Source organism: Protopterus annectens, chromosome 12.part0 (genome assembly GCF_019279795.1).
Source record: "Protopterus annectens isolate FY-2018-M chromosome 12.part0, PAN1.0, whole genome shotgun sequence".
In the NCBI taxonomy this organism is placed as follows: domain Eukaryota; kingdom Metazoa; phylum Chordata; order Ceratodontiformes; family Protopteridae; genus Protopterus; species Protopterus annectens.
Window position 1 is genome coordinate 329,003,103 of NC_056746.1, and position 72,089 is coordinate 329,075,191.

The window sequence follows — 72,089 nt, forward strand, 5'->3', positions numbered from 1 at the left end:
GGGATAGGGGTGGGTTAAGTGAGTTAGGGTTAGTCTGTGGAGTTGGAGTAAGTGCGGTAGTGGTATTTTTTGGGTTAGGGCGGTTAAGTGAGTTAGGGTTAGGGAGCGGGTTAGGTAAGTGTCGTAGTGGTATTTTTGGGTTAGGGGTGGGTTAAGTGAGTTAGGGTTAGGGTCGGGTTAGCTGAGTGTGCGATAGTGACGGACCTTAGGGTAGAGGTTTGGGTTAGGGTTGGACGTAGTTGTGTGTGTGAGGTTTAGTGTGGGTTTGTGAGGATTTTGCTGTGCTTGTGTTCTGTGTGTGGTTTTTTGGATAAGGGATGTGTTTTGTTAGTTGATTGTTGTTATTGTGGTGTGTGCAGTGTGTGGGGTTTCGTGTTTGTGGACCGTCGGTTACTTGTTTGTCGGGCATGTGAGGTGTCGTGTTTATGGTTTGTCGATAATGTGGTGTCGATGTTTTTGTTGTCAGTGTGAGTGGCTGTCGATCTTATGACCTAGAACCATATATATATATATATATATATATATATATATATATATATATATCTGGCCATGCAGTTATAACATTAGTTTTAGCATGGGTAGGTGGTGGGTTCAGTCCTAGAGACATCAAACAATAATTTTGGCAAAAAAGAGGGTAATATATAAGTGTAGATAATAAAGGGTTTAAGAGTTGGTGAGGAGTATTTTAGATTGATAATCGTCAGCCTATTTACTTTCACAGTTTTTTTTTATAGTTTACTGTGCACTAATTATTTTTTCAGGATATTTTTTTTTCAAAGATGTCATCTGTGGAGGATTTGATGGCCAGGTAGGAAGTCATCACTACACAGGTCAAAGCCCTCTTTGCATACTTTGCTACAGATGGTCAGCAACAACAGGGGAGTTCTGTTCCAGTGCAAGGTAAAAGACTGAGGTCCAAGGACATGCAGATGTCCTCTCCTAATGATGGTCTTTTAGCAAAGAGTCCCAGGAGCAAATGTTGTAATGGTGATGTAGAGCCGGTTCAAGAAGCATCACCAAAATCAGATGGTACCATAGCACAACAGGTTTCATAAACAGGTAATGTCCATGCTGCAGGCAATGATATGGATACAGTTCAACGGCAGTCAGCAGAGAACTGCAAGGCAGTTCAATGGCAGAGTGTCTGAAACATGGGAATCAGTGGAGAACACAGAAGCACCAAGAGAGTAATTTGGCCTTGGTGATTTTAACCTGAATGAGAAACCAATTCTAACATACACAGCAGGGGAACTGCATGTCAAGCAAGCAGGTGTGTAAGTAACCAGAATTAAGAAAGACTAATGTTATCAAATCCTTAATGTCTCGTATAAAATCACAGAATACCATATCCAAATTGAACACATTCTGAGTCCAGAATACCTCTCCAGGTACCCCTCCTCAGCAAAGCCAGCACTGTGCCCTAGGCAGCTGCCTAGGTCACCTTGAGTTGGATCCAGCCCTGGGTGTAGGAAGCAGAAATGAGGCAAGAACACAATGAATGGTATAGTGTTTGTCATATCTGCCATGTGTACTGTTTTGATTACTACTTTTTAAACTATGTTTTGTCATTCAGAATAATGTCTCTAATAATGTTTGGTTCCCTGAAAGATATCAAGATAAACCAGGTTGGTAGATGTGGGTATGTGTATATGTGCAATGGGTGTTGTTATTAGCTGATGCTGTTCAGGCACTGTGTTTTTGTGGGGCATATTTGTAGTGTGTTTGTGTCTCCCTTTTCTGTCTTCATTCAATGCTGTTTATGTATTCATGTGTTGCACTGCACCTTTTTATTTGATATCAAGCTTTTAATGCTTTTACTGGACAGTCCAGCTTCTGTTATGCTTGTAAGGATCGTAGACTTCTTTATTGACGGACTCTTGGTTTTTTTTGCTCATCCTGTGTAGTGGATGTGCCCTTTAGTATTCACCAAGTCTCTAAGGGGCTGCCCTGTTGGCCAAGATTTCAATAGATGTCTGGAACTCTTGTGTATGACATAGTTTTTATTGCAGGAATTTCGATATTCACGAAGTTTAAATAAAGTCAATCAGAATTGCAAGGAACCCATATGTGGAATTCACAAGCTCAAATCTAGTTAGCCTATCAACTCAATTGGGCTATAATCAAAATATTCCTACTACGAGGTTGACTATTTAAAATGCAGTCTTCCACTTCAAGTTTGATGTATACATATTCACTAATTGAAAGGTGAAGTTCTGACCAGCTTCGTGGACATTAAACTAGGAACCAATTAGACCCAAAACATCATAGGCACAGAATCACAAGAAAAGCAAGCAACCAAAAGTCAATGAACAGACTGAAACCAGTTATGCCAAAACTCTTATAAACCAACATACCATTTATACATAACAAGTCAGATGACAATACTATTCAATTAAATTCTAATCATAATTTACAATACTTGAGATGAGCTTATAAAACCACATTTAAATAATATTAAATATGATAAATACAAACTGACATTTAACAGAATTTTACAATATAATAATACCAATTTTAAATAACTTTAAAACAATTAACAAATTTTATAAAAATTAAACAAAATTACATTTTGAAAATTAAAACGAATTTAATATAAACTTAAATTACAAATTTAAACTTGTAATTTAATAATAAATTTTATAATACAATATAACTAGTTTTAATAATACATTGTTTAAATTACCAAAACACAATTTTAAACAATATTAATTGTTTAAATTAAAACATTTTAACATACATTCAATTAGACCGCTAGTTTTAGATAAAAAATTGCAAAAGTTTAAACGGTTAGTCTATTGAATATCCAAAATCTGCTAAATGTTTATTGAATTAATCATAACCAGCTTATGCATTGAACTTCCAAATAAACTTAGTTTAGTTTGCTCATGTGCCTAGATACATTACTTGAATCTTTTGTTCAAAAAAATCTAGAAGCCCCTACTGTATGCTATACCAAAATTGCATTTGAATCATGACCAAGATACTTCTATGATTCAATAGATCTTGAACAAGACTTGTCCTTTCAAATAACATCCTTTTTAGTATTTGGAACTATGACCTAATCTATATTCCAAAATCCTTTAGATGTTGACCCTTAATATGTATTTCAAATCCTTATGTTAAGTCCTTCTAATGCTTGAAATCAATCCTTTGATTTTCAATCTATCTTACACTTTATATTAAATCAAATTAGACCTAGGCTGTTAAGAGTAAGTGCATATAATTAAACCTTTTTTTTAAAAGAAGGGCCTTAATTAGAACCCTAGATCCAAATTAGAACCAATTTAAAGCTAGGGATACCCCTTCACAACCATGTATTTAGCTCAATTCAAAATGGAGTCAATTTTCCCTAATTTAAAATTGTCATGATTTCGGGAACTAAAATGACCCTTATTATAACTTTGAAAATAGGATTCAATGATCATGAGAACTATTAAAATGTGGTTATAGATCATGAATTAAGCTTGCTGTGTAGTGACATTAAAAATTTTGTTGTTGATGTAATGAATTGAAATTTCAATTTGCTTGGATGTCAAAAATTACAATTTCTAAAATGGTGTCATCCAATAAAATTATTGAAATCGTTTTAATCATCTAAAAATTACTGGAATATGTTTCTCCCATGGAAAATAGTGAATTTGTGAAGCAATTCCAAGAGAACATATTGTCTAAATATCCACTAATATAGATAGTGTAACATGTTTGAAATGAGATATAAATCTTTCAGGCCAACTAAATCTAGAAGGACCCAGTGCCAACAAATAGTATAGAAACATAGGTAGGTTGACATCATGATCACCAATAATGGCCATGAGATTATAGGAATTGTAAAATCCCACATCTTTAATCCAATGTGTTTTTTGGAACAATTGTGATTCCAACCGAAATATAGGTTAGTAAACATGCAACAAATGCCTTATCAAAATACCTTCCAAATTGACACTTTGAACTTGCACTCCCAGGCACTCCTAGGAATTACATGTCCCCCAGGTGTAGAGCAGATTAGGCAGCCCTGGTGAGAAATATTGCATAACCCAGATGTGTACTTTTGTCATATTTCCATTGTTTGTATAATATTTTTAAAATGTTTGTTGCCATGAATGATTTCAATAAGTTGGTCCGATAGATACATTAAGGGTGTTGATTGGTATGTTTGATGGTTTTGTTGGCGAACTGTTCAGGCCGTGTTTTTGTGGCACCTTTTATTTGCAGTGTGACATAGCTTTGATCTCATGATTGACTGCGTTTAGTTTTCCATCTGTGGCATGTGCCTCTTTTATTGTGCACATAGCATATGCTTTATTGCTTGGGACACTGCAAGCTTCGCTTTATTAATGAAGTGGGCTTCTTACATTAAGGCACATCCTAGGCTTCTGTATTGCACATTATGTGTAGCTGCATCTTGTAATTAATGGCATCCCTTTTTTTCTGCATGGATCATGCCTGCTGTTGTACTAGGAGACCAGTTCTGTGGGTATGGAGGAGCATGCTTTTTACAGAGGTTAAATGCTATTGCATTATTCACATCAGTTTAGCAAGTGCAAAAAAGTCCTTATATTGAGAGGAATCACAGCTTATGTTGGGGGCAACCCCACATCCTCAATATGGATGACCCAATCCTTATAAAGTGAGTTCCCTGACTCACTTATTGGAAATGCGTTCCAAACTCAGTATTAATGAATCTTTACTATATTGAGCCATTGACTTGAAGTTTTGGGTATGATTGACTCATGAAAGTTTGAAAATGAGAGATCCACAACAAGAAGGAGCCAAGAACATAAGCACAAATTCAAGAGTGAAAACCAAGCAAAGGGCACAACATTTTATTACGAAACCGACAACTGAACCAATCACTTAAGCAACAACACACAACCCATCAAATTTTAGATAATCTATTGAAAACCCACATTAAATTTAATGCACTACTTATTAATATTGATACATTCTAAATGAAACTTACATATTAAAAAAATGTAACATAATCTTAAAATCCAATAATTACTTGCATTTTTAAAATATAAACATTTTACTTAAAATTTCAAAACAAATACACAAATTTTATAAAATTAAATATAAATAAATTTAAACTAATATAAAATATACTAAATTTAATCAAAATTGTAAAATTAACACTTAAACTTTTATAATAAAGTATAAATATATCTACCAACTTTGTAAAATAAACAATATTATTACTAAAAATGTAAAAACAATATTACTTTAATATAATTTCCACCTTAATTTTACTAACTTACAATAATTATTAAGTTGGTTTGTTGAAGTATAAATCATAACCTAGTTTTGGAAGTATATTGCCAATAATTCCATGTAAACTGTTTCAACCCTAATCATTGACCTTTTTCTTAGAGAATAAGTCATTTCAATCTTTTATTAAGCATTTGATATTTTAATTTCTACAATTTGCAACATACTCCTTAACAGCTTGCTTCCAATTAAATTTCCATAGAATGCAATATGAATCTACCCATTTTTGATTATGAATATTGCAAGTCTTATGTCCAATTTCAATGCCTAGTTCCGTTAAGAATGTCTTTCAAGTTGTTGTACACTTAATGATTTTTAGTGGTGAATATGTAACTTTAATTTTCAAACCATGTAAGTCCTTTAGTTGCAATTAATCTATCTTTATTTTCATTTGAAAATGTTTAAATGCTTCATTTTTAATTTAACAATTCCTAATTTACCAGTTTCATAAAATAGAATGTCAAGTTCTTAAAAGTGCTATAATTAGTCATAAGAATCCTTGCAACAAGGTATTAGAACCATTACATAATAGTTTCCCACTTAAACAAGGATCAGTTATCCCCTATCTAAATAAGCCATTACAACTATTTAAAATATCTCGTGATAAACCTTGAATTTAGCCTTATATGTTATTGGAATTATAGAATAAGGTTCATTAACATAAAATGAGCTTCTTTAAGATGACTAATATAGATGCTTGTAAGGTGAATTAAATAATTCTTATAATTGTTGAATGTAAATTAAAAATTCTTTAAAATATTGCATTTTCTACAATGCATTGAAATGTCAAAAATCCAGATGTATTAAAAATTGCTTATGAATCCAGATTTTCCTCCAATACAAATTTTCCATAGGGAAAATAATTCCAGAGCTAGAAATAAGACCATAGCACACAAATTTGCTAAAAATGCAAGGAAAATAGTTGTACTAGAAATTCTTATTGTAGATAATCCAAAGTTTCCATCTTTGCACCCAATAGTTCCTAATTAGGCAAAGTACACTATTGGTTACAAAAGTACCACCTGGTTTGAACCCAAAAAGTTGAGATTGTTAAGTCTAAATTCCCGAATTTAATCCAATGTGTAATTTGGCAAAGTTTATTGTATAACACTTGGACAATGGGTCTTATCTCACAAATGGCTTAAATCACAGAATCAAATTGCAGGATTCTCTCAGAATCCTCTCAGAACATCCTGCAGACCAACTTGCGGCCGCCTGGGTACCTGAATGCGCACGAAAGAGGTAAATTGTACCAATGTTAATTTTTATATCCCTTTAGTATGTTTTGATTACATTTAATAATGTTTGTTCTAAGTTCAAAATATTGGTTGTAAATTGTAAGTATGGTATGGTGTGTATGTGTATATGTTGGTTTGTTTATTGGGGCAGGCACATGTGTTTGGTGGGCATGGGCATTTTCATGTTCTGTTCATTTCATGTTTGATCACTTCTGTGCAGTGTGCACTTCCATTTTGCATTCAGATCTTTGCATGTTTTATTGAGTGAAATCAAAGCTTTGTTTGCTTCATGGCTTCTGCTTTATTGCTTAATTAAGTGACTCTTTAGCTCTTAATGGCACATCTGGCTTCTGCATTTTGCACATATGTGAGCTCATTCCTTTGTATGATGGCATCTCCCTTTGTTTGATGCCATTTTGTTTGATAGCGGATTCAGGCACAAGCTTCTGTAAGGGGCAGCAAGATTTGTACAGAGGTCTAGTGTATTATGTATTCAGAGCATAAAATTCAACAAGATTCAAAAATCGACTAATTTGCAAGGAGTAAAGCCTTATATTCCAAGTGGAACTGCATGCACTCCTTGGTTGACAACTGAGATTCATATAATAGAAGCCATTCACCTATGATGCGTTCCTCCTACTATTTGGATTTCAGTTCAAGTTTGCGATTGTCAGTTCACGGTTTGATGTCGGTTGAACTGACATTAAAACTTCGTATTGCAGCAACAGAGTGCACAAGCAGGAGAAAACCAAAGAAGAACCAACTGAAAGGCAAGCAACAGAGAATCTTAGTGAAACGCCAAAACATATTAAGCCAAATGACTCTTCAAAAAGCCAACACTTTCAATAAATCTGATTAATCCACATTAATAAATATAATCAATGAATTATTAAATTCCAGCACAACAGACATTTAAAATGGTATCAAAATTGAAAATTTCCACAAAGAAACATTCAAACAAAATTAATTTTATTAATAATTTTAAATTACTAACAATTTTTAAAAAACTTAACAATTTACAAAATTTAAACTAAAATTACAAATATAGAATATAAAATAGAATTTTAAATTTACACGAATTTTAAAATTATAAACTTAATTTTAAATAAAAATTGTATAAATTAAAATCAATGTTTTTACAAATATACAAATGTATTTTACATCAAATTTTTAAATACATAAACCACATATTTTATTAAAAATTTTAAACCACAATTTCAATTTAGTACAATATGTTTTAAGGTTATAAGACCAAATTTAGACATAAACCGAATTTTGAATATATAGTTCCACAAGCTCCCTTGGGTATTAGACTTAATGCTTCCCAACTTAGAAAGATTCCAACACAAACATTAAAGCATTAATTCATGTTCTTAGAATTTTATAATTTTAATTCAGAATGTCTTGGTGCCTTCTAACATAATTGCTTGCAAAAAGCTACAAGCCAAGGCCATAACTGTCTTGGAATTGCAATTTAATCCTGATCCAATCTCTGTTCCTGTTCAAATAAATGTCAGTTAGACCAACAAACTTCTTTCCAGTGTTGAATATTCTGGTTTTTCCAAATCCTCTTGTTTCCAAAACACCTTATGTTAAGACCTTCATTAAATTTACAGTAAGTCCTTAAATGTTAAGTCTTAAATCCAATGTTCATATTTTAAATGTCCTAATTCTACATTCACAATTTCAGAAAATCAAATTAGACAAGTGTGTAAAAGAGCATGACTGTTCTTTTAAAAGGCAATCTAGAACATTGGAACAGAACCCTTTCGAACACTCAATCAAGAAGTCTTCCACAAATAGGATCATTCCCAATTGAGAAATTATCACCAATTTAAAATAGAATCCGAACATCGCTACCAAATGTTGTAATAGTCTTTGAATTTAGGATGTAATATTGAAAATGAAGGTTCTATAAAATGAACGATTCTTTATCTATGATTGAAGAGCTGCATGTAAAATTGACATTGAAGATTATTGATTGTGAAATGTTTTGTTAATGTAAAAATTTGATTTAAAATTCAATTCTTCAAATGCTTATCTAAAAGTAGTGTAATCTAAAATTAAATTCAACTTAAAAATTCCTATAAAAATTTCCTAAATGAGAATTACTAGTGAGACAATAAGTTCAAAAATTCCAATTGTAAATATTCTCCAAGTACAATTTCAAAATAGGCAGATAATTGTGTTATAACCGTTGATTAAAGCTTACACACCAAGTCCCCCATAGGTGAATAGACATGGGTTTACGACAAAGGTCAAAGGTGTCACCATGAGTCAGTTCGGAAAATTCCAGAGTTAAAAATTTGAATGTTTAGCAAAATGTGTTACCCCAACTATAATTAAATTCAAGTTTTGACACTGTGGTTTGTCTCTGAAGCACAATGTTCAAAAATTGAAACATTTGATTAATACTCTGGAGCTCCCTCTCAAACCCACATCCAAGCCAGCTGTCCCATACTGAGTTGGATCCAGCCCTGGGTGTAGGAAGCAGAAATGAGGCAAGAACACAATGAATGGTATAGTGTTTGTCATATCTGCCATGTGTACTGTTTTGATTACTACTTTTTAAACTATGTTTTGTCATTCAGAATAATGTCTCTAATAATGTTTGGTTCCCTGAAAGATATCAAGATAAACCAGGTTGGTAGATGTGGGTATGTGTATATGTGCAATGGGTGTTGTTATTAGCTGATGCTGTTCAGGCACTGTGTTTTTGTGGGGCAGGACACATGTCTGTGCAGGTGTGGCACTGTGGCCACCTTTTCATGCTTCTGCATCATTTGACATAGCTGTTTATGTGTATCTCCATCTGTTGGCACTGTCCCAGCCTTCTGCTTTATTGTATATGCAAGTGATAATGCAAATGCTTTTATTGACTGGGACACACTCCAAGGCTTCTGCTTTATTGCTTGTACATGTGATAGTGGAGCTCTCTTAGCAGACTTAAAGGAACCATCTTAGGCTTCTCTTACATTGCACATCCATGTGTAGCTGCATGTTTGCACTATTATATGCATGTCACCCACACCTCTGTGTAATGGATGGCATGTCCCTTTTGTTTTTCAGCACAGGGAGATTCTCAGCAGAATGCTGCTGGCTACTGTAGGAGGCAGCAAAGACTTTCAGTACAGAGGGGTGCATGGAATGTATTTGTGTTATTTCACAGTAGGTTTTAAATGCTAAGTGCCAAAATGCAGACATCCAAAACATCAGACACCAAAAAGTGAAAAAAAAAAAAAGCATCTTATATTTGCAAGGAGGCAAGCCCCTATGCACTCTCCATGTGGGGGGCTGCACCCCACACTCCCTACTAATTATGTATACTAACTGAGATTGCACTATAATAGAGAAAGTGCCAGTTCCCTGACCTCAGCTGTACTGGTTGGATTTCTGTTCACTAATATTCTGCAGCATTTTCAACTTCAAGGTTTTGGATGTCAGTGATTTGCCACTGGACATTGAAAACTTTTGGTGAAATGACATGTACCCCATTGTAGTCTTACATCATAACCAGTACTCATGTGATTTGTACCATGTGTACAACATCTTCAGTTCTTTTCTTACTGTGTCCCTTCTGCAGGCCGTGACTGTATCAATGCACATTAGCCATAGCCTGCCATTGCCCTGACCAAGACTACAGCTGAAGTGGGTAACTTGGGTGAAGTTCCTGAATGTGTGGGTTCCTGCCCATCCCAGTCAGGTGGTGGACTCTATACAGCTGCACCAGTTTAGTTGGTGCTGAAGCAGATACTAGTGGTAGCTGCTGGCAGGACATGGACACACTAGATCGCCACACATCAGCTCCTCCAGCAGTGAATCTTGGATTCACTCAAACTGCTGCCATTACCACTGCCACTGGACAGCCAGAACACAATGTGACCCATAACACTGGTCACCAAGGCCCAGGACCTCCATCATATAGGTTCCAATAGCATCTATCTGGATCATCCAACTGTGTGTCATTCTAAAGTTGTCTATCTGTACTGTTTCCTTTTTGTCTGCCTTACCTCTCATGCCTACCTTGTACTGACTTTCTTCCTTTGTTTACCTTTTTCCCTTCCTAATATCCTTTTTCACTCTGTATATACAAAATGTACAAAAAACAGGACCTATCCCTGTGAAAACAGTGTGTCTTGCCATCCGCTTTATATTTCCCTTCAGAGTGTACCACTGCTTTCTAGAAAACTCTCTTTCCTACTTTCATATACTCTCTTTTCCACTCCTTTTATAGAACAAGTAAGCTGTCTAGCTGACTGGACATTTGACAACAGGTCCTTGAGATATGGTATTTGTCATTGATATGCAGTAGCCAGTGACTTTAGTCAATATAACCAACTCACTTGGAGCCAATTTTTACTCCATCAAGTGACCAGCCCTGACATGTCACACAGTTTGTGATTCATGTTTTCCTATCTAGAGAATACTGCACACTGCATCTGATGTCTTAAGAAGTAAATTAATATAACTCTTCACCAGATAGGCTGCTGCCCAATACTCATTTCACTGTTGGGTCGGTCTAAGGTGGAAACACGCAGCAGTACTTTTTTTGGGGGGAGGGGGTTGGCATAGGAGGAACCCCAGAGAGACACCAGGAGAACATACAAATTCCTCACAGACATTGGCCAGAGGTCAGGGTCGAATTTTGTATCTTGCACACACAAGGCGAAGACCTGAACCATTATACCAACTGTGCTGGGTGAATTAGAGGACAAGTGGCTCCAGTGGGTACTCAGAGCTGTACGGAGGAAAAGGCATATGCCAGTTGACTGGAGGATAAACATTCTAGTGCAACTGTGCAACAACAAAGGGGACATTCACAACTGTGAGCAGTATAGAGGTATCAAACTTCTGTCGTGCTTCTAAAGTGCTGGAAAAGGTGATTGATAAGCAGATACGCAGACGAGTAGAAAGTAAGAGAGGAGGTGAAAATTTCAAATTCAGATTAAGATGCAACACAACTGACTCAATGTTTGGAGTGAGTCAGACAACTGATAAGAATTGACAGATGAAGAAAGAGTCCAGTTGAGCATTCCTAGACTTGGAGAAAGCATATGACAAGGTCCCAAGAAAGCTGATTTGGGCAGTTCTGCATTCGGTCAATGTCCCAGTAACATTAATGCAGGTTATGTACAAGATCCCAATGACAAAAGCACAATCAGTGTTCAGACTCAGAGCGGTTCCCAGTGGGAGAGTACATGAATAATGGTTCAGCTCTGAGCACACTGCTGTTTATACTGGCGATGGACTATATCACCCGTTTGGTCAGGATAAAACAGACACACATTAGTGGGTTCAGTTCAAGCAGCTTTATTACACACAAACACATCCGAAATGAGGCTTAGTAACTTAAACTTAAATAAACTTATAAACAGACTGACTACCACACTCATACATGTTAGCACTCTGGCTGTTCTCTCAAAATGGCACTGCTGCCTGCACGTGCTCAGTATTTATATGCATGTGTTACATCTGGAAATGCTTCTTAAAGGTACATACACATGCTCTGATCTATAGCCTCCTTCTTTGAGAAATAGTCCATATATGAAATGACAGTATTCATTGACATGCAATTCATAGAAATGATCTTTTGACATGCAATTATACAAAATCAGGCACATATAAAACAATTATGTCCAAGCTGCTGTGTATTTTACACTAGGTCTAGAAATACAACCTGACTGTGTAACATAAAAGTCAGAATTGGATCTAGCAACGGTGACTGTCTTCAAGGAATGTTCAACTTTGGGGACATCTGGAACATCATTAGGAATGGGAATGGATACTGTAACATGTTCATCGGTATGAACATTGTCAGGGTTGCTCTGAGATCTAGAGCCTGTATCACAGGTATGATGCTGTGATATTTTTTTCTGATACAGGAAGAAGATGTCTGTAGTTTCTTCTGTATTCTATACCCTCAGATTCCACTAAGTAGGATCTCAGTTTGGTACATATAGCTCTCACTTGACCAATTTGATCAAAGCCTTTTGCAGTTTGGATCCTTACTGTCTCTCCTTCTTTTAACGGACAAAGAAATCTGCTCATTTATCATAGCTGGACTTCTGAGGAAAACACTTTTAAAATGTTGGGCTTTTATTGCTCTGTTGTTTTGAGCATTAAGCACCAACAAACTAGAACTGATAGGCAAGGTTGTTCTGGTTTGCCTAGATAGAAGTCTCTGAGCAGGCGAGCCTAGTAGGTTGTCGCTGGGTATATTTCTGAGATTAAGTAAATTCAAGAAGATATCAGTATTGTCACACTTTGACCTCTCCAGTAATTGCTTTACACTCTCTACTACACATTCAACAAGGGCTTTTGAAAAAGGATATTCAGAGTTGCTAGCAACATGGATCAAGTCCCACTCTTTAGCAAATCTCTGAAACAATTGACTGGTAAACTGAGAACCGTTGTCAGAAATAACTTTGTGTGGACTACCATGGACTGAGAAATGATGTTTCATCCTAGTAATAACAGCACTGGATGTTAGATTAGGTAGCAAATTGATCTCAGACTAGTTCTGGTAAGAGTCTACCAACACTAAGTAATGCTGATTGTTCCTCTCCTCTCAAATATGTCAGTTGCTACCATTGACCAAGGTAGTTCATGAATTTGGCTTAGCTGAAGTGGCTCTTTGTGCAAATGCAGTTTAGTACTGTTGCGCACAACTAGAAGAAAGCACTTTATCTATGTCTTTTTCTAGAGAAGGCCAAAATAATAGTCCTCTCACCCTTCTTTTGGTAGAATCTGAACCTGGGTGGCCATGATGTAAAATCTGAATGTATTCTCATTGTAAAAAAGTAGGAACAATAACTTTTGGACTTTTGAAAATGATATTATATTCCATCAGCATCTCGTCTATGTATGGAAAGTAAGGTTGCACTTCTGGCGGTACACAGGATTGCTTTGATGGCCATCCTACATTGATGAAGTGGTTGAACTTTTGCAAAACTGGTCTTTGTATGCTCTCTCAGCTCATCAAGTCTTGTAGTAGAAAAATTACACACTTCCATGTCATGAAAGTCAAAATTCTTTGCATCAAGTTGTTCTGTGGTGTTTCTGGGCAATCTGGATAAGGTATCAGCCAGATAAAGAAGTTTACCCTTTGTATAGACCATTGTACTTTTGCAATTTGAGCATCATTCTTTGTATTCTTGCTGGAGCAGAATGCATAGGCTTCTTTAAAATAGTGACCAGAGGTTAATGGTCAGTTTCTATCTGGATAGCTTGGCCATAAATATAATCATGGAACTTCGAACATGCGAACACAATTGCCAAAAGTTCCATCTCAATTTGAGCATACTGCATCTCAGTTTGGATAAGAGTTTTGGATGCATAGTCAACAGATCTGCCCTAGTGAAGAATAATTGCACCAAGCCCAAACTTTGAATCATCACAGGAAGAATTACTGGTTTGTGGACATCATAGTATCTTAATGTAGGTTGGTTAGCAATTTGCTGTTTGAGGTCAAAAAATACTCTCTGTTCTTTATCTAACCATGACCATGCAACATTTTTGTGTGTCAGCTCTCTCAAAGGTGCTGATAACTCACTAAAGTCTGGAATAAATGTGCTCAAATAGTTAACCATATCAAGAAAATGCTGTAAGGCTTGGACATTGTCTGGATTTGGCATCTCAAGAATGGCTGCTTGCTTAGAAGGATCTGGTCATAAGCCTGTGCTGGTAAATAAATGACCTGCTTAAGTAAATTCTGGTAGTCCAAATTTGAAGTTCAGAGGATTGAGCTTTAAGTTCACTGCATGCACTCTGTCCAGAACTTTCCTGAGGTTTCTGTCATGCTCTGGTTCACCATTACCTCCAACCAGTAAATCATCAACTAATATTGCACACGGGTAGTCTGAAAAAATTGCTCCATTGCATGGTGAAAGGCTCTTCTGGCAGAATTTATTTCACAGGGCACCCTAAGGAATCTGCATCTACCAAATGGAATACTGTAGTGAAGATTTGTGATCAAGTATCACTTGCCAAAATGAAATATTTGCATCTAAGACAGAAAAAAAAGTGGCATTTGACATATGGGCTGCAATCTCCTCAACTGTACACATAGGATGGTGAGGTCTTTTTAATGCCTTGTTCAAGTCTCTTGGGTCAATGCATATTCATATTTCATCTGAATTTTTTTTATAAGCAGCTACCATGGAAGACACCTACTCAGTTAGTTCTGTGACCAGACAAATCACATCTTGCTGCACCATTTTGTCTAACTGGACCTTGACTTGGTCCTGCATAGCTATTGGAACTCTTCTTGCTGGCCTAACCACTGGACTGACCTTAGGGTCTACTTCATGGAGTACACAACTGGAAGTTTGCCTAGCTTGTCGTCAAAAACATCAGCATACTCTGAGAAAATAGCATCAGAAAAGCTGGAACTGGGACATGTGCTTACATGATGTACTTCTTTGGTAAAAGAAAGCAGTTTCATTCTCAAACTGTCTCTGAAACCTAATAATAACTGCATAGGTCTTTGGACTACATAAAATTGCAACCTGTAACTGTTCCCAGCCAAATAGCATGAAAGCATTACTGCACCTTTGGTTTGAATAGCCTCACCTCCATAAACAACAAGCTTCGCAAAATTGACCAAATTAAGTAGCTCACCAGCTCTCACTTTAGCAAATGTTTCTTCTGATAATACATTACACTTTGAACCAGTGTCTACTTTGAGCTCTGTGGGTTTACCATTGATTAAGACAGTACAAAATACTTCATTCTTTGCCAACAAATATACTGCATTAACCTTTTTACCAACCACTGATATACCATCTGCATAGAAAGTAGGGTTGCAGCTCTCTATATCATCAACCTGTTTTTTGAGTGACCTTTCTTAATAACTGCATGAGGCTTGCTTGATTTACAAAACTTTTGAAAATGGCTCAATTTTTTACACTTGTGGCATTGCTGACCAAATGCTAACCACTTCTCTTCACTTCTCTCTTTTAGACTCATGGTTGGCTCCACAATTACAACAGTTAACAATAAGATTTGACTTGGGTTTTGCTGACTCACCCTTATACTTTACTGAGTATTCCCTTTTTACTGAGCTAGTCTTGGAACTCGCTAGAAAGCTGCAACTACTCCCAGGAAACCCTGCAGGGGCTGCAGCTGCCATGTGCTTAGGTCTGTTTCTGCTTGCCATGTGTTACATACTGTCTATGTTTGTGCTAGAGGCTATTGAAACCATGCTCTTATCACTTGTAAGCATATGTGTGCCTTTCTGTCAGCTCATGGATTTGAAAAATCCATATGGCCTTGCTTAACATTAAATCACTGTCACAAAGCAAAATCATTCTCACTGCAGCACTATTAACACCACACAAAAGTCTATCCTTTATCAACTCATCTTTCAAGTCACTAAATCTGCACAGTTTAGCTTGCTTTCTCAAGTCAGTGATATAAGCTGCAAAAGTTTCACCTGGCTTTTGGTCTGTTGTATAAAATAAGTGCCTCTTTAATGTGACATTCATCTGGGGGTTGCACATTTCTCTAAATTTAAATTTTAAGCACTCATGATCCTGTCTGGATTCAGCCAGTACCACAATATGATGGTTTCCCCCCTCTCCTGCATATATTTCTGGTACATACACAAATGAATGCTCTCTTTCAATGGCTTCTGACCCAGCTAAGCTAAGCAAAATGAAAGCCTTTGTATGTGCATCTTTGTCAGAGAATGCTGCTCGTATGAAAATATTATATTCCTGTTCAAATACTCTCCAATTCTCTGGTATATTATGATCAAACACAAGTGGACCTTGTCTGCAAAATGCCTCTGCTATATCAACACAGCAGTGAAGGTGCTTGAAATCATGTACAAGCATACACATACTTAAATATATATGCCAGAACTTTATGCCACTAATTATAATTATGCCCAGTAGCACAACAAACTCTTTGAAATAACTGCACTGTGCCAAATAAATCTCCATAGCACAAGAACACTCTAAAATCACTGTATTTTGACAAACCACTCCTTATCAGCGTAAGAAATACTTAAAAATGACTGTACTTTGTGAATAAACTGTACACAATGGAAAAAGCTCAGAGTAAGAAATACAAGATAAATACACTTTGCAAATAAACTGTATAAAGCACAAGAACCTTTCAAAATGGCTTGTACTTTCCAAAATAACTCTGCACAGTATAAGAAACACTCTGAAATGGTGGCTTGCTTCGAATAATGCACACAGCACAAGAAACTTTTCAACATGGCTGTACTTTCACTGCACTTTGCAATATAACTGTACTTTGCACACAGCAAACTTGTTGAAATAATTGCACCGTAATAAAGCACACACTCTGCAAGCACTCTGCACACTCTGAAATACTTCGACCAACTCTAGTTATGCTTTGAATGGGTTTGGTCAATGTGAAATAGTAGTTTGTGCCCAAACACGGTCTTATGCTAAAAACATGCAGTTGCCTTGCTCTTTAAGCTTAATTTGCCATTTTATTGTACTCGTTATGCCCTTTTAATCTCTTCTCATGTTCTTTATGCTTTTCTTGTGCTCATTTTACTTTAAATATGCTCATTATGCAAAACAAAGGTAATTATCAGCCCCATATGAATAATTTTGCTAGTTTTATCAAATATCATGGTTTGCACATTTCATTTAATTAATAATGTGGTTTGTGTCTTTTGTTTGCTTAATAATACTTTTTTTATGGTTCTCGTTTGATTAATCATGTGTTTTGTGTCTTATAAATGTGCCATTTCATTTTCTTTGCCAAATAAATCATCTGTGAAGTTTTCTTTACCTTTAGCTTGTTTCTGGTCCTTTTTTAATTGTCTGAGCTCCTTTTCACTCAAACTGCTTAGTCTACCTTCACATTCAACTCTGTACCTCATGGCTCGAAAAAGTAGCTCTTCCAATCCTGGTTCAGACACTATGTTGCTCATCTGGTCAAGATAAAACAGACGAACATTCATGGGTTCAGTTCAAGCAGCTTTATTACACACAAACACATCAGAAATGAGGCTTAGTAACTTAAACTTAAATAAACTTATAAACAGACTGACTACCAGATTCATACATGTTGACGCTCTGGCTGTTCTCTCAAAATGGCACTGCTGCCTGCATGTGCTCAGTATTTATATGCACATGCTACATCTGGAAATGTTTCTTAAAGGCACATACCCATGCTCAGATCTACAGACTATATAAGCAAACAGGTCTGAGGGTACAGAACAATAAAACTGCTATATACAGATGATACAACATTACAAGCAGACTTCGAACAATAACTTCAGCAATTGTCAGGTGAATGGAATGCAAAACTGCAGGCATGTGGAGAGAAAAATAATTACAGATGATTCAGTTGTCATGTCATTAAATGAAGGAAATCAGTAGAAGCTGAAAACAAAGATAGAAAGGAAACAAGATAACAGCTTCAAGTATCTAAGAGAGGTGGTTGAGGAGAAGGGAACTCTGAATGAGAAGATCATAGCTAGTATCAGGGCACTGCAGCAAACCAGCACAGTGTGTCTGGAGTGATGTATACCAGATGAATGCCAAAGAAGCTGAAAAAAAGTTGTGAAAATGTAACCAGTAATACTGTATAGCACAGAAACTAGGCAGTGAAGGCAGAGCAGTTAAGGAATCCTGAGGTGATAGAGATGAAGTGTCAAAGATGGCTGGTAGGATGCACAATGTGGAGAGACAAAGGAATAAGGACATAAGAGCAAAAGCAAAAATAGCTCAAGTTGTAGAGGTTAAAGAGAACAGATTATAGTGATTCAGGCACATATGTAGGAAAGTAGAAGATAATTTTTTGAAGAAGATTTGAAAGAGACAGGAAGAAGACAATAGGAAATGAGGACATCCAGCATAGAAATGTACGGCTTGAATGAGAAAAGAACTGCAACAGTCAGGCATGACCATCAAAGAAGGTAGGAGAGTGGCAGTAAATAAACAAAGATGGCTGCAGTTGACTCGATACCCCAACCCCATGCAGAAAATGGGAAAAATGGGGCTGATGATGACGATGCACGCAGTGGCAGCCTGGTGTATCAGATGCTGACTCATGCTGCTTGCGGCAGTAAGGCAAGAGTTGTTTGTGAACTCACACAATGCACCTGAGACTGTTCTCTTCCTTTATACTCAGCTCTTCTCCTGGTTTGTGAACTCACACAATGCACCTGAGACTGTTCTCTTCCTTTATACTCAGCTCTTCTCCTGGTTTGTGAACTCACACAATGCACCTGAGACTGTTCTCTTCCTTTATACTCAGCTCTTCTCCTGGTTTGTGAACTCACACAATGCACCTGAGACTGTTCTCTTCCTTTATACTCAGCTCTTCTCCTGGTTTGTGAACTCACACAATGCACCTGAGACTGTTCTCTTCCTTTATACTCAGCTCTTCTCCTGGTTTGTGAACTCACACAATGCACCTGAGACTGTTCTCTTCCTTTATACTCAGCTCTTCTCCTGGTTTGTGAACTCACACAATGCACCTGAGACTGTTCTCTTCCTTTATACTCAGCTCTTCTCCTGGTTTGTGAACTCACACAATGCACCTGAGACTGTTCTCTTCCTTTATACTCAGCTCTTCTCCTGGTTTGTGAACTCACACAATGCACCTGAGACTGTTCTCTTCCTTTATACTCAGCTCTTCTCCTGGTTTGTGAACTCACACAATGCACCTGAGACTGTTCTTTATACTCAGCTCTTCTCCTGGTTTGTGAACTCTCCTGGTTTGTGAACTCACACAATGCACCTGAGACTGTTCTCATCCTTTATACTCAGCTCTTCTCCTGGGCTGTATCCTTCCCCTGAAGTGCAGCTTGGTGCTTAACCATGCAGTCTCTGCCTACTTACTTATTCATGGCAAATGTACACAGCAGTGAGTTCCACTATGCAGTACAAAGAGTGTGCTGCCCTGCAAAACATCTGTAGGAATCCTGGATATAAATTTGACATTCATCATTCAAAGGACAGAAGCAAATGGAATAAAAACAAGAGATTTAACAGTTTTAAAATGTTTAGCAATTTTATGCCTCTGCAATAAACAGAATATGAACCCATAATTATGATAGGAATAAAAACTGTAGATTATTTTCTGCATCTTTGAAGTACTTCCATTTGTATTTATTAAAATATACTGATAGCTTTAGTCAAATTAAGTTTATTATTTCTGAAATTGGGGTTAATATTGATCATATACTAAACCACACTAAAAGATAAAGTAAATAGAAACCACAGCTACAGAAACTGGAAGGCTTTTGTCCGAGGTGTTTGAGGTTGTTAAAGAAGTTTATTTCTGTTTTTATAGCTGCGGTTTCTTTTTAATATTAAAGTATACCTGATAAAAGGAGATTTGAGATAGATAATTTAATATGTAACCTATTCTTAGCTCTAAATATGAAATACATTTAAATTAGAAGAAATACATTTAGGAACAAGATAGCGGGCATGTCTTCATAAAAATGTATTTGTTGCGATCCCTTATAAAATACAGTGTTTGGGGACAGAGCCTAGATGGCCAACTGAGAGCAGTGAATTTTGAGAGCTCCATAAACTAGTATAATAATATAGGAAAATTGTATTATTTTCAAGTTTAAAATGTCAGAAATATATAGATAAACTACTAAACTATATAAATATCAATTTTGGTGGAGATATACAAACATTTTCCTGTCAAGTAACTTGGAGATATATTGAGTCACTGAATATGAACAATTCAAGGAATTATCGTCCAGATGTTGCTTTGAAAAAAGTACTGCAATTGACATCTACCTTACAGGAACTATCTTTGAAGATGAATGGCTTTAAAAATGACTTAGAAAACCTCAAATTAAATTCTCAAAAACAGACTGATACTCTTAAGGAACTATTACAGCAACACCATACAAAAATAACAAATATAGAGACTTCTCTAAATGACATTGAAGGGAGACTCAAAGAGGAAGAATTCCAAAAAGAATTTCTGCATAAACAGAATATATGGTTGCTTAACAAAACAGATGACTTAAAAAACAGGGAGAAGAGAAACAGCATAAGGATCTTTGGTCTGCCTGAAAACACTGAAGGAGAAGAGATTATTTAATTCTTAACAACCTGGATTCCTGAATTTTTAGACTTGAAAGAGGGACTTTCATTTGGAATTGAAAGGGTGCATAGAGCACTCAGGAAACCTGCTTCTAACTCAACAAATACTCCACCATGATCCATAGTTATAAACTTTCTTTCATTTCTGGACAAGAATTAATATTAAAATCTGCTTGGAGAAAATCACCCTTAAAATACAATCAAAGCCTGATAAGGTTTGACAATGATTATTCTTCCAGAATACTAGAACAAAGGAAAAAAGTCTGGCCAATAATAAAACTGCTGAAACAAAACAACATTAAAGGACAGCTGGCCTTTCCAGCCGAGATAAAAATACTTTTTGCCAATGAGATGAGAACCTTTAATGACTTAGAATAAGCTACTATATTCATCAAAAACAACAACATAGTGTCTATCCCAGAAGATATGGAATGGATGGCCTCTACTCTTAAAAGAATAAAAGAAACAAATCCTTGGACTGATGCTAGAAAGAAGAAACAAAAAACTGATTCCAAGATAGCTGTCCCAAAAAAATAACTCTTACAACTACATCTCTCAAAGTATCAACTGATATGGTACATCACTTGTCATCTGTTTTTATTAAAAAAGGAGGGTTTCTTAAACAACTGAGAAACAGTAATGATTTATTCAGAATGTTCAAAGAGTCCAGTAATTCTTCACAAACAAAGGTAGGTCAAGATGGGTTACTATTTACATTATATATAACCCAAACAAAGCAACATATAATACAAACCATAGATGTTTCTATTCCCCTACTTGAACTCAATGAATACTTATCTTGTTTACTTTTCATTGATTTTACTTATAATAATTTAAGTAATTAAGTAACTAATTCAACAAGGTACCATGCATCAGGGTTCATACTCAAATGTAACAAATTAACATCATATATAATAGCAGTAACAGAGTGTTTTGAAAAAAAATGCTGTCATGGAGACTAATGCCTTCTTCGGTTAAAGTATGATTTAGAAATGTCATGTATATCCTGGCTGAATAATAGTAACAAGCTGTTAGTACAAATGTCATCATTATTCTGTCTAAATATAGTTAATATCAATTATGTCAGGTATTACAGCTACAAGTGCTGTTTGATCAATCCTGATATGGTGTGCATGGATACAGCCGTGTCTGGCAGCTAGTACAAATGTCATTATTATTCTATCTAAACATAGTTAGTATCAATTATGGCAGGTATCATAGCTTTGACTGCTGTTTGATTAAGGGTGTCATGGTGCGTGGATGCAGCTGTGTCTGGCAGCTGTTGTATGTTGTCATTTTTATCTCTGGGAAGCTGTGGGTTGCGGCTTGTGATCGAGGTTTACTAATGCCTGTGTATTAGGAAGAGACATTTGGTGTTTTAGCCTGGATCCCTGGAAAGGGGTGGATAAAACTGTGATTTGGGATATTTTGGCAGAGAATAGTTTGTTTATACATCTGCAGAGTGAGAGGTGCATAGGCTGGAAGAATGTGGTATCTCTTGTTGTGGCGGCTTTTTGGGAGTTTTTTTTTTTTTTTTTGATCTGTTTGCTCTCTGTTCTTTTCCTGGCTGCTGCCTCACTGAGATGGAGGGAATTTAGGCTTGAAGTTGCACTGAAGTGAAGCTTTGCTTCAGGTGCATCGCGAGCCTCTGGTACGCAGTACACAGACACATTAACAGAAACAGATGCTTCCAGGTTGCTATGGTAATGGAGACAGAGTGACGATAATGCTTAACAGTTCTGAGGAGCCTCTGAGATGATTCGTGGCAATGTTTTTGGTTTAAAAAAAATATGTGTATATATATATATATATATATATATATATATATATATATATATATATATATATAAAAAAGAGCTATTTTAAACAGTATGTACACATACTGATGGTCTACCAACAGTTTAGCTCATTAAGCTGATTCTTGATAAAATAAAAATAATAATAATAAGCGCAATTTTATATTTAAAATGTATTTTGGTCCAAACACATTAATGACTTACATAAGAGTGGAAGTCTGAGTTATTGTGAAAGACTAGGAGCACTTGGTCTTGTGCATAATCTTTTGCAGTGGTCTGGGAGATAAGCTTGTGCGGACATGTTGGGCATATGGGGATAGCTTGATTCTAGGGGGTATTTGGGGTTGCCAGGAAGTGCTAGAGAGTCATCAGATTTCCTTTGTGGAAATATGTGTGGGAATGAAAGGTGTGTTGAGTGGTTCTCTGGCAGAGTGGCCACTGCATGGAACAGGCTGGTAAAATGGAACATGACAAATATTGGTTTGGATATTTAAAGAAGAGCCTGGGAACATACCACATGAACTAGTGAGTGGTATTCTGGCAAAACTGGATGGGTATAGTTGCCTGTGCTTGAAGTACTGATATGTGTGTATGTAAGGATGGAACTATACTTATAACAAATAAGACACTAGAAGGATTTCATAATTTAAAGTCTATGGACTGTATAAACATGCTTGGAAGGAGCTAGTAATAAGAATAAGCATTATAGCTTTTGGTGTCTCAAATAATTAAGCAACAGACAAAAAAAACATACAATAGTTATGTAATGTATGATGTTAGTAAATCTAGACATACAATATATAATCATCATATAAGATGAAGCAATCTGCTGAATTTAGATATTAAAGACATGATTTAATAACATGGGCTTGTGTATAATAACACTACTGTCTTAACTTGTCATAAATGACATACACTACATTGAACATCAAGGGGAAGCATGATGATTTTCTTATATAAGTAAATATGCATAACAAGTCATGTAATTCCTTTAACTTGAATTGTAGTTTTTGTAATCCATTTTGGCCATATATAATACGTAAGCTGTTACCAAGGTAACTAATGTTTGTACATGACATCAAACTGACAAAGTTGTTCAAGAGAAACAGTAGAAGCTGAATTTGAAATGTCACAAAATGTAATAATCATATTTTGAACAAATAGTATTAAATTGACAATAGACACTCAGTTTAATAACATGGGCTTGTGTATAACACTACTGTTTTAACTTGCCATAAATGACATACACTATATTGAACATCAAGGGGGGAGCATGATGGTTTTCTCATATAAGTAAATGTGCATAACTAGTCATATAATTGCTTTAACTTGAATTGTGGTTTTGTAAACCATCTTGAACATACATAATACTTAAGTTATTACCAAGCTAACTAATGTTTTATACATGACATCAAACTGACAAAGTTGTTCAAGGGAAACAATAGAAGCCTGAACTAGGAATATCACAGAATGTAACAATCACATTCGGAACAAATAGTATTAAATTGACAATAATCACTCAGTTTAAACTTTGCTGATTATACAAAATAGAATGTTGCCATTTAAGTCTAAAAACTTTTGGTATATGCCATAAATGCAATTTATGAATTGTTTCTTGTTTTTAACCTATAATTTCACTCATTTTATAATAAGAAATGACAGATATGAAAATCCTTATGTGTAGGAAATGGGGGAGGAGGGATGCACTGATAATTAAAATGGACTAACTTTCATCAATGTTCACATAAAACAAACTTGATGCTTTAAGTAAGTTAGCAACAAACAAAGTGATTACTTAAATGCTGGCAAATAATGAAATATATCTTCTGATATATCCAATGAAATACATTGTTTTATAAACATTAGGTATAAATATTATTACTATCTATTTATATTAAGTAATACGTTTTGAAATACTTCATCAATAAGGGTGAATATGTTAAATAACTGTGTGCTCTAATCTATTACTGAGGTTTTATATATGATACATCCTAATTTTGTATGAGTGAATTGCTTGTCGTCTATATTTCTTGTAAATATTAATTGCTTATACAATAAGTAGACATTTATATTGTATTAGAATTCTGTCTAATCTACAATAGTACTATATCTGTTAAAAATAATATAAATATTGCTTATTCCTATTACAAATATTCTCCATATGATAATTCAATTTATGGAGCTCAGATGTCCTGGACTGTCAAGGTATGAGTGATAATCTGATGGACTTAGGTTTTTCCATCAGATTGGGAATGATTTTCATTAAATGGCTAGTGCAGATCTTAGTTTTGTTAACATTTATTAATTTAAATTTCTTATTTCACAAAAAAAATTAGTATGCCTGACCAAAACATTACTTTATTGGTAAACATTCAAAGTATAAAACTGATAATTTCCTTTAAAAGTTCAAACATATACTTAATAGTTATCAGAGGAAAATGTTTAATAGTCACAATAAAACAAAAAATACATATTCTAAATAAACTTAAGATGGATTTAACTTTATTATCTTTAAATACCAATGGCTTAAACAATCCTAGCAAGAGATCAAATCTCCTGACATATTTAAAATTGAACAAAGCACAAATTGTCTTCCTTCAAGAAACTCATTTCAGGGGGCGTGGCTAGGATGCTGAACTGATAGCTGCACTTCATTTCAGCTCTCTTACCTCAATACAATTCCTGACAGGAATTTTACAAAATAATATTTAATTTGAAGAAATTTTTATTACTAACTTATTTCTAATAACTCTGAGCATCTATAAGAAAAATGTTATTGTCAGAACTTGAATAATTCCTGTCAAATTAATTACTGGAAAATCAGCACCAATATCAACTTTACAGCATGAGTCATCTAAGGAATACAGCACAAGACTCTTCTCTCAAAAAAGACCTGCAGTCTCTCATTACAAATATACAGGAACTTACAATAAAAATCGACAAGATGGACAATAAAATAGATACTTTTAAAGAAAAGTGCTCACAACAACTGGAACAGCTTCAAGAAATGTTTACACAGCAGAAAGGACAGATATCACTTATTGAACAGTCATTAAGTGACATTGACACTAGAGTCCAAATAGAAGAACAACAAACTGAATTCTTACTTCAACAGAATACATATTTACTAGAAAAGCTTGATGATATGGAAACTGAACAAGAAGAAATAATATTAGAATATATGGTCTACCAGAAAAATCTGAAGGGGACAATATGATAAACTTTCTTACCACCTGGATACCAGATGTAACAAAAATACCTGAAGCTCTTTCATATGGTATAGAGGTAGCACGGGCGATAGATCACTAGCAGCTTCTGGAAATGCTTCTTCTCCGGTAAGAACAAGCCGAGATCTATAATTGTGAGACTTTTTCTACACAAGATAAAGATCTTATATTAAGAAATGCTTGGGCAAATTCTCCCATCAAATACAATGATTCATTAATAAGATTTGACAATGATTATTCTACAAAGGTGGTTTCAAAAGAAAAGAATTTCTACCAATAAAAAACCTTGAAGAAAAAGCAACTGAAAGTCCATCTTTTATTTCCAGCAAGACTGAACGTTTTCTACCAAATGGAATAAAAATCTTTGAAACAGTAGATTCAGCAATAAAATACCTTACCAACAACAATATCCTAACACATGAAGAATCTATGGACTGGACAATAAGTACACCGAAGAGAAATGCTGAAGTAAATAATTGGAAAACTGTTGAGCAAAAGAAAAAAAAAACTAAAGGACAAATAATCTTACATATGTTATATTCTGTAAAAATCTAAATAATAATACTAACAACAAAAGAAAAGTTCTTACTGTCTTCAAGTTACACCAAAACAGGTACTGTTTTCAATTATATTTTAAATGTCAAAATTAGCATAGATACATTTATCTCAAATCACATCAATATACTAAGCATAATTTAAACATTACTCTATTTTTCATTATTATCCATCTATTATTTTCATATTCTTAATCAGAGTAATCAATGCATAATAATATTCCCAAATAGTTTATTTATTTATTTATTTTCTCTCTTTGTGTTTTGTTGTTTTTATTTTTCTCTTCTTTTTATAAAATCTTCATTAACTTATAATACTTTAATCAGTATATGGTTATATTGCTTAATAGGTATAGTAATGGCTGCTATATAACTTATTATTAGTTACATCCCTGATAGTATTACTTTTTATAAGTTAAAAGTGTCCCTGTTTGGATAAACGCTAATGCTGGGCAGAAATGTGTTGCTTTTGAAATGAAGTATTTCAGTTAGGATGTATCATAAGACTACTTTAAATAATCTTAAAAGATGTTCTGCCTTTGACCCATATGCACATACTGATATAGTCCAGTGAAAAAATATGTTTTAAGTGATATTTTGAGGCTATAAGTCATGTGTGTTGTGGCTCCAGACATCCGGAGTTGAAAGATGCTTGTGACTAGCTTAGATATCCTGTTGTCTTTTCTTTTGTAGAGAAATAAGGCATAGCATGTTTAAAATGCAAAGTTTGACAGTTGTGAACACTACTCCACAAACTAGTGTGCTTGCGTGCACACTACAGGAGTTTATCACAAAATAAGAGGAGGGAAAAGAAAAAAGAAAAAACACATACCTTTTCCTGCTTGGTTCTCGAGACAATTTAACAGCCACAAACATCACTAGAAACTTGAGTTACTTATTGCTTGTCGCATTTACTTGTGTACGCCATCCCCTGACTCTTTCTAATTGACGTCTAGTCAGAAAATAAGCTAGGTTCACATTTAAAGATACAGAAACCTAAATTCCTTCTAAGGAAACATAAATAATATAAAAGGTTCATATAAATATACACAGATATTTATTTTGAAGCACTTTCAGTTTATGGCTACTGATGTCTTCTAGCACCTTGATAGATAAGGACATATATCTGCTTGTCTTTCTATCAGTTTAGATTTCCAGACATTTTAGCTATCCCTTACTATGTTTTATACAGCAGAGTTTAAAAAGCAGAAATTAATCATCAGCAAACAAAATCACTGCTGTTTTACAAATTCTCTAAAGAAACTAGTAAATGTCAAGCAACTGACAGGTTTGTTTTGGGGAGGGTTGCCATTTCCCACGCTGGTGCTCCTGCAGAATACTACTGATGTCCTGCTGCCAAGGTATGCCCTCGGGTGGGCAGGTGGGATGCAACAAGAAGGTTGGATGTGCATTTGGCAAATCAAACATTTAGATGGCAGTATGGTATACTAGATGGAGAAAGTGGAAGCAATGATTGTATAGGCAACTATAATGAGCAACATAACAACAGTGGATTTGACCCGGTATGTCAATTATACAATGTTTATATCCCATGTGGCTTTGGGCTTTGTCGAAGCATCTGTGTTCTACACACATATTGTGTTGGATCTGATTTGAGTGGAAGGGGGAGAGGCTTAGCCCACACCCTAATTTGTTACTGGGTTGCCATGCATTATGGGCATGCATTGTGGCAGGTACTCAACGGGCTATCCATCCTTAGATGGCTCATGCTGTTCCCGTTTGCTCATCTGAATGGTGACTGCGGCTGTGCTCTTCTTGTTATGTTGCCTGGCTGTGGCTTCACCCTTCTTATAATATTGTCTGGCTTTTACATTATCAAGAATGACACAATACTAGTGTATGCGGGTATATCATGTTACTGTTAGTGTGGACAAGGATGCTTGACAATGCAACTATGATTCTTGGACCTTTCTGCAGACGGGTGTGTTGTCTGGCAGTTGAGAGCCTGGTTGTTCCTGATCAGCGGACCTGTATTTTTTGTGTTTCAATGTGACTGCATGAAAGGATGCCAGTATTGGTCTGCAAGTTTGGTGGGCAGTAGATTCGTTGGGGATTGATTTGAGGAGACACTTGTATTATGGCTGGGGCACTTGACATTTGATAAATGTATCCTCTCAATGATGCGTTCTGTCTGGTCATTGGCTGTAAAACAGCTTTTCTGAGAAATATTGTTGTGGTGCCAGTTAATGATTTGGATTAAATGTTTCTATATACAGTCGTGAAGCAATTGCCAGGATAAAATGGTACTCTTGCAGTGCATGGATCATCGTGGCTGTCCTCCGATGTTGGAGGAAAAACAAGCTTCTTGGACACCTTTTTGACGTGGTAAAGGTGTTACCCCATGGTTTGAATACGTTTTGTCTCTTTGCTGCAAAATGGGTTGGGAATTTTGGCCTGTAATATTTTCGTACATGGTGGTTTGAATCTTGGCAGCTTCCATTATTTTGATGTGTTCTCCAGTATACTTTTGTTCAGTCATGGGATTGAATTACTGGTGTTGAGTAGGTCAGGATTGTATCTCCAGCACTTGTTGTCAGCAGATAGACTCACTGGTTGGGTGTCAGTCTAAGCTGTGGGAGTTGATGTGTGATATACATAGATGTTTGCTTTGAGGGTGTGGTCAAGTGCGCTGCAGTTTTACCTCTGTACTGTGTCAGTTTTCATTGTGCAGGGTCCCTCTGAGGGTTGATGGAAGTGTTGGCAACAAGACACTCAATCAGGTAACAACATTATGAGTGGTCTCTTGGATAAGGGAGCTGTTTAAATTGTGATCTTGTTGTCTCCAGCCATGGGAATTGTCATTGAAAAGCTGAAAATGCAATCAGAGGAACATATTTAATGTCTACTAAAGAAATATTAATATACTTATACATTGTATCGCATTTCAGTTTATGTTAAACATGAAATATGATGTGGTTTCAGAACTATTCATGTTTTTATTCCAATATGACTTTGCAAATATTAATTTAAACACTGGTTTCGGATTTGAGTAGTCTAAAACAATTGCACAACAATGGTACTGTATTATACAGTAATGTCAGTAAATAGTTTTCAACAGATGTATGAAATATACAGTTATAGATTTTAACATGATGTTTATTAATACCCTAAATTATTTTGAAATGATACTACCTTAATCTAAATATTTGTACCTTTTGAAACCTGCTTAGAAGTAAGTATTATTGAATTACAATAAGATGAGTAAAGAATATATGTATATATTTTAGCTGATTAGATTATCTTAATATATTATTCAATTATCTTTATTTAAAACTAAGAGGATAAGAGAAACTGATCCAAATATTATTTGTGAGGGTAGAAAGTTTGTTTGGTTAGATTCACTAACCAAACGAAGAGGTATATTACCTCATAGCAATAGGGAATGGTTTTTAAGGTTAAGAATTACAAGTTTGGAAGTTCTTTGTTTTTTTTTTATTCTATCACTTTGGTGTCACTCAGAAACATGCAAAAATCATACAAGAAAAACTTTTTGAATTCTGTATCCAAGATGGAACTAAGAATAAACAATATTTACATAAACTCACACATAAAACAAACTCAAAACTAGGAAATGAAATGTTTATCCATAAATGTTAATGGTCTAAATAATAGTAATAAAAGGAGAAGCCTATTCAAGTACATAAACTTACATAAACCACAAATAGTCTTTTACAAGAGACACACTTATTAGATAGAGATATAAACAACTTAAATATTAATAATTACACAGTACTAATAAACTCTCAATACAAAACAAAAAAGAGGAGTAGCTATACTACTGCAACTCAACTATAACACCTAAAATAATTACTACTCATCAAGATACATCAGGTATGTTTTGTCTAGTTTCAATAGAGTTAAATAAGAGAATCTATACGTTAGTAAATCTATATTGGATCCCAGGACTAGGATTAAAAACAGTTAAACAGCATTTTGAAGAGATAATTCATTTAACTAAGGGTAGCCTGATATTGGCAGGAGACTTCAACTGTATAATGAATGAAAAAGATACAGATTCTAAATCCAAAAGAAGAAAACAACCCATCTCTAAAGCACTATCAAAATTTATAGATACATTGTATTTAAAAGATATAAATGAATTTGCAGAACCAGACTCACTAATCTTTACATTTTATTCTCATAGATATAAAACTAACTCTAGAATTGATAGAATATATGTTGCCAATGACCTAATAACAAAAATTGACAAAGTCAAAATCATAAATTGTCCTTTATCTGATCATAATGCCATAGTCTTTGAGATAGAGCTTACACCATTTTATTCAAATCCCATTACTAGGATACCTTCCTATATCACAAAATTGAGAGATTTCAAAGAATTTTATAAAGAAACAATCAAAACCTTTCTAGAAATAAATTACACAGAAGATATTTCAGAAATATATGTCTGGGATTCATTAAAAGCAGTTACATATGGGAAGATATTATCCTGGTACATAAATAAAAGGAAGTTATGGAATAAAGATATGCTAGACTTACAAAACAAAGCAGATAAATTGAAACTGGAAATACAAAAGGGTAATGCTACTCAAGTTCAAGAACTTACACAAATCAATAAGAAGTATACAGAATTGCTACACCATAAGATTATGATTAACTTAGAAAAGATAAAAATAAACTCATACTCTACTAATTCAGCACACCTGAGATACTTAACTAATAGAACAAAAAAATAATTAAATCTAAGCAAATAAAAGAAATATTTATTCCCAATACTAACAAAAGAGTTACGGAACTAAATGATATTTTAGAAGCATTCAGACTCAATTTAACATTGATAATTCCATAAATACTCAAGATACACCTACTAAGGATATAAAAAATACTTAGAAAACAATATTCATATTAAATTAACACAAGAACAAATAGACATTATAAACAAACCAATCAATATGACAGAATTAAAATCACAAATTAAAAAGCTCAAGACAAATAAAGCACCTGGCCCAGACAATATGCTACCAGAAATGTATAAATTAATACCCAATCAAGCCATATCTTTATTATTAAAAGTATATGATATAGCCAATAAAGATTTGAATATACCACCCTCTTGGAAATATTCATTGATATCCCCAATTATCAAACCAGATAAAGATGAGAAACAGTGTTCCTCATATAGGCCAATATCATTACTCAATGTAGACTACAAGATGTTTATGGCTATATACAGATAGGATCAAACACTTTCTTCCTTTCTTAATTCACAAAGATCAAACAGGTTTTATTAAAGGAAGAAATACTTCAGATAATATTAAAAGAATACTAACATTAATAGATTATAGCAAACATAAAGTCCTAAATTTAAATGTAATCTCATTAGATATTAATAAAGCTTTTGATTCGGTTAATTGGAACTTTCTTTCACTAGTTTTAAAAGAATATAACTTTCCTTCTAATTTTAATAATCTTATCCAAATACTATATGAAAAATCTACTGCATATGTTAAACTGGGATCATATAGATCAGGCCCTATAACAATAAAAAGGGAACTAAACAAGGTTGCCCTTTATCACCATTGTTATTTGCATTACTCATAGAACCCTTTGCAAATCAAATCAGATCAAACAATAACATAAAGGGCATTTGTATTAATAAAATGTTAAACCTTAAAATCCAACTCTTTGCTGATGACATACTATTAACTCTCTCAGATGCAAATGAGTCTTTGAATGCTCTATTTAACTCCATGAATAAATTTCAAAATATTTCAGGCTTAAAATTTAATGAAAACAAAACTAAAATTATGCCCTGTAATTGTAAAAAAATAATATAAACAAAGATTTTCCAAATATATAGTAACAGAAAGTAAATTATTATATCTGGGAATAAATCTACTCAATGAATTAACAGATTCTCTAATATTTAACTATAATAAAATACTAGACAAAATAGAACAAACAATTGGTTACTGGAATAAATATATCTTTTCAGCAGCAGACAGATTATATCTTATTAAAATAATCATATTTCCCAAAATATTATACTTAATACAAAATTTTTCATTGCCACCTCCCAAATATATTATTCAAAGATACAATAAACTAATTTTAAATTTTCTATGGTTTCCAAATAAACCCTGTATAGCCTTAAATAAACATTTGCCAGATTGGGAAGATGGTGGAATTAATTTACCGGATACTGATTTATATATTACCTCATCTGTTATTAAAAACATAACACTATGGTTAAATAATTCATACACACCTATATGGAAACAAGCCCATGAGCAGATTTACATAGAAATCAATTATAATCACATACAAGACAACTTAACAGTAATACCATCACCCCTTATATGGATGTTAAAAGATTATTTTTAGGAAAAGGAATAATATTAATAAATTGCCATCAAACTATGTAAGTTCTACACTTTCAGTGTTCAGAACATATATAAACAAAATACCAAATATTAATTCTTGGATTTTTCTTATTTTCGCTATAGCTTTTACACCAAATATTCTAGATACATTCCAAATATCTAAAATAAATATACTTAAAGAAGAAACATTACTCTTTTGGCATCAACTTATAGAGAAAGGAAAATTCTAACAAAGGAACAGATAATTTATAATTATAATATAAATAAAGACAATTGGCTGTTTTACAAAATCTAAGGCATTTTCTTATAAATAAAATAGAACAAATGCAACCTTCAGTTAGACATGAAGCTCCAAAACTCATTGAATACCTTATTCTTATCACAAAACAGCCTTATCAGGGTACAGGTTATTTGTCTAATATCTATAAAATTGTTAAAAACAAAAACTATCATGAAAAATCATACTGGGATTATTATACTTTAATAAACAACCATCCTCCAGTTGAAGAAGAAAAAGTAATATTCTAAAATCTTCCAAATTTTCTACATTATCAAAATACTGGCAATTATTCACTTGGAGATATCTACACAGAAGTTTCTATACACCACATAGGTTAGCCAAAATGTATTCTATTGAAGATCAATGTTGGAGATGCCATATCAAGATAAAAGCAGATTGGCAGCATGTTTTTATGAATGTATATGTCTCAATATGTACTGGAAATCCATTAATTATTTTTTCAGACTGTTTATAATGATAATTTTCAATTAACAAAGTCTTTAATTTTATTCAACTCTCCTATTCCAAACTGTGTACCAAAAAAGACACTAAAATCCTATGGTCACTATTGGCAATTTCACGTAAAATCATAACTATACACTGGAAAAATGAGGCTTAAGCTCACGTTCAAGGAATTTGAGACTTTAACAACAACAGTTGCTCACATGGAAATATTAACAGTGAAGAACAGAACTAAAAGATCTACTTCTTACTATTACTCTTGGATGAAAGTACTGGAAATACTTGAAAATATCGAAGAAGATATATCATCTTATGTTTCTAACTCTATATAATATAGAATTTCAATGTTATTTGCATAGACACCAATGTAAATAGTTATATAATGGTTTGAAGTTAGTAATGTTTTAGAATTGTAAATATGTTATTTATCTTTATTTCATGTAATGTTTAAGACATCTTATTTGAAATAATAAAAAAAATATTTAGTGAAAAAAAAAGAAACTCATTTCAAAACAAATGACAATTACAAATGGAATCCTAAGGAATATATGTTATTGGTGTAATCCACTTATAAGACAAAGAGAAAAGGGGTAACAATTTTATGGAAAACAAATGTGATTAACCCAGAAATCATTTATAAGTATGAAGATAAAGAAGGCCTTATGGCATTAGTAATAGTTAAATATAATAACAGAATATGGACCCTAGCCAATCTATACTGGTTCCCAGGCATTGGAACAAACTGTTAAAAAACACTTGGATTTCATTTCCAATAATTATAAAGGCAACTTAATATAAGGAGGAAATTTTAACTGTATATTTGATATTTCTGAAACTACAAATAAAAGACCACTGCGTACATCTGCTGTATCAAAAGCTTTAAACAAGTGGGTAGAATCATTTCACCTTGTAGATACTTTCAAATTTAAAGAAGATAAATCTTTGTTGTTTTCCCATCAAGATCACAGATTTGGTACCCAAACTAGAATAGATAAAATATTTGATGTCCATGACTTACACTCTAAAATTATTAATTTCTCAATCACTCCCTGCCCCTTTTCAGACCACAATTCGTTGATACTAAAACTTCAAAATGGGTACAAACCATTAATCTTTAACTCCAGAATTCCAGCATATATAACTAAAATTAAAGAGTTCAAACCCTTGTTATCTACATTACAGTTCTTCTTAGATATTAATTACACCACAGAGATAAATAAAATAATGATATGGGACTCATTAAAAGCTTACATATATGGTAAAACCTTAACTTGGTATAAAAAAAAATCAGAGAATGGGATTCTGAATTATTAGATTTACAATCCTAACCTTTGTCAGTAAAAGCTGAAAAAAATCAAAATCATTTGGAGATGAGAAAAAAGTAGACGTATTAAACAATAAATATAATGAACTTCTAACACATAAAACTAGTTTAGTTTTAGAAAAAACTAAAAATTAGTACCTTGGCCACTTCTCCCAAATATCTACATAATTTATCCTCAAGAATCAAAATGCAATCAAAAGCTAATAACATTAAAAGTATCTTCCATGAAAAGAAAGGGAAAAATGTCTTGGATATAGGTGACACCCTTGATGCCTATAGACATCACTATATGGAACATTTCCAAAAAGAAAATATACATATTGATCAATTAAATCTAGATGAAAAATTCTAATATTAAAAAAAGACAGAAAAAAATAAAACTAGACCCCAAGCACCCATATCCTACAAAGAAATTACAGATACAATAAAAGAGGGTAAAAATAATAAAGTGCCAGGTATAGATGGCATAATTATGGAAATATATAAACTTTTTCCTTCAAAGATACTATCCCTCTTCCATAAAACTCTATTAGAAAGTCAGTCACAAGCTTTAATACGACCCTCTTGGTAATATTCCTTAATCACACCAATCCTAAAGGAAAACAAATCCCCAAACCTCTGTACCTCATATAGACCTATATCATTATTAAATAATGACTATACGATATTTATGACAATATTAACTAACAGAATGAAAATACCACTATCCAAAACAATAAATAATGATCAAACTGAATTTATATATCATAAACACACACATGACAATATTAAAAGGATAATTTCTCTTATAGATTATGTTAATAAAAAAAATAATGAAACACTCATAATTGGCTTAATATAGAGAAACCCTTTGATTCCCTAAATTGGGACTATTTATTCAAAATCTTAATGCTATTTGAATTTCCTGCATCCTTTGTTCATCTCCTAAAGAATATATATACAAATAATTTAGCATATGTCAAGTTAGGTCCTTTTACCTCTAAATCTATTCATATAACAAAAGGCACTAAACAAGGATGACCCATGTCACCAATTCTATTTGCTCTGGCTATTGAAATATTGATGGATTCAATTCATAACAATATAAAAATCAAAGGAATAGATATTTATGAACACTACAATTCTAAAGTAATGCTATTTGCTGATGTCATATTACTAACATTATCTAATACAAAAGAGACATTAGAAGAATTAGATATATTAAATGACAAATTTCACATGACTTCAGGACTCCATTTCAGTAAATCAAACTCAAATTTTTTATTTTTAAATTAAAAAAAAAACTGCAGACTAAGGGGGATGACATCCTAGGGAAACAAGAATCTACCTTAAAATATCTAGGAATTGAGTTATGCAAGGATAATAATGAATTAGTCTCAAAAATACAATAATATCATCAATGCAATTAAAATATCTGTGGAAAAATGGAACAAAATAATATTAACATTTAAAGATAGACTACAGTTAATAAAAATGGTTTTACTGCCCAAGATCCCATATATAGCCTTGGCAATACAACTGTTACCAGAAATGAATATACATAAAGAAATTAATACATGCCTAATAAATTTTTTTATGGTTTCCCAAAAGAAACAGAATAGCTTTAATACAGCATATCAGACCATGGAATCAGGGAGGTTTAAAATTTCCTGATATAGAAACATATATAAAAGCATCAATATCTAAAACAATCTCAGATTGGATAAATCCAAATTACTCTGCAAATTAGAAAGAATTATTAACTGTAATATCAGTAAATACATTTGATTTACAAAAAAAATTTTCAAATAACAGATAAAAACAATTTGCCATGGCACATATTATGTATTAGTATGCAATATAACATAACTAAACCCACTAAAACTTGTATGATTAATAATTACATTGACTCATTTAGGACAATTATTGATGCAAATATAGATTTAAAAATCTGGTTTGATCTTTTAACATCATTTGTAGTCACAAAGAACTTTCCACATAAAATATATAGAGAAGTTATTAATTCCTGGGAACAGAAATGATTTGTATGTTGGTTCCAATGTATCAAAGAACTAAAAGTTTTAGATATGCAAGTAACAAAAACAACATATACAATTCCTCAACAAGACTGGCTAACTTTATTGAGTATTCTGTCATAGTCACAAGCTTTAAGTAGAATAATTAACAATTCTTCATTTAAAGAAATACCTACATTTACGAAATACAAATATGAAATCATATATAATGATTTTGACATGGGAAACAGTATTTCAAAATTTTACAAAATATTGACAAACTATAAAACAGCACCTAAAACCTCATACTGGAAATATATAACAAAAGGACACTCAATGCAATTAACTGAAGATATTAAAACAAATATCTTATTATCAATAAAATAAACATCCATAGTTTCATAGTTTAGTACTAAGCTATCTGCCCTGGGGCATTTGCAAGCCTAGCCATAGTGATGTGGCTTTCGCCACCCCATGAAATGGTACAAAAATGCACAGAGTAGATTTAGAATACTGTGCCTCTGTCTAGTAGTGACAAAGTGAAGGTCCCCTTATATAATACAATTAGTTTACTGTGCCCCTGTCTAGTAGTGACACAGATGTGACCCCCGGGGTATAGTCCTTTACACAATATTGGAAAGTTTTTAATTGGAAATGCTTGCACAGAGCATTCTTAACCCCAGATAGAATCAATAAAATTAGTCCTTCCATAAAAGGAATATGTTGGAGATGTGAGCAAGTACACAATGCAGATTGGAACCACATTTTCTTTGATTGTGTTAAAATTAAGCCATTTTGGAATGGTATTTATTAACAACTTTCTACAAACTTTATTTAATGAATCATTTTATTTAACTACAATTGTATTATTAAATGTGAATGAAGGTCCTCATTTGAATAGGTCAAACATGTATCTAGTATGGACTATACTTGCAATTTCAAGGAAGTGTATAACAAGAAGATGGAATACAAACACAATGCCAACTTTGGAAGACGTCTACAGCCTGCTGAAGACCACAGCATTATTGGAAATTAAAATTAAAGAACTAAGAATTTATCCAAAGCCATTTATCAACAACCCTTGGGGAAAATCTTACCGTTGATTGACACTATACAATAATTGATCAGACACTGTGATGATGGATTGGACATACTTATAAAGTAACTGTATACGTTAAGATCTGTTACAGTGTCAGGCTAATGTAAATAGTGTACATAGTTATTTAAGATGTTTTGTATAAATACTATGGAATTCATTCAAATGTATTTGAAAAACAAAAAAAAAATTTGAGAAAAAAAAATACAGTGTTTAGTTAAGTAGATTTGTATTAAAATTATTACCAGGCATTTGTTTGCAATGCAGTGGAATGACCTTAAATAATATGTGGAATGACTGAAAACCGCTACATAATAGACCTTGTGAGCTGAGTCTCTGCCCATTTAAGCACATTTAAGACTTCTAAATATAACTAGGTCATGGTGAAGGTCAGAGTTCTAAGTTACTGCTTTCTATCTATCTATCTATCTATCTATCTATCTATCTATCTATCTATCTATCTGTCTATCTATCTATCAATCTATCTAGCTATATATATGGTTTACTATCAATATGTTGAAACTCAAAATTTTTTTACAAAATTATCAAATTATCTGACTTTGGTAATACCAAATTCTCAAAATGTTGGAAATGGTAACCATGACAATTGACATTTGAACATCGGAACTTCCAACAACAAAGGTCTGTGTTACTGTTAATGTCTTTGCAAGGGGGCAAACCCCCTTCCACCCCACACCCAATGCATATTATATATACCAACTCCAAGATTGCACTACAGTGAGGAAAAGGGAAAATTTCCATAGCCATACTGTACTGTAATCTTAGGTCAAAACATCGACTCCGTGAGGGTGGAGTCTGAATGGCTAACTGAATGCAGCAGCATTTTAGAGCTCCATATAACTAGTTAAATAAGACAGGAAAAAATATTATTTTTTTTCTTCAAAGTATAAAATCTTATAGATAAAGGTCTAATTTACATAATTAGAAACTTTGGTGAAGTTTTACAAATAATTTCCTGTCAAAAAGCTTGGAGATAGATTCACTTGTTAAAATGAGCAACTCAAAGAATTCTCACCAGGATGCTGCCTTAAAGAAGGAACTATAACATATGGCATTTACCCTGCAGGAGTTGTCTTTGAAGATGGATGATTTTAAAGAGAACCTAGAAAATCTTAAAACAAGCAGTCAAAAACAGACTGACAATGAAATGCTACAACAACATCAGACAAGGATAACAGGAAAAGAGGTTTATCTCAATGATTTAGAAAGCAGACTTAAGGAAGAGGAAACACAGAAAAAACTGCTTCTTAAACAAAACACTTGGTTGATTAATAAAGTAGATGACTTGGAAAATAGGGAGAGGAGAAATAACATCAGGATTTTTGGATTACCTGAAAACACAGAATGTGAGGATATTATTTCCTTTTTATCAAGCTGGATCCCTGACTTTTTAAATTTAAAAGAAGGACTTTCCTTTGGCATTGAGAGGGCACACAGAGCTCTTGGGAAACCTGCCACTAACTCAAACTGTTCTCCTAGGTCAATAATTATCAAATTTCTTTCATACTTGGACAAGGAACTGATTTTAAGATCTGCTTGGAGGAAGGCACCTGTAAAATATAAACAGAGCCTGATAAGATTTGATAACAACTATTCATCTAGAATAATGAAACAACAGAAAAACGTGTGGCCAATGATAATGTTTCTGAAACAAAATAACATCAAGGCACAACTTGCATATCCAGCTAAGATAAGAATACTGTATGCCAATGAAATGAAGACTTTTATTGACTTAGAGGAAACCTCTTCATTTATTAAAACTAATAATGTGATTACTTTACCAGAAGATATGGATTGGATGTTACCTTCTCTCAAGAGAACAAAAGAAACAAATGTCTGGACAGATGTCAAAAAGAAGCAGCAAAAGACTGATAAGCTATCTGCTCTATATCTGCTACATTATATATGTCACTTGCATATGACAGTCTCTAGAGCACACGAAAAAATGCATATTATTTGTGCAACATGCTATATCTGCACTAACCATACATTCTAAACTAACTCAATTGGCAACTGACAAGTTATTTATTTTAAACATCAGTCTAAATATTAATTGTGCCCTTGAAATATTGTTGCTGTTTTGACAAAGCAAAACCTGAATTGAAAAAGGAATGATTTGAAGAAGTGAAGTATGGTACAGATTTCAAAGACAGCTACTGACACTACAATATCAGTAGAAATGTATGCATGCAAGGAAAAATTGAAATGCTTTATACTTTTAGTTAAAATAGCTTATTGTTAACTTTTTGCTTTATCAGAAAATGTAAAGAACTAGGAAATTATTTCTAATTTGTCTTTATAATGTTTACTAAAGTGATGTTAGTCACTGACTTGTTTAATGTATTGTGAGTCATGTACAAGACGGACTACTGAATGTCATTTCTGTTTACCTATGTTTTGCTGAATTTCTTTTATTAGTACTGATTTAAAACAAGGGAAAGAAAGGGAAGGGACATCTCTGTTTTTGTTCAAGGGAGGAGAGGCTTAAGAGTATTCTAACTGCCCCAAGAACTCTCTAAGATGCTCTAAATACTGTTTGATTAATACTTACCTAAGGTAAGTCTTGATTACCATATAGGTACCTTCACATTCATTCTAGACCTGATGTGATTATCCATTCTGGAAGCAGGAGTTGCCCTATGCAGGATGGGAATTGTCAGGGTGATCATAGTTCATTCTTAGACTCTGCTTTGTAAATCTATAAATATGTAAAAGCACTGCACATAGAATGTAGGGCGCCTCTACTCAGAGTCAGGATACCACTGATAAGCCATGTCTTTTCATAAGTGTAAGTTGAAGTTGGTGAGTTGAAGAGTGGGAAAGTAAAGGAAGACAGTACACTTACAGTAAATTCATATTTCATTGGTAATCGCTCATTGTCTCCTGCAGAGTCCTTTTAGTCAAATTATTTTAGTAATAATCTATTTGTTGTTGGCTTATTTAGTGTATGCTCCTCTGTTGCATTCAATGTATCCAAAATGACATATCTGACATGTTTGGGATCTCTTAAGGGTAACTAAATATTGGATATTTTCTAAGTCAACATAATAATTATTTACACTACTAACATTCTATCCTGATATATAAAATACTATAGAATAATAATAGAATAATATAGAATTTCATATCTCTTTTAAGAAAATTCTCCATATAATAATTTAACATATGGAGCTCAGTTGATATTGTTGGTTAAAGGTATGAGTGATAGTCCAATAGATCTATCTTTATCTATTGGATTAGGAATGAATTTTATTCCATGTTTAATGGGAAATTCATATTTACTTGTATTTGATACTTTAGAATTAATGTTTTGTAGAAGTATTTTTTTAAAGCCTGACCAGAATTTTACCCTACTTGTATTTAAAGAAGAAAGAACATTAAATTACACTCCCAAGTTTACACACATAAAATAACATTCAGTGTTATCAGATGATATGGTATAACTACTATAATCAAAATAAAAAAAGAAGCAAAAGTTTCTTCCAACAATAACTTGAAATGGATTTAACATTCTTATCATTAAATACTAATGGCTTAAATAATGCAAATAAAAGATCAATCTTACTAAAATATTTAAAACGAAATAAGGCACAAGTAGTATTTCTCCAGGAAATGCATTTTAAGACTGATAGCTTTATTTGGAACCCTAAGGACTATACAGTCTTAGCTCAATCCTCCTATAGAACAAAGACAAAAGGAGTATCAATTCTCTGGAAGAAAAACATAATCACTCCAAAAGTTATTTATAAATATGAAGACAAAGAAGGTCTAATAGCATTTTTTATAATTAAATTTAATAACAGGATATGGACCTTAGCTAATTTATATTGGTTCCCAGGAATTGGAGCAGGAACAGTTAAAAAAACATCTAGATTTTATTTCCAACAATAATAAAGGAAATCTTATACTGGGAGGAGACTTTAATTGTACCTTAGAAGCTTCTGAAACCACCAAGAAGTATTTTTGCATAGCAACTATTTCAAAATCCTTAAAAAGATGGATTGATTAATTTCATTTAATAGACACTTTTAAAGTAAAAGATGATAAATCCTTATTATTTTCCCATAAAGATCATAGATTTGGAACACAAACCAGAATAGACAAATTATTCGTAGTTCAAGATTTACAAACAAAAATCCTCAACTTCTTAATAGTTCCATGCCCCTTCTTAGATCATGACTCTCTGATAATGAAGCTCCAAACAGAGTTTAAACCTTTAATCCTCTCAACTAGAATTCCATCATATATCACGAAAATTAAAGAATTCAGACCCTGGATGCTGTCAGAACTACAACTATTTTTTTGAAATTAATAATACAACAGAAATCAGTAGAGTCATAGTTTGGGACTCATTAAAAGCGTATTTATTTGGTAAGACCCTTAGCTGGTAAAAAAAAAACAAAGTTAGAGAGTGGGAAACTGAATCATTAGACTTGCAAACCAGACTCTTGACAGCAAAATCTAAAAAAAAATTTGGAATTGTCCAGAAGTCAAAAAAGAAATTGAGGAATTAAATAAAAAAGATAATGAAATTCTAACACACAAAACTTGTCTAGCCTTGGAAAAATTAAAAATAAACTCATTAGCCACCTCCCCCAGATATCTACATAACTTATCTACAAGAATTAAAATACAATCTAAAGCAAATAACATTGGTAGTATATATCATGAAAAGAAAGAGAAAAAAGTATCAGATATAGGAGACATCCTTGAAGCATTTCAGTTCCATTATATGGAACACTTTAAAAAAGAAGATTTAGATACCAACCAAATAAACTTAGATACAAACCTTATCAATATAAAAAATTCCCGAAAACTTAAAACTAGACCTACAAAAACCTATATCTTACAAAGAAATTGTTGACAAGATAAAAGAAAGTAAATCTAACAAAGGGATAGAGGGTATAATTACGGAAATTTAGAAACTTTTCCCTTCAACAGTAATCTCCCTTTTTCATAAAACTTTGCTAGAAGTCCAGTCAGAAGCAATAATACCACTCTCATGGAAATATTCTCTCATAACACCAAATCTAAAAGATAAAAAACAATCAGACCTTTGCACCTCATACAGACCTATATCATTACTGAAAAATGATTACAAAATATTCATGTCAATCCTAGCTAACAGAATGAAAATCCCACTTTCAAAGACAATTAATAATAATCAAACTGGATTTTTATATAACAGACACACAAATGATATTATTAAAAGGATACTTACTCTTATAGATTATGTGAATAAAGAAGATAGAGAAACACTTGTAATTGGATTAGACATAGAAAAAGCCTTTGATTCCCTCAACTGGGAATATCTATTTAAAACTTTAGCATTATTTGAATTTTCTCCTCCCTTCATCTTATTACTAAAAAACATATATATATTAATAACTTAGCCTACATTAAATTAGGTCCTTTCACCTCAGAGTCTATCCATATAATGAAAGGTACTAAACAAGGATGCCCCCTTTCTCCTATTTTATTTACTTTTGCTATAGAAATACTTGCAGAAATAATACGCAATAATCCAAGAATAAAAGGAATAGAAGTCTATGACCAGTACATACCTAAAATAATGCTTTTTGTTGATGATATTTTATTAACCCTATCAAACTCCAGAGAGTCATTAGGAGAGCTAGAAGAAGTAATGGAGACATTTTATAAGATTTCAGGTCTACACTTTAATGGATCAAAATCAAACTTTCTATTTTTAAATAAGAAAAAAGAACTACAAGTTACAGATAAATCCATCATAGGAAAACAAGAACTTACACTAAATTATTTAGGAATAATGTTATGCAAAAATATAAACGAAACAATATTAATAAATTATAAAAACATTATTGAAGCAATAAAAACATATATAGAAAAGTGGAGCAAAATTATATTAACTTTTGAAGACAGATTGCAATTAATAAAAATGGTCTTATTGCCAAAAATACTATATGTAGTCTTAGCAATACAGTTAATTCCTCAAAGATGCATTCTTAAAGAAACAAACTCATGTTTAATAAATTTTTTATGGTATCCCAAAAAGAATAGAGTAGCTCTAACTCATCACATTAGACCCTGGAAACAAGGAGGATTTAACTTCCCAGAAATAGAAACATATATAAAAGCATCTGTGCTTAAAACTACAATAGACTGGATAAACCCAAATTATTTTGCCAACTGGAAAGAATTAACAATGGCTATATTAACAAATGAATTTAATCTGAATAAAAAATAAAAAATAAGAATCCAGGCCACAAGTGCAAGGCGTAAAAAGCTTTAAGTATAAGCGCTTTCGTCTAGAAAAGACTTCATCAGATACAATAAAAAGCAGGTGCTACATATTACTTAAATAGCTCTTCACAGATATATTCAATTAAAATTTAAAGAAACACTCACAATGAAGATGTGCAACATTAATAAAAAAAAATCCATTAAAAATTGTTTTTGTTATTGTGCATGAATATAAAATATATAACAATCATACCCATGCATGTTGAACATCAAAACACAAACATATATACAAAAAAATATATATATAATATTTAACTAAAACATTAAACGTCCAAAAACAGGATGGCCTTTATACTCTAACTGCTTTTGCTATCAGAACTGGTTTTATACTGACATATTCATTCAAACCAGGTGGAACATTGGCCTTTAACCTAAGCTGCCATTTTAATTCTCTGTTTAGCAATATGTTTTTAATGTCCCCCCTCTGGCATTATTTCTGATGACATCAATAATGTCAAACTTGAAACCACAAAAATATGTACATGACTCTGAGTGTTTGAACAATATTAATGTTGCACATCTTCATTGTGAGTGTTTCTTTAAATTTTAATTGAATATATCTGTGAAGAGCTATTTAAGTAATATGTAGCACCTGTTTTTTATTGTATCTGATGAAGTCTTTTCTAGACAAAAGCGCTTATACATAAAGCTTTTTACGCCTTGCACTTGTGACCTGGATTCTTATTTTTTATTCAGTTTTTTCAGTTTTTATTATTTTGAGTTTTGGAGTTTTCTGTTCGTGGGATCCAGCTGTCTACTCATGGTCGTGTTTGTTTATTGGTGCTACAGCCATGGAAGATTCTTCCAGTGACTCGACTGTCATTGGTAGTGAGGAAATGTTTAGCCCCAGCTGTTTGGCTAAAACACAAAAAGAAGTTTCCAAAGTCCGTGAGGAGGTTGCAGCATTAAAGGGTGATCTTACCCGGCTCATAGAGTTGCTGAGCCAAAATGTACCAGTAGGTGGAGCTGTTCTACAAGGTAGAGGGCCTTCTTGCATTCTGGATACTTGTCCTGCACCCATTACGTTGTCTCCACACTCGGCGTCCACGAGCTATGGTGGGATTCAGATGGAGGGAGGCAACAGTTTTCAACATGTTTTAGTTCACACCAATGGACATTTTTCAATGGTTTCCAATGTGGATGCTTTGGGCAAGCCAAGGCCACAGGACATTAACCATGGAGTTGTTCAATCAGCAAGCAATAAAAATGCTAAAGGTACTGTTTCTCATGTCAATTGTACCGTGTATAAAAGCAATGTAGTTGTGTCAAATGTTATAGGCAGAGAAGGTGCCCTGAACATTAATGGTGAACGTACTGAACTTTCTGTACGTTTCAAGGATGTGTTCAATAGGAATTTTGACTTTAATTCCATTGACAATTTACCTCGCACATCCAATGAGTTGGGGGGTAATTCTGTGGATGCACTTACTTTAAAGGACATGATTTTTTCCATGGAAAAGTAACTTTTCAAATATAAATGTTTGGAAATTGATAACCATTATTTGCAATGTTGTATGAGTCACAGACTGGTACCATAAGGTTTAAGAATATATAAATATCCATTTGGAATTGTATATTCACATGATATTTTAGAAGATTTTCATAACTTTTTTGATGAGTGTGGGTTGGGACTTCTCAACAGACTCATCAAATATAATGATTTAGCTATGGCCTCTTTACATAGTGATATAAATGGATTAAATGAAGATATTTTCAAGGATTTACTGTTTTCTGAATATGAACCAATGTATAGGAAAGTGTTGGATAGGTTTGACAGAAGAGTGAACAATATTTTTCTTAGGAAACAAAAGAAATTCACTAGGGATAAACAACAATACAGTGTCGGTAAAGTGTACCCAGGACCTGTGTATAACAACAAATATAAAAACAATAATAAAGTCAATGAGAATTCTAATAGAGGTATGGGTGTTTTTGGAAGTCCTGTAGTTGATGGAAGGGATCACATTCATGATAGAGGGTTACCTGTGGACAGAGTCACTAATAATAACAGATCATTGGATGACTTGGACTCTTTTTCGGAGCCAAAAGACCATTTTTTATTACCCAGGAGGTTAGAATGACTGGCCAGCAAGACCAGGTTCCCATCAGATTCAGGCCATTCAAGCAATGGCTATGGACAAACTACGGATGGAAGAAGATGGGGAAGAAGGGGAAATAGTGGTAGTGGATGGCACGGATGGTATTTTGTCCGAATATAAAGGATTTAAAATTTTCAATTATACTACCTATGTTTTAGGGAAACAACATTTTGATTTATTTTCTAAAGGATTCAAGTTTGTAAAACATAATTCTGGTGATTTAGCAAACCTTTTGGTGGACTTTAAACTGTATTTAAGAAAGTTAAATTTAAACATGGTTTTTAAAAAAACTGAAAAAGAAAAGAAATAGTGATTTACAAGGTCTGGAAAGGAGTAGTACACTTAATCCACCTCTTCATCTAGTTTTATTGATGTACGAAAAAATTGTTACAGAGGAAATTTATGAAGCACATTACAGGCATAAGGTAAACATGGGGCCCTACAATTTAAGTGAGGAAGAGGAAAAACGTCTCTACCATTTACAGCGGCAGAAAGAATTTCGTATCATGAAGCCCGATAAAGGAGGGGGTGTTATTTTGTTTGGCACTGAGGAATACAACAATGTTATCACCAACATTTTGCTTGACTCTAGCACTTACTCCCCTGTTTCTATTAATGAAATTCACATAGCCTATGGAAGAATCGATTCACTTTTGGAAGAATATTTGGTAGAGAATAGGATTAACAGTAAAACTCACCAGTTTCTGAGGCAGATTAATCCTATCATCCCTAATTTTTTTGGACTTTCAAAGGTACATAAATCTATTTTAGAACCACCATTTAGACCTATAGTATCTGCTAGAAATTCGAAAACTCATCCTCTAGCAGTATATATTGACCATTGTACCAAGGATATTTTGGTGAAAACGGAACATCTCATAAAAGATTCTTGGGAATTTTTGAGTAAAATGACCCAAGATATTTGGAGTGAGGACTGTAGTTTCCTCACTATTGATGTGAAGGATCTTTTCACTTGCATTCCCCGTTGTAAAGGATATGAATATTTTAGTGATAGCATCAATAAACATTCTTTTCTACCCAAGGATCAGATTTCACTTATTTTGGAACTTTTGGAAATTGTCCTTGATTACAATTACATCAGTTTTCAGGGAGAATATTTCCAACAGGTTAGTGGGGTAGCTATGGGGGCAGCTTATTCCCCCATCTATGCCAATTTAGTGATGTTAGAATGGGAGAATAGGTAAGTGTTTGACAGTCCATTCCAAGAAAATATAAAACTTTATCTTAGATTTCTTGACGATATTTTTATTCTATGGAAAGGGAATAATGAAGTTCTTGCATTATTTATGCAATATCTGAATAAAAGTACCAATTTTCTCTCCTTCACACATACATGGCACAGTGATACTATTAACTATCTCAACATTACACTTTTTAAAACAAACAAGGGGTTCAAATCCAAAATTTACCGCAAAAACACTTGGTGCAATAGTTATTTACACTATGAGAGTCATCACCCTGCATTTCAAAAAAGAAGTCTCATAAAGGGACAAGCAGTTAGAATAGCGAGGATGACCTCAGAGTTTAGTGATCTGAAAAGAGAATTCATTTTCCTGGGTGAAAAGTTTATTGAAAGGGGATATCCTTTAAGTTTGGTATGTGAAATACTTGGAGGGCTTTATGAAGAATGGGGTAAGAAGTATAAGCCTTTGTTGGGTCAGCCATTTGCTAGCACAGATACACAGAACAGGGATGTAAAACATTTTCAGGAGGTATGTATCACAGAATTTTCAAGGTTTTCTGATATGTTCACTAGAATTATCAGTAATAACTGGAGTGTGTTAAAAACTAACAAAGATCTTTTTGAAGCAGTGGGATCTAAACCCACTTTCATATATAGGACAGGAAAAAATTTTAAGAAAATGTTTGAACAAATAGATAATAATGTTCAGATAACAAATAAAGCTACTATTCCAGTGGAAGTTGTAGCCAATGTCCACATATCATTAGGGAAACACACATCAGATTGAATAATGGGCTGAACAGTTTTGTAAAATTTTGTAAAGGCAACTGTAGAACAAAGATGTTGGTTTATCTTGCTGTTTGTGTAAGATGCTCTGCATTTTATATAGGAAAAACTGAGAGAGCATTCAAAGATAGAATATACGAACATATTTATGATGTACGGACAGGTAAAGATACCAGCGCATTGGACTTTCCTGGTTAACAAATGTAAAATAAATAAATAAATGTTGAACTGCTATACAGAAAATAAAAGTCCCAGCTATCAAAACAATTTTAGTGCCACACAGCTGTAGTTTCCTAATGCTTCTTCCCACTATTTAGCAATAATATTAAAATAGATTTGCGAGAGATCCAACTTGTTGATATGAAGAACACATTTTGTAATATATCTATAATATATACCATTGGTGAGGCTTAAAGTAGGATTTGTCAGTGATGTAAAGTTTTCTACTTAGGCAAAGTCAAAAGAATAAATCTACTCACACTCACTCGAAGCACTCCTTAAAATGGAGAACATCAACATTTGTGCTGTAACAGAGACCTGGTTCAAGGCAGCAGATAGCACCCCTGCACTACCAGGCTATAACTCATTCCATACCTTCCGGTCCCAGAACTTGAACCAAAGCTCCAAAGGCAGTGGTGTTTCCATATTCATAAAGGATGCGCACACCTCCAGACTGGTAGCCCAACATGACGTATCAGAGATACTTCAGGTGCAGCTAACATTGGGTAAGACAGCGATTCAGGTCATAGCCTGCTATAGGTCCCCAACCATAACCCAAGACTCACACGCCACTTTCCTAAGCACCCTGGAAAATATTAAGGTTCAACCTAACAACTCTCATACTGGGCAATTTCAACTACTTTCCATTAACTGGGAAAACTACTCATGCACCAATACACTTGCCCAACGTTTCCTAGAATTCATTAATTCCTATGCTCTGGACCAGCTCATTCTTACCCCAACTAGAGGTAGCAACATCCTTGATGTGGTCATTACTAACATGGTTGACCATTGCTCTGTGCCAATAGTCAGCTCCTTCCTGGTTAGATCTGACCACAAACTTATCACCTTGAAAATCCAAACCCCCCATCCAAGGTAACCACCATGAAAAACTTCTCCAAAGCTAACTTTGGGCTCTTAAAATCAGAGGTGGCCAACTTCATGGCACCCATGCAATTGGAGAACAGCTGCATGACTGCCGAATCATACACTAATGCCCTGTATGAACACGTACACAAATGCATGGATCTCGCCATACCCAATAGAACCAAGATGCTCTCCTCCAAAAAAAGGAAGCCAATCTGGTGGTCCCCTGCCATAAACAAACTCTACAACAAAAGGAGGAAATTGATGAGAAATAAGGTGAAGTCCCAAGACTGGAAAAACTCCCTTATCAGCCTCAACAAAAAGTTGAGATCCCTCATCAAATCCTCTAAAGCTAGCTATGAAAACAGAATTGCAGCAGATAGTAAAGACAACCAAAAGCCCTTCTATAGTTATGTAAAGAATCTCCATGGCAATATCAAGATTTGCTCAGAGCTGTTGTACAATGGCACCTCCTACACCAAGCCAACAGATATTGCCAATATACTGGCCGACAGAGTCAGTGCCAACTTTACCCCTCTCTCCCCCACCAAAGGACCAATCACAATACCAGTAGATTGCCAGGCACCCAGTATTACTGCTGTACAGGTTAAAACAGCACTGTCCAATGCCAAGAATACAGCTTCTACGGGACCTGAGAATATCCCTGGCTGTGTTCTACATGAACTACAGAGTGAACTGGCACCTCACCTGTGTGCCCTGTTCAATCACAGCCTCATCTCAGACTTTGTCCCTACGGAATGGTGCACTGCTATAGTCACCCCTCTCCACAAAGGAGGAGTGACTACAGACCCTCCGCTCATTAATCTGACAACTCTAATATGCAAAGTTATGGAACGCATCATTATGGACCTAATAAACAAAGATATAGGGAACCTCCAAACTCTGGATCCCACACAGTTTGGTTTTGTGAAGGGTAGATCATGCCTGCTCAACCTCTTCCACTTCTTTGAGTCAGTCACCAGAGCTGTGGATGAAGGCAAGATGGTTCATACAGCCTACCTTGATCTGGCCAAGGCCTTTGATACCATTGCCCACTCAGGAATCCTAGAAAAACTCACTAAACTAGGCATCAACCCCTATATCACTAGGTGGGTTGAAAACTGGCTCACAGATGGAAACCACAGTGTAAAAGTAGCTGACTCCAAGTCAGACTGTCAACCAGTCACAAATGGAGTCCTACAGGGTTTGGTCCTGGGTCCTCTCCTGTTTAGTAACTACTTGTCTGAAGTTCAGACCAACACAAAGGGGCTCTGGCTGACAAAGTTCACAGATGATTGCAATTTGGGAGCCATAATTAACTCCCCAAGTAATGTTAACAGCCTACCGAAAGGCTTCACTGAGACCAATGACTGGTGTCAGAACCATGGCCTTAAACTCAATGCCAAAAAATGTGTCGTCATCTCCTTTGGGAAAAACCTGGTTCCCATGAATTACCACATTGATGGTAGTCCACTGAATACAGAAGGCATCATAAGAGATCTGGGAACACAAGTTGACAGCAGCCTCTCTTTTGACCACCACATTGCCACTGTGGTCAGAAAGTCCTTCTATGTGGTGCATCTCATTACTAAGGGTTTTGCATACAGGAAGAAGGAGGTCATTGTCTTCCTCTACTCCTCCCTCATTAGGCCAGTCATCGAGTACAATGCCCCATTTGGCATTTACCTCACTAGAGACCTACAACTACTGGACAGGCCACAAAAATACCTCACAAAGAGGATCTTAGGCCTTAAACACTTGTCCTATATGGACAGACTCAAAAAACTCCAACTAATCTCTGTTTCATATCGCCTACTTAGAGGAGATCTCTGCTTGACTTACAAAGCCATGTCTGACCCATCTCTTTTAGAAATGCTACATCTAAAGAAATCCCAATCCCTCCACATTACATGCTCCAGAGACCTGAACCTCATTACCACAATCAACAGAACAAGCTGGAGGGACATAAAAGTTCATAATTTAAAATTTGAAGTATAAAAAATAAAGGACTATCTGATGTGACCATCTGTACTAAGGTTTCTCAGGTATTTTAAAATAAGCCAAGTTTTGAATGTCATTTTACTCAGTAAGGTAGAAAATAACACGTCAGTTGTTCATCACAGGCAAGAGTCTACAGAAGCTCAGACCAGTCACTAATTTACTGAAACACACCATACTCATTTTTATCCCCCTCTGGTGGGTGTTCAATAAAAAATGTATTATGTGGTATGATATCTCTTAAACAACAGTCATGTCAGACTATCCTGAATTCAGTGAGTACATTTCAGGTTAATGAACAGTTTCAATTTGAAAGCTGTTTGGTCATAAAATATTGCCAAAAAACGATACTGGCATTCATTGAGGTTGTACTTTTTTCTACTAAAGTGCAGCCTTAGAACTGGTATACTGGTATATATAAGTTATATATATATATATATATATATATATATATATATATATATATATATATATATATATATATACATAAGCTTGGACGATTTGGAGGGCTCCACTCACATAGGGGTGCAGGCAGGGCTTGTCCCCCTGCAAAAAAAAATTTCTTTGGTGATCAGGAAAAGTGTTTTTTGACAAAGTTATTTCAATATAACAAGTTTCAATTTAAAACCATTTGGTGACTCAACATCATTCCAATTCATGTGAATGATGTAGAGGCTACCGTAGTGAGGAAATCCAGCTTGATTCCTATTTACATTTTTTTGAGATCCAGATTTGCACCATAAGAAAATAAATAAAAACCCATTTGTTAACCAGACAGCCTTACTGGACTCACAGTCCCTTTCCAGGGATGACCCAGGAGTAATATCTGGTTAAGTGATTTTCTCAAGATCACACAATAGGCGAATGAGGGCTGAAAGAATCAAACCCTGCACCACAGGGACTACAGTGCATCAATTGTCAAACAATTGTCAAACCCTGTTATTAATATTATTTACTATCCATTGCAATGCATAATGAAAAGAGTACCATAACTAAGTCTCAACACAATTGCTCTTCAATAAAACTTTTCTTATATGTTTCCTTTATTTGAGAATTCTGGCTAATACGTTAGGGATAGAGAAAGTGGCAGGACAGAAGAAGGTTTCATTGGAATTTACATTATTAGAAACTAAAGGGCTTTTTATGAAACTATATGTGATATGCAAATAGAAATACATCAAAAGTAATTAATACACAGAGAAGCAGATGACTGGAACGAGTCACTCTTGTCCCCTCCACAACTTCCACATAGTAACATCACAGAACAAAAACAACAATAATTCTTAGAAATTCAGGCAGCTCTGGTATTACAACAAAGAGTGGAAATTCATATGATGGATGAGAGAGCAGAGCCAAGGCTTAATTTTAACTGTATGTGACAGGTGTTATGCAGGTTATACAGAAAGCCAGCACAGAGGAGGCTAGCCTGAAGTCTGTTAATTATGTAAACTGAAACAATCTCATGAAAACAATTCACTCAAGTACTTCTCAAGAAAGGTGGAACCTGTAAATACATTCATGGTAAATAATCTTTCTAAGGTGAGGACAATTTATACATTTACTGTTGCATGCCCCATCAAAGACATACATTTACATATGTTCTCATAGGCATGGAGCGTTTGGCTAAAATACAAGGAAACAGATTCATATCAAATATATTTTTCTGATTGCTAACTTCATGGCATTCCAGTTTTATAATGCAAAAGTAAATTGCATCATCATATTTGCTTATAGTACTCATGAAATACATCTACAGACCAGTTTCTCCTAAATTAATGAAAATATAAAGTAATTTACAAATAAATAAAGCTGGTAAGCTGGAGTAGAATGTATGCACAAGTTCCTGCGCTTACTACAAGGGTGAAGCCCAAGTGCTATAACAGAAGCAAAAGTGGGCAAATGCTTTACAACTAACAACCCACCATTGATTTTTGCTATTCACCTTGGCGCAGCTTTTTTGTGACCACATTCTGCAACAATTTGCCAGAAATACACAAATTTTATAAGAAGCAGACTAAAATACATCTCATTTTCTTTACTCAGCAGTTATTTACAAAGCCAGAAATAATGGACAAATGTTACCCATTGTACAAAGTGTACCCTTTCAGGGGCTATGCATGGTCACTGACTGGTTAGATAACATACACAAAGTCTCACAATAGGCAAATAGAGGAGAAAGGATTCAAACCCTGCACTTTTGACTATAGAAAGCAGTTCACTAAAATCTCACAGCCTTAAGTTGCAGACCACTCCAAATCACTTAAGACAATAACAGAGCAAGACGTGTTGCACAGACATGCATTTTATGAACAACAGAAACTTTGAAGTTGTAAATAATGGAATTACTGACTGAATGTAATCCTTAGCGAGTTACAAGAGAAAAGAAATAGCAGATAGAGCATCAATAAGAGGCAAAATTACAGATGCTCTGCAAAACTGGTGACAGATAAGAAGCACATTATTCTAATTCTCTCTTTCCTCAGCTGCCCATAACTATAGGAGTCCCACAGGGTTCTATCTTAAGACCACTACTATTCACAATCTTCACAAATGACCTCCATACCTCCACACGTATGCATCTATCATTCAGTATGCAGATGATACTACCTTAGTCTGTTCTGGACAAAACATTCCCCACCCTCCTGCAAACAACTCAACTAGCATTTTCCAATGTTGAAAACTACATTACCAAAGCCCAACTTATCCTCAATCCAAAGAAAACTCAGCTTATGATTATAACCAGTTCTAAGAAAAACACTGATAACAGTCAATTCACTATCTAGTCCACAAATGCTACTCCAATCGCTCCAGTGGCACAGGCTAAGCTATTGGGAGTAACGATAGACTCCCACCTAAAATTTGATTGTCATCTCAACTTAACTATTAAAAAAGTACATGCCAAACTGGGATCACTCTACTGTATCCAACCATTTCTTATCAACAACACAAGATCAGCCATTGCTTGCTCCCAACTTCTATCCACCCTACTCTATGCATCTCCCATTCTGACTAATCTCAACAAAACTGAACTAAGCAAAATGGAAGCCTGCTATAACAGAATTGCCCACTTTGCTGCAAATTGCTCATATAGAACTCATATAGAACTCATCACTGCACTGCTTTGAGACAGTACCACTGGCTTGAACTGCCCAACCTCCTAACATAAAATCAGCTCTGCCTCTGTCATTCGATCTATTACCTCCCCAATAAGTGTCCTGCCCTCAAAAACCTAGTACAGCATCACTCAGCCAAAAGGCCTCTTAGATCATCAAGCAAACTACTACTAGAAGTCACCACCAGCTACAATAGTTTTGGAGACACACTGCATAGTAGTTCAGTGGCTAAAAAATGGAACTCTCTCCCCACTAGCATACAAAACACATCATCCAAAGCCTCCTTTAAAAACCTCATTAGGCAACATCTCAAGCAAAGTTGGCAGTACCATGACTGCTCCCCAGGCTAGTGAAAGGTACACATACTAAACCTAGAGTACTTGATAATAATTTTCACTCTTACTCACAAACACTGGCTAGTGTACATTGCATGCACTGTACTTGTGTACTATGTATGTATTCTACCTATGTTCCAAATTTCAGCTGTACACAACAAATCTATTAAGTACCTTTATTTTTAAATTAATATTTTCTTGTTTGTTCTCGCCACTGTAAGTGTTGATGTGCAGCATACCACTGTAAAAACATGTCTAGTGTAATTTGTGTGTATATATGCCTAACTATCTAAATGTACCTGTAATTTTTCTGTGTGGAGCTTTTCTCACCGGGCCTCTGCTGAAAAAGGGCATTTTTGGCTCAGTCAGACACCCCCGGTTAACAAATGTAAAATAAAATAAATACATAAGTCACTTAAGAAAGTTAACAGAACAGCAGATTGTACATTAACATGCATTTTCTGAACGACAAAAACTATTAAACTGTAATGACTGGCATTACTGACTATTAGTGATTTATCATGTGAGCGAAGGTCTGGCAGTTAGTACAGGGGATTAAGGCTCTATACTCTTAATAAGGGCTTCCTGTAGTCCAGGGTACAGGGTCTGATTCAATACCTGTGTTTGCCTACTGTGTGACTCTTGCCAAGTCACTTAACCAGACAGGGTTCCTGAAAAAGCAGGTTTACCTTATCAAAATATATTGAAATTTTATAACAAGAAGATAGTTACAATTGGCCATACCTGCACTTTCAGAGTTGATTATTCTTTTAGAAGAAATTGGTAAAAAAGAAATTAAGTTGATAAAATTGAATTGTAAATTAAAAGTTCTAAATCTTAGGTATTTGCCTTCTATTTTGAATTTGATTCAGAAATATAAAGAAGGGCTTGTTTAAATTGCTTCATATACTTGGATTTTAAAATATGAATAGAAATACCAAGTAATAAGAACTGTAGAGCACATATGTATATATTATATATAGTTTTGTTCTTTTTTCATTAATTTCATTTTTTTTTACTATTCATTCAATTCTTTATTAATTTGTTAAATGAGTACTATGTCTGAAATATCTTTTAGTTGTTTTGATTTGTATATTTCAATGAAAATAAACATAATGAAATATTTTGAAATATTTGTGTCAATGCAGTAAAAAAAATAAACAAAAGAAAAAAATATTGAGAGGTTTGCACAAGTAAAAAAATGTTTAGACATTACCAGTTTTTTTTTAATAAGAATCTGTGGTAGTGTAGCAATCCTCCTCGACATCCAAGGAACACAGTGGACACATACACACTTGACTGTTGGCCATGCCACGATCTATGAACAATGGTAAAATTTAAAAAAAGACTTGTTTTTAAAATTTTACTATCCCATGCACTGGGACACTCACTGAGGCATATAGTTTCATGGATGGGGCACATACCCTTGTGTGCCTGGTGTAGCACCATCACCGTTTGTAACTTTTCCCATGCTGTTAAGCCAAATAAAGACATATAGGGTTTTCAACACTGCTACTCTTCTTTGTGCTGATGCCTTTCAGAGTCCTCCACACTCCCTTCATGTATTTTGTTATTTTTAGATAGTTGCTAATTCTTTAGTCATATTTCCAACGTCTAAGATATACCCTGGGATTCAGTAAAGTAGTATTTTGAGTGAAGCATTATGCAATGTGATTGGGAGTCTTTAAAACTGTCCATGCATCATGGAATGGGGCTAGACATGCACCTAACTGGATGTTATTGCACCTACGTGCTATAACATTGTTTAAATGAATACTTACTGACATCATCCACATTCTGTGAAACAGGGACAGTTTAAAAAATCTCCCAATCACAATGCATAGCACTTCATCTGGGTTAATATATTTCTGAATCCCAGAGACAGCCTTTCCTTTACTGTTCTTCCTCTTCCTGATTCATTCAAAATCTAATATGTGCCAAAGGTTACTCAATGACAGAGATAAAATCAGGGTCATGCAGGAATCAACACTTTCTAGTGCTGAATTTTTTTGAAACAAACTGCATTATCCAGTTTTTACAGTGGTACAGAAAGAGCCTTAGAGGAGAGGTAAGTAATTTACAGTAAAATTATGCTTTATTCAGTTAGACGGGATAGCTTTTTCAAAAGAGCTGCAGTAACCTTACATTATTTACTGGTTGCTAGCTGTCCTGTGAATGATGTTTTTGAAAGAGAAACTCTATGCTTCCTGTGCTTACTTTATTATTCATTTGTTTGCTTGTTTATTTTAATGTATTTATTTATTTATTTATGTTTTATGTTTTTATTGGCATCTGTTTACTGGGAAGGTGCAACTGAGCATTTGCCAATTTTCAGTGGAGACTCGGGGAGAAAAACTCCACAGTGAAACAAAACAATTTTTCGATCAATTATTTACAAGCTTTAACGTAAAACAGAAATTTACAGCTTAAACATTATAACAAACATTTACAACATTTACAACAAATTAAAGATGATTTAATAAAATTGTTTAAACTATAATACACCCAATAGGACAATGATTTGAGAAGTTAGAGAGTAGGGTAGTAACAAGTGCAGGAATGGAATAAAAGGTGAGAGGAGGGCCAAAGTTGCATGTTAAGTTACGGAGTCAGGATAATGAGATTTATAGAAGTTTAGGAAAAAATGCAGGGAAGAAGGATAGGTGTAAGTGGGAGGAAGCGAAGATATGGGATTAGGGAGAATTAGGACAAGATGCATCATTAGAGTTAAAGTTTAACCAGGGGTGGAATAAAAGCAGCATCATACTTTGGCTAAGAAGTTCTTCTAAATGTTTTTAAAGGTCTGGAGAGAGGAACTTGACCTCATAGCTATAAGTATGGAGTTCTAGGCTTTGGAACATAGTAGCAAGAGATCCTGTCCAACACATCTGAGTGGTTTGTGAGCAGAGATTAGCTTTTGGTCTTTGGACTGAAGTCTCCAAGTGGGGACATAGATATGTAGAACAGTATTTAGGGCAGGGCATGCAGAAGGATGTTGGATAATTTTATAGGTGGCAAGAAGCTGTAAATATGTTAGTTGCTGAGGTAATTCTAACCAATTTAGGGTTTTTACAGTTCTGCAGTGGGAATATCTATTTAAAACTTTAGCATTACTTGAATTTCCTCCTCCCCTCATCTTATTACTAAAAAACATATATATTAATAACTTAGCCTACATTAAATTAGGTCCTTTCACCTCAGATCTATCCATATAATGAAAGGTACTAAACAAGGATGCCCCCTTTCTCCTATTTTATTTGCTTTGGCTATAGAAATACTTGCAGAAATAATACGCAATAATCCAAGAATAAAAGGAATAGAAGTCTATGACCAGTACATATTTAAAATAATGATTTTTGCTGATGATATTTTATTAACCCTAACAATCTCCAGAGAGTCATTAGGAGAGCTAGAAGAAGTAATTGAGACATTTTATAAGATTTCAGGTCTATACTTTAATAGATCAAAATCAAACTTTCTATTTTTAAATAAGAAAAAATAACTACAAGTTACAGATAAATCCATCATAGGAAAACAAGAACTTACACTAAATTATTTAGGAATAGTGTTATGCAAAAATATAAACGAAACAATATTAATAAATTATAAAAACATTATTGAAGCAATAAAAATATATATATAGAAAAGTGGAACAAAATTATATTAACTTTTGAAGACAGATTGCAATTAATAAAAATGGTCTTATTGCCAAAAATAATATATGTAGCATTAGCAATACAGTTAATTCCTGAAAGATGCATTCTTAAAGAAATAAACTCATGTTTAATAAAATTTTTATGGTATCCCAAAAATAATAGAGTACCTGTAACTCATCACATTGACCCTGGAAACAAGGAGGATTTAACTTCCCAGAAATAGAAACATATATAAAAGCATCTGTGCTTAAAACTACAATAGACTGGATAAACCCAAATTATTTTGCCAACTGGAAAGAATTAACAATGGCTATATTAACAAATGAATTTAATCTGTTAAAAAAAATTTTAATAGTAGACAAATCAAACAAACACTGGTACATACTGTGCATAAGTATACAATATAATATAACAAAACCTTCTAAAACAAACTGATTAATCATTACATCAATTCCTTTAGGAAACTTATCAGTGCAAACATATATCTAAAACTTTGGTTTGACCTTTTAACCCCATTTACCATCACTAAGAACTTTCCTCACAAAATATATTTTGAAATAATAACCTACTGGGAACAAAATGGATTCTTTTGCTGGTTTCAATGTGTAAATAAATTAAATGTTTTACATATACATATGATAAAAAACTGCTTACAATATTCCAACACAGGACTGGTTAACCTTATAAAGCATTCTAATGTACACTCAAGATTTATGCAGATTAATTAATAATTCCTCATTTAAAGATATTCCAAATCTAATAGGTTTTCTGTATGAATTTATACATAATAGTTGTGAAAAGAAAAATTCCATTTCAAATCTATATAAAGAGTTAATAACATATAAAACAATTCCCAAACCATCATACTGGCAGTTCTTAACAAAAGGTCAATCATTGCAATTAACAGAAGAAATTAAAACTAACATCTTACTATCAGTTAATTACACCTCTAACACACAGTACTGGAAAATATTTAACTGGAAATATTTACATAAAGCATTTTTAACACCAGATAGAATAAAAAAGATCAGTACTACTACAAATGTTTTTTTGTTGGAGGTGTGAAAAGTCAAATAAAGCAGACTGGGTTCATATTTTTTATGAATGTAATAAAATTAAATCATATTGGAATGGAATCAATCATTTTTACAAACTTTATTTAATGAATCCTTTACCTTAATTAAAGCATTGATTATACTAAATGTAAATGAAGGTCCCTACCTGAATAAGACAAATATGTATTTGTTATGGACAATACATGCTCTATCTAGGAAATGCGTAACTAGAAGGTGGAATTCAAATATCCCCCCGACCTTGGAAGAATTCTACATTTTACTGAAGACAATTGCATCGATGGAAATAAAAATCAAAGAACTACGAATCTATCCCAGGCCATTGGTAAATAATTCTTGGAAGAAAGTTATATCTTTGTTGGACACTCTGCAATAATCAGTATTGTAACTCTGATAACTGATTTGTTAATTCTATATTTAATAAGATACAGTGTATATAACTGAAAGTCAGGCTATTGTAAATATTGTATATAGTTGTTTAAAATGATATTTAAAAATATTATGTAAATGTTATTTCAATTGAAAATAAAAAAATATTTGAGGAAAACAAAAACATTGACTTCATATTAGCAAATGTGTCCTCACTTTCACTAATAGCAGTTTAAATATTTTCAGTTTGACATTATAGACATTGGTAAAACACCCATTCAACCAACGACTTCATATTAGTAAATGTATCCTCACTTTCACTAATATCATTTTAAATGTTTTCAATTTGACATTATGGACATTGGTAAAACACCCATTCGACCTACTAGTATTCAACCTGCCATTCCACATTTTGATAGTAAACCTTTTGATATATATATATATATATATATATATATATATATATATATATATGTATATATATATATATATATATATATATATATATATATATATATATATATATATATATATATATATATATATTTGTAATGGTAGTATTCGTCAAAAGGATGCTAAGTCAGTGTCCTTAACATTAACCCAATAATGTCAGAATATGAATGGTAACACCCATCTGCACATGTGCGAAGCTAAATCCTCAAAGCATGCTAAACTAAAACAGAGGGGGCAACTCCTCCTGCACTGCCACAACCCGTGTTGGCTAAATATACCAAATCCAATGGGATTTTCCTTTCTTGCCAACTGCAGCCTTATGTAGTGCCAACCAATATGGGCTGACCACACATTGCTCGATCATAGCCATTACTGACCAATTTAATGGTAATTTAGATATATATGTATATATATATATATATATATATATTTATTTATATATATATATATATATATATATATATATATATATATATATATATATATATATATATATATATATATCTGTGAAACAATTGTTATACATTGTATTTCTGAGGCACTGGATGAAGAGAAGTTCATTAAAGTATAAAGAAAAGAGATAGCTTCTTAGGGGTGAAGGCTGTTTAAGGGGTACAACACAATAGCTGTGAAACTGACTAAAATGTTTACTTTCAAATATTTGAGGGGTAAAGCAAGAGAAGGAGTTATAAGACAGAGGAATTCCTGGTCCTCTCTTTTAAACAGATTAGTCATGTAGCTCAACTCTCTCTCTCTCTCTCTGATCTTCTCCTATCCATATACCCCCTCAATAGCCTCTTTGTCTTCTCCTTTTGACTTTATCTGTACATGTATGTAGGTGTGCATTATAGCAACTATTGATATCCTGGCCAAAATGTTTGCAATGGCTTCCTGTCATCACATCACTTACAAGTTATCAGTAATAAAAGTTTTTTAGAGAGATCTTTTTTTCCATTCAGTGGCAACATCTCAATGGGTGGCTTCCTCACCCACTTACACTAGCCAGTGAGGTTATTTGTACTAACCATGAGGGGTAGGATTGGGTCTTTGATCTTAACCATATTATTATGTACTCAAAACATGGATGCCAAGAAATTCCGTTCAAGGGTGAAGATCAAAAGGTGAATCTTGGCATCCATGTCAAGAACACATATTAATTGATTAGGATCAATGAGACCCAGTCATAACTTTGTAGTGCATGTAGTTTTATTTATTCCATGTGCAACCAATTAGAAAAGAAAAAAGCGCAAAGTGTTTTACCAGCTTTGAAAGCCAGTAAAGCAATTAGCAAGTGCTGTTGCTCAGACAGCTTGTAAATATAATTGGAGGAAAAAGTCAGGGGCAGTTTTTTTTAGTTTATTTAGCTACAGACTGACATTGTAAAGTTCCGTAGAAAGAATATGAGGCAAGACATTCAAAGACAATTCAAAGTAAAGGAACATCTCTTGAGTGAGACCCAACTTAACAGCATTTAGGAGCCACGTCTCACTCTGAAGAAATGAGTCACAGGTTTATCTTTTTTTCTGATTTTGGAGAGTAAACACAGTGCTCTATGTACTGCATAGAGGGTTATGATCAGATCTCCAATCATAACCATGTTATTGTGTGTTCGAGACAAGGATGCCAAGAAATTCACCTCTAGAGCCCCTAACCTCAACCGGGTGTATATTGCATAATCGAAATCCCAAAATATCGAACACCATAAGCTCGAACTTGGAATGTCGAAATGTGATATAATCGAAAGCTCAGAACAGCAAATTTTTTCCAAGGGAAAAAATTTGCTGTTCCAAGAAACACACACACAATGCAAGCACACCAAAAAAAAGTAATCCACACATATACAATTAAAATCCTATTTCTAACCCTACACTAAACCGTACATACACTACTATCTATCCACTTACCTTAACCCAAACCAAAACCCTAAGGTCCGTAACTATCGCACATTGACCTTACCCGCTCCCTAGCCCTAAGGTCCGTAACTATCACACACTCACTTTACTCGCTCCCTAACCCTAAGGCCCCTAACTATGCCATTCCCACACTCACCTTAACCCGGTCCGTTCGCACACTTACCTTAACCTGGTCCATAACCTTCGCACCACAGTGGAGAAAATAGCAAAGTGACAGAAACAGCCCACTAAATTCTTTCCTATAAAAGAATTTGATGTTCTGCAGCTTCGCTATTCTCAGCGTCTGTTGTTTTGTGTTTGATATTATAACATTCAACGTCTGATGTTATGATATAAACCCCCTCAACCTTAAATTACATTACTAAAATACATTTCTCTAATAACACCACTAATCAGACAAAGTATCTTAAAGATATTTGATCGTCATGTAAGTGTGCTGTTTATGTACAAGTATTAACATAATGTATGTTTTTTTTTTTTGCAAATATATATATATATATATATATATATATATATATATATATATACAGTGAAAATCATCAAAAACAATGTGTATTAAATATATATAGATAGATCAAAAGATAGATATACACATACTCTCTCTCTCTCCCTATGTGTGTATGTATATATAAATATATACATATATATATATATATATATATATATATATATATATATATATATATATATATATAATTTGCAATGATTTTTCAATATGTAGATCAGGCAATCAGCTATTCAGCAACACGGAAAAATAAATGCAACTCACTCCTATGTTTCGTCACTGTTGTAAATATTCTTACAAAAATTTCTCTTATTCAATCTTGTGTATAACTATTAATGTTGTAATGTATTAGAAAGTTAATTACTTTATGTCTTTTCTAAATCTGCTGTAACAAAACACTGTACTTTCTATTGCTGTACGGTATGATTTTTGTGGAGTTTTTCTCCCCGGGCCTCCACTGAAAAAGGACACATGTCCAGATGGACTTTCCTGGTTAACAAATGTAAAATAAATAAATAATAAATATTGAACTGCTATACAGAAAATAAAAGTACCAGCTATCAAAACAATTTTAGTGCCACACAGCTGTAGTTTCCTAATGCTTCTTCCCACTATTTAACAATAATATTAAAATAGATTTGCGAGAGATCCAACTTGTTGATTTGAAGAACCCATTTTGTAATATATCTATAATATATAACATTGACGAGGCTTAAAGTAGGATTTGTCAGTGATGTAAAGTTTTCTACTTAGGCAAAGTCAAGAGAATAAATCTACTCACACTCACTCGAAGCACTCCTTAAAATGGAGAACATCGACATTTGTGCTGTAACAGAGACCTGGTTCAAGGCAGCAGATAGCACCCCTGCACTACCAGGCTATAACTCATTCCATACCTTCCGATCACAGAACATGAACCAAAGCTCCAAAGGCTGTGGTGTTTCTATATTCATAAAGGATGCGAACACCTCCAGACTGGTTGCCAACATGACGTATCAGAGATACTTCAGGTGCAGCTAACATTGGGTAAGACAGCGATTCAGGTCATAGCCTGCTATAGGTCCCCAACCATAACCCAAGACTCACACGCCACATTCCTAAGCACCCGGGAGAATATTAGGGTTCAACCTAACACTCTCATACTGGGCAATTTCAACTACCTTCCATTAACTGGGAAAACTACTCATGCACCAATACACTTGCCCAACGTTTCCTGGAATTCATTAATTCCAATGCTCTGGACCAGCTCATTCTTACCCCAACTAGAGGTAGCAACATCCTTGACGTGGTCATTACTAACATGGGTGACCATTGCTCTGTACCAATAGTCAACTCCTTCCTGGTTAGATCCGACCACAAACTTATCATCTTGAAAATCCACACACCCCCCCCACCAAAGGTAACCACCATGAACAACTTCTCCAAAGCTAACTTTGGGCTCTTAAAAACAGAGATGGCCAACTTCATGGCACCCATACAATTGGAGAACAGCTGCATGACTGCTGAATCATACATTAATGCCCTGTATGAACACGTACACAAATGCATGGATCTCGCCATACCCAATAGAACCAAGATGCTCTCCTCCAAAAAAAGGAAGCCAATCTGGTGGTCCCCTGCCATAAACAAACTCTACAACCATAGGAGGAAATTGATGAGAAATAAGGTGAAGTCCCAAGACTGGAAAAACTCCCTTATCAGCCTCAACAAAACGTTGTAATACCTCATCAAATCCTCTAAACCTAGCTATGAAAACAGAATTGCAGCAGATAGTAAAGACAACCAAAAGCCCTCCTATAGTTATGTAAAGAATCTCCATGGCAATATTAAGATTTGCTCAGAGCTGTTGCACAATGGCACCTCCTATACCAAGCCAACAGATATTGTCAATATACTGGCCAACAGAGTCAGTGCCAACTTTACCCCTCTCTCCCCCACCAAAGGACCAATCACAATACCAGTAGATTGCCAGGCACCCAGTATTACTGCTGCACAGGTTAAAACAGCACTGTCCAATGCCAAGAATACAGCTTCTATGGGACCTGAGAATATCCCTGGCTGTGTTCTACATGAACTACAGAGTGAACTGGAACCTCACCTGTGTGCCCTGTTTAATCATAGCCTCACCTCAGACTTTGTCCCTACCGAATGGTGCACTGCTATAGTCATCCCTCTCCACAAAGGAGGAGTGACTACAGACCCTCCGCTCATTAGCCTGACAACTCTGATATGCAAAGCTATGGAACGCATCATCATGGACCTAATAAACAAAGATATAGGGAACCTCCAAACTCTGGATCCCACACAGTTTGGTTTTGTGAAGGGTAGATCATGCCTGCTCAACCTCGTCGACTTCTTTGAGTCAGTCACCAGAGCTGTGGATGAAGGCAAGATGGTTCATACAGCCTACCTTCATCTGGCCAAGGCCTTTGATACCATTTCCCACTCAGGAATTCTAGAAAAACTCACTAAGCTAGGCATCAACCCCTATATTACTAGGTGGGTTGAAAACTGGCTCACAGTTAGAACCCACAGTGTGAAAGTAGTTGACTCCAAGTCAGACTGTCAAACAGTCACAAGTGGAGTCCCACAGGGTTTGGTCCTGGGTCCTCTCCTGTTTGGTAACTACTTCTCTGAAGTTCAGACCAACACAAAGGGGCTCTGGCTGACAAAGTTCATAGATGATTGCAATTTGGGAGCCATAATTAACTCCCCAAGTGATGTTGACATCCTACCGAAAGGCATCACTGAGACCAATGACTGGTGTCAGAACCATGGCCTTAAGCTCAATGCCAAAAAATGTGTCGTCATCCCCTTTGGGAAAAACCTGGTTCCCATGAATTACCACATTGATGGTAGTCCACTGAACACAGAAGGCATCATAAGAGATCTGGGAACACAAGTTGACAGCAGCCTCTCTTTTGACCACCACATTGCCACTGTGGTCAGAAAGTCCTTCTATATGGCACATCTCATTACTAAGGGTTTTGCATACAGGAAGAAGGAGGTCATTGTCTCCCTCTGCTCTTCCCTTATTAGGCCAGTCATCGAGTACAATTCCCCATTTGGCATTTACCTCACTAGACACCTACAACTACTGGACAGGCCACAAAAATACCTCACAAAGAGGATCTTAGGCCTTAAACACTTGGCCTATATGGACAGACTCAAATAACTCCAACTACTCTCTGTCTCATATCGCCTACTTAGAGGCGATCTCTGCCTGACTTACAAAGCCATGTTTGACCCATCTCTGTTAGAAATGCTCCATTTAATGAAATCCCAATCCCTCCACACTACATGCTCCAGAGACCTCAACCTCATTACCACAATCAACAGAACAAGCTGGAGGGACATAAAAGTTCATAATTTAAAATTTGAAGTATAAAAAATAAAGGACTATCTGATGTGAGCATCTGTACTAAGGTTTCTCAGGTATTTTAAAATAAGCCAAGTTTTGAATGTCATTTTACTCAGTAAGGTAGAAAATAACATGTCAGTTGTTCATCACAGGCTAACGTTCAGTAGATTGCAAGAGTCTACAGAAGCTCAGAGTCACTGATTTACTGAAACACACCATACTCATTTTTATCCCCCTCTGGTCGGTTTTCAATAAAAAAATGTATTCTGTGGTATGTTATCTCTTAAACAACTGTCATGTCAGACTACACTGAATTTATTGAGTACATTTCAGGTTAATGAACAGTTTCAATTTGAAAGCTGTTTGGTCATAAAATATTGCCAAAAAACGATACTGGCATTCATTGAGGTTGTACTTTTTTCTTTGGTGATCAGTAAAGTGTTTTTTGACAAAGTTACTTCAATATAACAAGTTTCAATTTAAAACCATTTGGTGACTCAGCATCATTCCAATTCATGTGAATGATGTACAGGCTACCGTAGTGAGGAAATCCAGCTTGATTCCTATTTACATTTTTTTGAGATCCAGATTTGCACCATAAGAAAATAAATAAAAACCCATTTGTTAACCAGACAGCCTTACTGGACTCACAGTCCCTTTCCAGGGATGACCCAGGAGCAATATCTGGTTAAGTGATTTTCTCAAGATCACACAATAGGCAAATGAGGGATGAAAGAATCAAACCCTGCACCACAGGGACTACAGTGCATCAATTGTCAAACAATTGTCAAACCCTGTTATTAATATTATTTACTATCCATTGCAATGCATGATGAAAAGAGTACCATAACTAAGTCTCAACACAATTGCTCTTCAATAAAACTTTTCTTATATGTTTCCTTTATTTGAGAATTCTGGCTAATATGTTAGGGATAGAGAAAGTGGCAGGACAGAAGAAGGTTTCATTGGAATTTACATTATTAGAAACTAAAGGGCTTTTTATGAAACTATATGTGATATGCAAATAGAAATACATCAAAAGTAATTAATACACAGAGAAGCAGATGACTGGAATGAGTCACTCTTGTCCCCTCCACAACTTCCACATAGTAACATCACAGAACAAAAACAACAATAATTCTTAGAAATTCAGGCAGCTCTGGCATTACAGCAAAGAGTGAAAGAGAGCAGAGCCAAAGCTTAATTTTAACTGTATGTGACAGACAGGTGTTATGCAGGTTATACAGAAAGCCAGCACAGAGGAGGCTAGCCTGAAGTCTGTTAATTATGTAAACTGTAACAATCTCATGAAAAGAATTTAATCAAGTACTTCTCAAGAAAGGTGGAACCTGTAAATACATTCATGGTAAATAATCTTTCTAAGGTGAGGACAATTTATACCTTTACTGTTGCATGCCCCAACAAAGATATACATTTACATATGTTCTCTTAGGCATGGAGCTTTTGGCTAAAAGACAAGGAAACAGATTCCTATCAAATATATTTTTCTGATTGCTAACTTCATGGCATTCCAGTTCTATAGTGCAAAAGTGACTTCCATCATCATATTTGCTTATAGTACTCATGAAATACATCTACAGACCAGTTTCACCTAAAAGAATGGAAATATAAAGTAATTTACAAATAAATAAAGCTGGTGAACTGGAGTAGAATGTATGCACAAGTTCCTGCGCTTACTACAAGGGTGAAGCCCAAGTGTTATAACAGAAGCAAAAGTGGGCAAATGCTTTACAACTAACAACCTACCATTGATTTTTGCTATTCACCTTGGTGCAGCTTTTTTGTGACCACAATCTGCAACAATTTGCCAGAAATACACAAATTTTATAAGAAGCAGACTAAAATGCATCTCATTTTCTTTACTCAGCAGTTATTTATAAAGCCAGAAATAATGGGGAAAAATTTTTACCCATTGTACAAAGTGTCCCCTTTCAGGGGTTATGAATGGGCACTGATTGGTTAGATAACATACACAAAGTCATGCAATAGGCAAATGGAGGTGAAAGGATTCAAACCCTGCACTTTTGACTATAGAAAGCAGTTCACTAAAATCTCACAGCGTTAAGTGCCAGACATCTCCAAATCACTTAAGACAATAACAGAGCAAGAAGTGTTGCACAGACATGCATTTTATGAACAACAGAAACTTTGAAGCTGTAAAGAATGGGATTACTGACGGAATGTAATCCTTGGCGAGTTACAAGAGAAAAGAAATAACAGCAGATAAAGCATAAATAAGAGGCAAAATTACATATGCTCTGCAAAACTGGTGACAGATAAGAAGCACATTATTCTAATTCTCTCTTTCCTCAGCTGCCCATAACTATAGGAGTCCCACAGGGTTCTATCTTAGGACCACTACTATTCACAATCTTCACAAATGACCTCCATACCTCCACACGCATGCATCTATCATTCAGTATGCAGATGATACTACCTTAGTCTGTGCTGCACAAAACATTCCCACCCTCCTGCAAACAACTCAACTAGCATTTTCCAGTGTTGAAAACTACATTACCAAAGCCCAACTTATCCTCAATCCAAAGAAAACTCAGCTTATGATTATAACCAGTTCTAACAAAAACACTGATAACAGTCAATTCACTATCTAGTCCACAAATGCTACTCCAATCACTCAAAGTGGCACAGACTAAGCTATTGGGAATAACCATAGACTCTCACCTAAAATTTGATTGTCATCTCAACTTAACTATTAAAAAAGTACATGCCAAACTGGGATCACTCTAATGTATCAAACCATTTCTTATCAACAACACAAGATAAGCCATTGCTCGCTCCCAACTTCTATCCACCCTACTCTCCCATTCTGACTAATCTCAACAAAACTGAACTAAGCAAAATGGAAGCCTTCTATAACAGAATTGCCCACTTTGCTGCAAATTGCTCATATAGAACTCATATAGAACTCATCACTGCACTGCTTTGAGACAGCGCCACTGGCTTGAACTGCCCAACCTCCTAACATAAAATCAGCTCTGCCTCTGTCATTCGATCTATTACCTCCCCAATAAGTGTCCTGCCCTCAAAAACCTAGTACAGCATCACTCAGCCAAAAGGCCTCTTAGATCATCAAGCAAACTACTACTAGAAGTCACCACCAGCTACAATAGATTTGGAGACACACTGCATAGTAGTTCAGTGGCTAAAAAATGGAACTCTCTCCCCACTAGCATACAAAACACATCATCCAAAGCCTCCTTTAAAAACCTCATTAGGCAACATCTCAAGCAAAGTTGGCAGTACCATGACTGCTCTCCAGGCTAATGAAAGGTACACATACTAAACCTAGAGTACTTGATAATAATTTTCACTCTTACTCACAAACACTGGCTAGTGTACATTGCATGCACTGTACTTGTGTACTATGTATGTATTCTACCTATGTTCCAAATTTCAGCTGTACACAACAAATCTATTAAGTACCTTTATTTTTAAATTAATATTTTCTTGTTTGTTCTCGCCACTGTAAGTGTTGATGTGCAGCATACCACTGTAAAAACATGTCTAGTGTAATTTGTGTGTATATATGGCTAACTATCTAAATGTACCTGTAATTTTTCTGTGTAGAGCTTTTCTCACCGGGCCTCTGCTGAAAAAGGGCATTTTTGGCTCAGTCAGACACCCCCGGTTAACAAATGTAAAATAAAATAAATAAAATAAATACATAAGTCACTTAAGAAAGTTAACAGAACAGCAGAAATTTACAGCTTAAACATTATAACAAACATTTACAACATTTATAACAAATTAGAGATGATTTAATAAAATTGTTTAAACTATAATACACCCAATAGGACAATGATTTGAGAAGTTAGAGAGTAGGGTAGTAGCAAGTGCAGGAACGGAATAAAAGGTGAGAGGAGGGCCAAAGTTGCATGTTAAGTTAGGGAGTCAGGATAATGAGATTTATAGAAGTTTAGGAGAAAATGCAGGGAAGAAGGATAGGTGTAAGTGGGAGGGAGAGAAGATATAGGATTAGGGAGAATTAGGACAAGATGCATCATTAGAGTTAAAGTTTAACCAGGGGTGGAACAGAAGCAGCATCGTACTTTGGCTAAGAAGTTCTTCAGAATGTTTTTAAAGGTCTGGAGAGAGGAACTTGACCTCATAGCTATAAGTATGGGTTCTAGGCTTTGGAACATAGTAGCAAGAGATCCTGTCCAACACATCTGAGTGATTTGTGAGCAGAGATTAGCTTTTGGTCTTTGGACTGAAGTCTCCAAGTGGGGACATAGATATGTAGAACAGTATTTAGGGCAGGGCATGCAGAAGGATGCTGGATAATTTTATAGGTGGCAAGAAGCTGTAAATATGTTAGTTGCTGAGGTAATTCTAACCAATTTAGGGTTTTTACAGTTCTGCAGTGGGAATATCTATTTAAAACTTTAGCATTACTTGAATTTCCTCCTCCCCTCATCTTATTACTAAAAAACATATATATTAATAACTTAGCCTACATTAAATTAGGTCCTTTCACCTCAGAGTCTATCCATATAATGAAAGGTACTAAACAAGGATGCCCCCTTTCTCCTATTTTATTTGCTTTGGCTATAGAAATACTTGCAGAAATAATACACAATAATCCAAGAGTAAAAGGAATTGAAGTCTATGACCAGTACATATTTAAAATAATGCTTTTTGCTAATAGGTTCATAGGTTCATAGGTTCATACTAGGCTATCTGCCCTAGGGCATTTATAAGCCTAGCCAGAGTGTGTGTGGCTTTCACCACCCCTTAGGATGAAAATACTATGCCCTTTTAGGGTTTAGTTTACTGTGCCTCTGTCTAGTAGTGACACAGAGATGACCCCCGGGGTAAACCTACGATCTCCCATCCACTCGTCAAGATTTCTCTTGAATAGAGTCAGTGAGGGGCTCTGCCTAACATTGATTGGGATTCTGTTCCAGAGTGTAGGGAGCCTCTGGGTTATGAATCTGTCCCTCCAGCACGTCCTACTTATTTCTGTGTTGAGGTTTAAGTCTCTTGCTCTCGTGGCTCTGGTGGATTTGGATTTACTAAGGTGGAGCATGTCCATTAATTCCGGATTGGACATGGCCTTGTACCTCAGGCACAGATCACCTCTGAGTAGGCAGTATGCGACTGAATAGAGCTGGAGTTTTTTCAGTCGGGCAGCATATGACATATGTTTAAGACCCTTTATCCTCTTGGTGAGGAACTTTTGAGGTCTTTCCAACTGCTGCAGGTGACGGGTAAGCTACATCCCAAATGGGGCATTGTACTCAATCATTGGCCTGATAAGAGAAGAGTACAGGGGCACAATGACCTCTCTTGATCTAGATGTGAAACCCTTCATGATAAGGTGGGCAATATAGAAGGTCTTCCTAACCACTTTGGCAATGTGAGTGTCAAATGAGAGGTTTCTGTCAACCTGGGTCCCAAGGTCCCTGATTACCTCTTCCAGATTAATGGATTACCACCTATGTGGTAATTTGTGGGTACCTTGTTTTTCCCAAAGGGTATGACTATACATTTTTTGGCATTCAGCTTAAGGCCATGGCTCTGGCACCAATTATCCATTTCTATGAGGCCTCTCTGAAGGATATTTGTGTCCGCTGAAGTATCAATTATGGCCCAGTTTGCAGTCATCTGCGAACTTTGTCAGCCACAATCCTCCTATGTTTGCCTGTACCTCGGAAAAATAAATGCCGAACAAGAGGGGTCCCAGGACTGAGCCCTGTGGGACACCGCCAGACTGGCTTAGAGTCTGACATAGCTCCAGCAACTCTGACCCTGTGGGTTCTGTCCTTGAGCCAGTTTGCAACCCATCTTGTGACATATGGGTTTACATTTAAGCTGGTGAGTTTGTCTATGATGCCCGAGTGGGGTATTGTGTCAAAGGCGTTTGCAAGGTCAAGGTAGGCTGTGTGAACTGCCTTACCCTCATCAATGGCCTTAGTGACTGTTTCAAAAGTCGATCAAGTTCAAAAGGCAGGATCTGCCTTTGACAAAGCCAAATTGGGTAGGATCCAATGTCTGTAGATCCCCAATGTCTTTGTTTATGAGTTCCATAATGATCCTCTCCATAGCTTTGCAGACCAGGCTCGACAAGCTTATGGGGCGGTAATTTCCAGGGTCCGTAGAAGCACCGCCTTTGTGAAGTGGTACCAC